Here is a 69,561-nt window from a genome sequence, read left to right as displayed (position 1 = left end):
TATGGGACTGATTGTTTTTTTTATGCCTCTGAAACACATTTTTGAGTCCCTCTGTCCTGTACAGTGGATTTGTGTGTTAAAAGAAAGTACCCTTGGTGCTCCTGCACAGTATCTTTTTGAAAGCCTTCCTGAAGTCTTTGTTGAAGATGGTGTATATGACTGGGTTAAGTGAGGAGTTGCAGTAACCGATCCAGAAGAAAAACTTAAAGAGTGGATCGGGGATGGTGCAGGTTTCTGGGCACACCGCCTGAAGAGAGTAGGAGAAGAAGAACGGAAACCAGCACACCACAAAGACGCCAATGACCACTGCCAGGACAAAGGTGAAACGTTTCTCTCTGTTGACCATCGCTTTACGTCTTGCTGCTCCAGGGTTGCTCTCTGTTTTCGACTTCCTTCCTGGCACTAGCCGAGCCCCCTTTGAAGTGGCGATCATGTCCCGGTAGCGCTTGACTGAGGCTGGTGAGTGGATGCCCCCTCCTGCAGGTGACCCGGGCATGCTGGTGCTGCCACGGCCTCCTCCTTGGCTGTGCTCCATATCACTCTCTGTGCTTGAACTGTCGCCATTGTTATTGTCAGCTTTTTTCCCTCCCTGCCGCTTGCCCTTCTTCCCCTCCTCTTTAGTCTTGGCAGGGGCAGACTGAGGCACAGAGGCATGGCTTGAAAGGCCATGGTGAGAGGTATCAAGCGAGGCAGGAGTCACGGCGGTAGAAGGGGATGGAGGTTGCAGGAGGTTATTGGGTGTGGGGTGCTGGGAGGTTTGAGACTCTCCTGGGGATGGAGAAGGGGTGATGGCGAGGGTGGGGGGTCTGGCATTAGAGGTTCTGTTAGAAGAAGGGGGTGTGCTTTCTTCGTCATCCTTGCCATTGGCTTGTACATGTCGTGGAGGCTGACTTGGGGTGGCACAGCCAACCCCGTCCTTTCGGGGTTCTCCTGGTGGGCAGCGTGTTCTCTGTTTGGCTATTTGGTAGATTCTTATGTAAACGAGGATCATGATGAGGCAAGGGGCGAAGAAGGAGCCTATGGTGGAGTAGAGAATGTACCAGCGCTCATCATTCAGTTGGCACTGAGGTCCTCTCTCAGTCCCCTGGTCCCCTGCCTCACTTTTGTTCAGTGAGAGCAAGGGAGGGAAGGAAATGATGGATGAGATGAGCCACACCACCACAATAGCGGCTTTGATGCGTCTGGGAGTCCGCTGACGCCCATAAGTAACCCTGGAGATGGACAGGTAGCGGTCCAGAGAGATGGCGCACAGATGCACAATGGAGGAGGTGCAGAACAGAACATCAAGCGCCAGGTAGATCTCACACCACAGAGACTTGAAGTACCAGTAACCAAGCAGTTCATTAGCCAGAGAAAAGGGGATGATGAGTGTGGCCACTAAAATGTCCGCAGCAGCCAGTGACACTAGGAACAGATTCTGCGGGCCCCGCAGTGACCTGCTTGTCAGGACAGCGATGATGACCATGATGTTTCCCACGATGGTGAAGACGACCATCAAGGTTATTGCGGTGGCGAAGGCTGCCGTGGCTTCAGGAGAGTAAGGAGCGAGCTTCAGGACGCTCTGGTTGCAGGGGACCGAGGCTCCCAAGCTGCTCACACTGCTGTTCCAGCCGCTCAGCTCCATGGAGCAGCCGCTGTCCAGAAGCGAGGCCATGCTGGGATTAATTTTCCAGGAGTCTTGATAAAAAATATATAAATAAATAAATAAAAAGTTTGGTCACTGAATGATATCAATCTGAAGAATGTATTTCGCTATTAGTTTTTGATGATGGTGTCATGAGATTAGTTTGTACAACAAAACAGCGTTTACATGTAATAAACTATGATTTGCATCATATTTACCTCAGTTCTCGTTTTGTCTCTGTGATGTTTCCAAATGTTAGCTCCCTGGCATGGTCCTCCACGGCAGCTCTTCCAAGTCCATTTTAGCATACAAAGCAGTCCCGGGCAATGCGTCACGGACTCACTTGGACGCGGATCAGTGCTTTTCAATTAAAACACGCTGTCACTTCATAGAGATGATAAAATAAAATGAGATTTCGTGACGTTTCCCTGCTGCGCATCAACCTCCGCTGAATTAAAACACTGCCCGAAAAACTTTAACTTCTTTAATTCAGAGAGATTGATCCAATTTTAATTTAGAATAATCTAATTTATGGCCATTTATAACAAGACGACAATGAATTCATGAGATCGTTTTACAGTGAAGACAGTCGACAACCACCGTGCGTCCTCATTTGGAGACGCGCGCAAAGTCGAGCCGATCGTCTCATCTGCGCGGTTTCAATAAAAATAGCCCTGATATATTAAAATTATCAATCAATCATTATTGATTCAGCCTGTGATGAAGCCAGTCAACAACAGTCAAAAAGAGAAAACTCAAATGAACCTTGAGTTTCCAAGTCTTGCGCACGAAGAAAGATTTGTAGTCAAAACGCGCTGTTTCTTGAGGAGTGAAATGACCCTCGTTGAGCTTCTGAGGAGTTTTTTTTTCCTCGATTTTGATTTTCGATCTTCTCCCAAGTTCACCTGGATGTCATGATTCAGCCCCTCCGCTGGCACACATCACAGGCTCCCTCACAGAGGCGCAGCAGCAGCTTCACTTGTGAACAGGACCTTACGACTAAATCTAATAAGTGGGGTGCCTCCCATCTCCCTCTTGCGCTTCTTTTTAGTGCCAGTGATGTCATTGTGGAGCTGTAGGCGTCATGAGGTCCTTACTTTTCAGCTCAGCCTCTGTGGATCCTCTCCTTTCCTCTTTCCCCATCACTCACATTAAATCTGCTCCCGAGAAGCTCAACCGACGCAGTTATTTCAGAAATGGCTTGTTGGGTGGCTCTGCTCCGGTCAATTAACTCGACGGGACGCTGAGGTGTCCAGCTGAGAGAGCAGAGATAATAGCATCTGCTTCAGAACACATGCCCTTTTTTTCGAGGTACTTATGCCATTTAAAAAACTGCTCAGTCATCATCATCACCACCATCATCATCATCATTTCCTTCAGTATTTGAAACATGGCTGATCAGTGGGTTTTAATTAAATTACTGTGTGATCTATTATGTTCTTTCATCACTTCTCACCCAAACAGTTCCAGCATCTCTTTACACCAATGAACTGACCACAAGCACATTCTCTAATTGTTGATTAGACTACATGTCAGGTAAGACCAGAAGTTGACAAAGTGCGTCCACATGATGTAGCAGGGAGTAAGATTTGTGCACATGCTGCAGAGCTGCGCTGTGAGTGTTTCGTCATGGTCATCCATGACCTGATTGATGGACCATGTTGAAGGAGGGCTCATGCTCATTTGTGAGAAAGTAGTCAAATACATTTTTCAATTTATTCCAACAATGTGAAATCCATCACTTTGAGAAACAGTCCCCCACAGAGTGCAGAATGATTTGAGTGTTAAACTGTAGGCGGGCCACCTATTCTGATGGGAGGATTAAATGAAATAATTCAGATTTTTATGAGCTTGTGTCATTTACATATAAAACCCAATTCTGCACAGAGACTGGGAACTGAAACTGTTTACAACCTTACATAAATGCTGCAGTATAAGTGAATTATTTCCTTATGAAATCAAAAAGTCTGAGCTCAGCTCAGCTAGATCCACCTCAACGCTGGCTGCACTGTGTCACCTTCCACCTCTGCTCAGTGCTGCAGGTGCACAACAGGGGTACGGGGTACTCGTTGTTGCTTTTCCCTGTGTTTATGCATTTACATCATCACTTGACTCCCATTTAGACCCCTCTTGCATTATGCGTGCTGCAACACTTCCACCCCCAAGAAGCGCAGACATCCACAGCTTCCCTCGTAATTAGTTTCCAACCAGAGATCAAGTGCTCGATTGTTCAATTATCGAGTGAAACCTACGTCATGCGGAGTTTTACTGAGTTTATCCCATGGTTTTTGAAAGCGAGTAGGTGGCTTCTGTGATATAAACTCACACAAACAAACAACACACGACGGCCTACACATACACACACACAATATTATGAATGATGTGTGGGTAGGAGGTCCTGTTTGCTTGTTTTTGTAGTGCATCCCCCACACACTGCTGCTGTAATGAGAGAGAAGCCCAGCTATCTACGCATGGAATTACAATTCAGAGCCCTGCTCTCTGATTGTGTGACCTGAAACAGCAGCCAATAATGGCTGTGCATGTTTCGCCCCACTATACATTTTAAAACATAAAGGGAGAGAGAATAAAGCTTTTAGTGGGAGAGTGCACTCCAATCAAGTGTCTCTGTTTCTGTGGGTGACCTGTGCTTCGTTACGCGCCGAAAATGCATTCTGGGGGATAGGGGTGTGACACTGATGCTGAAGTTGTAGAGATTGAACAGCACACAGTGTTCAGTGCACAGTACACTGCTTCTGAAGTACTTGTTGTATAATAGCATGCCGTAGATGAATGTGTATACACATTTTACAGTACAGTGCGCACGCCCGGAGGAAATTCTGCTGTCATGGATCACGCACAGCCGATCAGTAATTCTTGCTTAGTATCCAAACTGGACGTGGTCTGGAAAGGTCACTAACGTATTGAGAAAAGTTTTGTTCTACTAAAAACATCTTTATAATTCTCTTGTAGTAAGATTTAACATAACTAAGAAAAGAAAATGTTTCCCAAACGAGTGAGAGGTAACTGCAGCCAAGTCAGCACGAAGGAGGGGCATGGTAGGAGTCTGTGCACTTCATGGTTCTGGTCCAAATCAATAACAGTACAGTACCTGACCTTTGGATGCTTTCAATTTAGACCTTTTTGGAGGTATTGGCTTGATTCTGGCTCCTGTTTTCTGTGTTTGTGTGCTCGTTTACTTCTACCTTTGTGAGGACAGCTTGCTTTTTACACCTTGAAACCGAGGACAGGTTTAAACAGTTTAGTTTAATTTTAGGGTGACATTTGGTTTTAGGGTGAAAATTTGGATTTGTTTTGCATTAAATATTGATTGAAGTTGCGAAGGAACTTACGGTGTGAGGCTGTAGTTTCCAGTCTTTTTGATGCGTGCCCTGTTATAACAAAATAATATCTATTTGATCTCTTACCACTCGCAGTAGAATATGTTTTCATCTAATTTCCAGTTTGTTAATATTCTTGTTTCCACTGGACTCAGGGTAACAATAGCATTGATTGGCCTCAGAAGTATAGCACCGTGTTTGTGTGTGTGTGTGCGACCTACAAACAATTACAGGGAGTGCTCCCAGATGGTCATACAGTAATTTTCCCGACTGGATTTGTAATGATGACAACTGCTTCTTGTGTGTGTGCCTGCAGGTCAGTGCATGTGCGTGTTACATCATCACATTGTAATTCTCCAGCTTACAGCATCACACATATTGCTCCTATGGTCTATTAGCGGTTTTCTGCAGTCTCAAGCTGGAAATACTCCAAATCCCCACATCTAACGAGCACAATCCCTGTGCAAAACCCCCATTTTTCACACTCCTCTTTTAGTGCATGTACACACGATTGCACATAAGTCAGCCTAATGTAATATGACTGATCCTGACATTAGTCTAATCTGGACACTGAGTGTGCTTCAAGGTTTGGGTCTGTTTTCATTAAAGAGTTTGAGCAAGGAGGAACGGGATATAGCAAACGAGATGAGAAATGGAAGGGAGGCGGAACAGGCTGCTACCAGAGATAAAGACGTGACTAAGTGAAACGATACCAAACATCTGTTAAATGTATTAATGGAAATTTGTTGATGAGGAAAACAGAAGCGTGTGTACGTGCACAGGCCTCTCGGCTATGTTACTTTATTAAACAGTCTGCTGGCGTCACCTGCTGGATATTGTTGAATCATCTTGGTTTGTGGTCATTTCTGAAGTTGTCACTAGAGAGCACTATCTCACCAGAACAAACTAACACCTGGTTCTGAGGACTGCTTTGGTGAAAAGACAGGAAGTCATCTGTCTGATGCTTGTTTTGGAACTACCTACAGGGGTGGAAGAAGTACTCCGATACCTCACTTACGTACAACAATAGACAAACAAGATGAGATAAGCCTCATTACAAGAAAACAGCCCTTTTTTCAAAAGCATTAGCAAAATATCCCATGACTGATAAATAAAGTCTGTCTTAACTGTGTGCTACATTATTATGAATGTGTAAACAGTTTACTGGTGTAAGGTGGAGCTGGTTTTTAACAACTTTATATCCACATGCTTCACATATGTGGTTCATATCCAAACCGCCTTTACTGTTTGTCAAACTCCTGTTGAAACAATCATGCTTTTACTCCTGCAGGCGTTTTATTTAATATCAGAATCTATACCATGCTGTCGGATCCTGTGTAGCTGTTAAAATCCAGCACTAAAATCACCAAATCATCTGCATCTGGTTGTTAATAAGAGGATTATCAATCATACATCCTGTAACACATCCATTCACTGGGGCTGCACTGACAGATGATTCATCTGAATGTTAAAAATAAAAGGATCTCCTTGTCGAACCCCTTTACTCACATGAAAGACAGCAGATGCAGATCCGCAGTTTAAATGTGCTGTCTGGTACGCAGAACCACACAGAACCCACCACCCCCTTTGGTACAATTTATTAAATAATTTGTCATGATTTATGTCATCATAAGGTTTAGAAACATCAATAAAATAAATAAAACTTGTGGCCTTTTACTGTTTATTTATCTAAAATCCTTCAATGCAAAAGTACACAAGTAGTGTAGTCTAGTACTTGCTGAGGGCCTATAATTCTCCTATAAACTCCACTTTATCTCTAACTACAGGCATATGAGTTATATTCCTAATACACTATAGTACCAAACACTGGATATATTAATGGATACATCATAAATACAGTGTGTGTGCGTAAATGTACCTCTTACTTTCCACTCTGACTACCTGTACAGTCTATTCACTACAATCAACTGGAGTTGGGTTGAGCTGGATGGAAATCTCCTTTAAAATAGTTTCACATGACTGAAACTGTAACCAGAACAAGTCTTTTTCTGACTGAACTTTCATTTAGCATAAAAATGCCAAGATTATTGTCACTGCCCTCTGTCTGGAAAATTGTATCTAATGGAAGGAAGATGTCGAGCGGAGTCAACATGCTCGCAAACATGTTGGGCAATGGATAATTGCAAATGAGAGGAAGTGGTTTATTTTAGCAATTGCCGACACAGGAGTGTGGGTGGCATAATTAGCATCATGGGATTGAGGCAGCTGGTCTTTAATCAACTATTAGTGGTCATTTTTTTGTCATTTCATCAGAATTATGTGAGTTTTGTTAAACACAGTGCTTCATACAAAACAATGACCCATCATTTAAATGATGAGTTGGTTGTTCTCAGTGCCTCTGACCTGAGGTTCATCTAAATGTTGACATGCTTACATGTTACTAAAGCCTGCAATAGTCCAGATAAAGTCTCATAAAATGAAGTATTTAAGAAAACACGAGGCGTGTGATCTGATCTTTATCTAAGTCAAGAGTATTAATAAATATAATGTGCCTAAAGTCATAACACAAAATAATTCAATTCCATGTCTTTATTGAGAACAACTATGAAAACCTCACAGTGAGGTTGTGTGAATTAGTTAATGGTTTACCCCTCTTGCCAGCAATATCCTCAACCAGGTGCTTCCTGTCGCTGTGGATCAGACCGGCACATCATTCAGAATGAATTTTAGAACTTTAAAAGTAGCTCTAGTCCACATCTTTTAAATAATACCTAACTCGTATTAGCTTTTCACAAAAGGTTCACAGGTCTTTCTTGGTACTGTATACAGTATGTAACATGAAAGTACAGGACTGGTATTAGATCAAATCAATCAATCTTGTGGAATTTCCAAACTTCCTTAATACAGTTCCTTTGATTACTTTCTACATTTTTGACAAGTTCCCTCTCTGTCTAAAGTCAAAACTTTGTTCTTGCAACATAAGCAAGTGAATATGAAATTTATGTTGGTGCATGTTGAGGTCAAAACTTCAGATTGCAAAACCCATTCTGTGCAGATAATCCTTACAAATACTCAGCAATGTGCAGTTTTAATACCTTCTGATTCAACAAGTGTGGCAAGGTCAGTGTGTGAAATTATGCATTCATAAGTCTGCAACACTCAGGAGTAAGTGGTCTGAAACTACCAGTGTTACAGATCATAATAAGTGAAGTGTGCTAAGTAGCACATACACATGATTATACAGAGGAAAGAGACTCCAGTATTCTCCAGCATGTTTTTATTTCATTGGAAAACAGCAGGAACCAGCCAAACCTTGTTGGGGTAAAGTGCAGAAACTGTAATAATAACACTGTCAGAATGAATGTTGAAATAAATTAAAAAAAAATATTTACATAATACAACTGTCAGTTTGTGTACAGTGGCTACAGTGACTGTTACAGACACCAACTCTAATTAGTGCATTTTTATAAATTAAAACAATAAAAAACTTGAAATTCGACCAGTATTGCTGTAGGTAGTTCACACAGTGTTGTCTCCTAAGAAGACACGTCATGTCACAGTGGACGTAATGGCGAAGGAATGACTTTTAGTATGAAAATAAAATACAGCCCGTGACAATGATTATACACGTACGTAAAACACGACGACAGACAAGCACAGACAAAGCCAGACGAGCTCGCACAGTTCCCTCGAGAAGAATACGACAGGGGAATTACCACACAGCTGCCCCAACGTCTGCTGGCTCAGAATCAGAATTGTTACATGTATTGCAGCGGCGGGTTTATAACCAACTGCAGTTTATTGCATTAGAATCCCATTTGTCAGCTTCTACTCAAAAAAAAGGTGGAAATCAGATCCAGCAGCCACGTGATGCCAGCAACACAAGTAGCTTTTTCACTGGACGTTCACTCCTTTCAAAGCAGTGTATTTATAATGTAAGGTGCGTGAGTCCTGATAATGCCTTCAGTCCAGCACTACTCCTACAGGAAGGAGGAGGTTTTAATACTAATAGTACAGTCACATAAATGTGCCTGAATCTTCAGCCCTGGCAGAGAATGTCAACCTCGTACTGCAGCAGCTGCCCCATGAAGGCCAGGTTGGGAGAGATGACGTTACGCCTCTGCTTCACAAAGTTGAAAGCCTCATCCAGCCGGAAACGCTGCGTGTGCATGAGGTAGGCCAGACAGATGGTGGCAGACCGTGAGATACCTGCCTGGCAGTGCACCAGCACCCGACCACCACTCTGCTTCACCGAGTCTGTGGGCGGGATGGAAAAAAAGACGAGTCAGAAGGAGGAAGAGACATCAGCTCCATTTCACACGAGTTTCTTTGGTATCAGCGACAATGTTTTTCATTTTTCATTAACATTGGTTAGTTCACAAGAACCAAAACCAAAAGCTAAGCTTTTCAAGGTAAAGTGGTCATAGTCAAAATCATTAAAATGTTAATACATGTCTCTTTTGCAGCTTGTCCATTAACATCCATTTGTTTTGTAACTAGAGGATTCCACTATTGGTCCATTAATCTAGGCTATGAAGTGGATTATGGTACAAGCTGCTTAGAGAAATGTTTTGGATATTTAATGTTTCATTAAAATTGTAAAAAAACAAAAAGCTCAGTTGACTGAGACTAATTCAGTGTGTGGTTAGTGGGTCTACACTGCTGGAGTTTGGACTGATTACAGTGAGCAAACAAAGGCTGAACTTTCGTTTTTAAGGTCACAGCGGACACAGGTTGGAGGGCTGTGGCTGTTTTAGATGAGAAACTCACTGATAAAGGTGATGGCTGTGGGGAAGCACGCTCTGATGTCAGCACCCAGACTGTCCTCCACTGTAATCCGCAGGTATTCAAAGTCCCCCTCGTAGAAGTTTGGACAAGTGGAGGAAACGTTGAGCACGGCTGTGATGCCTGCTGCTGCAAGGGTCTCTTTGCGAGAGGAATGAATGGCACTGCCCAAAAACAAGAAGGGCAGCAGCTCCACAGGACCGTCCTGCCATTGACAAAAGAGTGTCCATGTTAGAATCACAGGTTTTTAAGTTATTATTACCTTGTGGATTTTATTAAAGGGTGTTTAATCTTACCCGATCATATGTTGGTGTTGTCCGATCCATGACTGCTGGCTCTGGTTCCACTGAAAAGAGACGATTGCTGGCAGAGGTGTAGCAGAGCTCTGGATAGGTCTCTGAAAATCCTTCAAATCCACCTAAATGGAGGTCACATAGTACAAGCTAAGCTCCAAGCATTCACCAAAGTCCTCCTTAAAATGCCTCATGTGTAAAACAACAGTGTAGTAAACATGAAAAAGAAGCCTCAAGCTCAAAGGTTTGTTTATGCTTTGGGTTTGATGATGAAGATGTTACAAACACTACTTTTAAATACTTTTAAATATTGTTAAAGGAAAAATATTAGTGGCTGATTTATTCAAACATTTTAATAATAATAATAATTCATAACAACTGTTGCTGATTTAAATATATATATATAGTCTTGTTACCTTGCAGAAAGCAGATCTGCGTCTGGACTTCGTTCAGCAGGGCGGTGAGCAGCATCTGGGCCACACTCTCTGCCTTCAGCTCGGCCACGGAGCTGCTCCTCTCGTCCACCACCACCACAGGGGAGAACTCCCCGCGCCGCAGCCGGCCCAGGAGCGCCTTGTCCGGGATGAGCCACTCCAGGGCCACCACCGAGCTCTTGGACCTGCGGCGCAGCATCGAGTTCCAGTTGACGTTTCGGGAGTCGCAAATGTGCGCCAGACTAAAGTCGAGGAACGGTCTGCAGTCCAGCACCATGTACTGGTCCCCGGGGGACCTGAGGATGTGAACCAGCTCGTTGCCAGCTATTTCCAGAGGCTCGCTGCTTGAAGTCATGACTGAAAAGTGGCTTTTAAAATATTTTAAAAGTAATAAATATTTAAAAAAATCGACAAGAATAAAACAAATAAGTCCGATTTGAGTGTTTTAATGTGATGATTTAAAGCTGATCAAGCACTTCTGGGGATGTTTTTCTAATCTAGAGAGCTGCTGATTGTCTGTGAGGTCTGTAATAATCTTTAGATTGACTTTCACTTGTTCATTGATAACAGCTGGGAGCGGGGCGGGGCCTCCGCGGACCCGCCTCAGTTTCCGCGGGGGGAAAACGGCGTCACAGGCGGAACGACCATATTTGGTCGGCCCCGGCACTCCTCATATGGACACTGACGTCAAACCTGTTTTTCCTACCGCGCACGTGGTCGTTTTGGGTTATCCCGTGTTTTTGTGTTGAATGACGTTATGGTGAATTGAGTTATGGTGAATTGAGTTATTTGAGGAGATTAAAGCTCAGCTTCTGGGTCGCTTCTGTTTTCTGTTGCAGATGCAGATCACAGACTGAGAGGAGCTCATGGTCTCAGTGTTTTTGTCTTGTTTTCTGCATGATGCTGTAGATTTGAGGAACATTTAAATATTGTCTTAATAAAATACTGGAAAAGACTTGAATTATTTTACCAACCAAGACACAAAGTTTCTCGAAAGTTTGGCGCTCAGAAATGAAGGACAAGTCAAAAAGTTGTAAATGGAAGTACAGAAAAAATAACCCAAACTGTTATTTTATTTTAAGGTCCATGTACGACCTCAACAGTCACAACAAGATAAAGAGAAAATAGGTCTAGTGGCTTTTGAGGTCAACAGAAAAGTGTCATCATCTCCACAACTATAAACACTGTACAGTACTAACAGTCTACACTTCAGTGTTGCCTTATAAAACTTTGTGCAATGTGTAATCATTATTATTGCCCAGAACTCGTGGTCAAATTAATGGTCTTTTGAGATTAATACTTTAATGTTACGAAATAAAAACCAAAACTGACAACAGACTAAACTCATTCTACTAAACAGTCATTTAGGGTGAATAAGCTCCATTGTTCTGTCATTAAAATACATTGATGAACCATTTTGTGATGAATAAAAGCCTATTGATTTTTAGTCACATGTATGAACAAATGTGATATTTATTTTTAATTCAGATGTGTTTATTAAACTTGTTGTTTCCATTTCTTTGGGGAAATAACTTTTTTAATACACTAAAATAAAGTACTGGTGGTTTTGTTCTCTTCACAAAATTAGATTAGCGAGTTTAGAAAACAACTCAGTTACAATTTAAATAGACTTTTTATTTATATTTATAATGCCTTTTGTCGGTGTGGAAAATGAACATGGTAATAAAGAGTAGGGACATTTACAATCCTGCTTTATGTATTTAGCTTGTATTTAGCTTTGAAACCACATTTATTAGACTTTTTTTGGTGCTTTCATTACTTTTTACAGTAGTTTTCAACACAAATCATCATGATTCTTCATGAGTAATATTTAAGTCAAACCCCCGTAATTCTTACTGAGTGAGATATTACACCCACTGTCCCATTACATGCAGAAAAAATACTTTGTTAAATGTGGCATATTTATACTGTATCATAAGGTGTAGCCTGACGTCTTTGTCTTCATTTCCTCATAACCCACACTGAAATCACTCTGCCTTCCCACAAACTTCTCCCACTCAAACCTCTGACTACACTTTCTTCATGTTCCCACTTCCCCTCTCCCTTTCCCTCACTGCTGGCTGCTGGTCGCTTAGCAGAACTCCCACTCTGTCATGCCTTCTCCCTGCTGAGGCTGCAATTTCTATCAGCCTCAATACACACACACACTGGTTCATCATGTCTGTCAGTGAAGCCGCTGAGCACACAGTCGCTGTAGCTTCGACTTGCACTTCAGGCTTAAACACACACACATAACCCCACGGTTGAAGTGAGGTCTGTCAAGTTGGAAGAGGTGACGGAAGTGTCTTCATATGAGGACAAAGAATGTTTTTTTTTTCTTTCTTCAACTTTCGCCCCCATCTCAGCAGCCCAACAGGAAACAACACCACACTTACATCCTGTCACCATCCATGCAGGCCTCAACCTCACACACACGCCCCCTCACTTTGCATCAGCGCAACCTTTGTTTTATTTGTCATAGCTCAGACTGACTATCCCCGATTCTAAAAGTTCAGAAATCACCCAGAAAACCCTGAGCAATAATCAGTGATATCAGAGTTCCTGGATATGGTGACTCACACATAATCAATCCCTCACTTTCATTTTCATTTGGTTTTTTATCTTGATTCTTCCTCAGTTAGGACACATCAGGTGTGAAGCAACAACACTGCTTTTCGGTGGAAATTTGACTTACACATCGACATGGGGGTCAGAGATACTGACTCCGTCATGAGGGACTTGAAACGCAACAGCAAGCAGCAAAGCGACACGGCACAGACTTGTACAATTGATGACGTGGAGGCGGCAGAGCTCATGACAGAACTTAAATGGAGATGACTATTTTTGAATCAGAAGCAGCTTTTGATGAAATCTCACACAGACGGAAACAAATAATTTAACAGTCTGGTGACGATGCTGTAAATGAATGATATCAACATTACTAACACCAGAAATATGCCCTTACTCAGCTCTCGGACTGAATGTATGAGTAAATAAACATGAAAAGAAACCCAGCTGAAAACGTTTGCTGCTTGCTTTTAACCACCTACACCTCCCCCTTCCTCCCACAGGGGGATTATCCAGGATTAATTGGATGGCTGGGGCTATTAATCTCTGAAAAACACAGTAATCTGGGAGCCTTTGCCTCGTCCCTGATTCCTGTCATAAGTGTCCATGTGACAATGACATCTCCCCATTCAGGAGGAGCGCTGCCCTGCTTGGGATCAGATCGTTGAAGTGTTCTGGCGATCTGGTGCTTTATGTTACGAAAAGTTCAGTGGTTTTTGGTGGAGTTTTAGAGTGTATGTGTTTAAGTGGGCGTGAGTGTTGTACATTTAGATTCTGTTACACCACAAACTCTCTGTTTTACGAGTGGGATCTCTGTGCTTGAATCCCCATGAGTCAATCCTTTAGTTTTTCTCACTATTAAAGATACAATAAAGACACCCGAGTCTCGTTTCAAGTTTCATGGAGCCTCATTTACATTTAGCCATTGTTTTCACTTCCATATTATTTCTAATTATGACTTGACATTCTATGAAGAGGGAAATTTGTTTGACCACTAAGCAAAATGTACAATGTGGCGTAAGTAAAATCTCCCTGACAATAAAGTAAAGTGTATTTACTGTATACAGTATCACCTTCACATCATGTTTTGTGTGTCTTGTTTCTGCATATTTCTCCTCTGCTCTTCTGCAGCTCTCCGCTGACTCATCATGACTCTATGAAAAAAGATCACAGACAATAATCCTAATTTTACAGACACAGGTAAACATAAACACTGATATTACACATTGTGTGACCTTCATACAGTCAGCACCTGTTAAAGTAACTAACCTCAATTCCTGGGACAAAAAAAGACAATACTTTCACAGAGTAACAACAACTCAATGGAAAAACTGATTCCATTATAAAGATCAACTCTACAGTTTATCTACTGTATGTTCATGTGACATACACATATAGACTGAACAAAAAAGGTTTGTTCCTCAAACTACATTGTGACCACTTCCTTCATATTGCATCAGCTAGTATGTCATGTTCTCTGGTTGTCACCTCTCTCACCTACACCCTTCCTGCTAAGCCCTCACCCTCATGTTCTGCCTCTGCCTCTCACCCCAGGACAACAGTGAGGCCTACGCTCGCTGCCAGACTGAGAGCAGTAACCATGGCCACGACCACCACCAGCAGACCCTCAGTAGGTTGAAAAGGTGAATATTTGTCTCCACGAGGTAGGGTGGGCAGAGTGACGAGGGGCCGCTGAGTTTCAACAGGCAAAGGATTGACTGTAAAGAAGGAGAATAGAGAGGCGTTAACGGAGATATCTGTTTAGGGGAAAATATTGAGGCAGGACTCCACCTCTCAGTTTGCCATGTTCCATCTACTCACGACTTTGTCTGTCACCAACATCCAAACAGACACACTGTAGGTTTATAGACTCACTTTTCAAAAGGTTTTCTCACAGGAACCTTCGTGTTGGAATATGTATTCTGTTAATGTAGCAGCTATTGGTGCTTTACACATTAGATACTGGCAGGGTGAATGAAAACCAAATTTCAAAGGTAGGTTTTATTTGTCCCCAAATGAGATTATTCTGTTAGGCAGGTTTCAACACAAGTAAACATAATTTGCTATTTACTAAAACCTAAACAACGTTTTGAATAATACACCAAATATAATTCAAGAAGCTATAAAAGAAATAAAGAAAGAAAAAAAAAAAAACGCCCACTGTCTTAAAGAAACTGACACACCCTGCCTCTACCCCACAGACATAAACCACAAACACAGACACATTTACAGTACTGCTACTAAATTACAAGCCTTGCTAAGCTTAAATGTTTGACTTTATTTTAAACATGGGCTAAATTAATTTCTTTGATAACTAACCTCTGTGTTTGTAATTTAGCTTGGGGCCTCCTGAAAATCTCGCAGTATCCTTCTCCAATACTTATGAGCTCTTCACTACAACATCCAGACTGCCATACAGGGGCTAATAACTTTAAATGGTTTTATTCAGTAGCAGTTATCAAACTGTATGGCAACTGTTCAAAAGTGCTAAATCAGTTCAGTTATGATCTTATCTGTTGCTCTTCATTAGATAACGTTTCACTGAGCCGTTACAGCCGTTACAGTACCAGTGAGGAAGAAAGTGACTTGGTAGAAGACGGTTCCATTTCCCTGTAGAGAGCAGCGATATGTCCCTTGTTCGTCCACATGCAGCTGATTTAAGATCACAGATGAGTCATCTGTCACCACCAGGGGTTTGAAGTCACTTTCATTCAGCTGCACATACAAATTATGAAGTCATAGTTGCAGCAAATGTGCAAATTCACCATGATACAGTACAGCTCAATAGAGAACAAGATGTAACACCTGGGAATCAGGAAGTATGCAAAGTGGTTTAGAATTGGTACGCTACTACTAAATTCCTGTTTCGGTTGTCATTCAGAGACCTTTTTAGTTCCTGGTACTCCGGCAGCCCAGGAGTAGTGGTACTCTGGTTTTCCCAACAGAAGACGATGCCATGGAAGAAAACAGTTCAGCACTGCCTGGCCTCCCTCCTCAGCCTGCACCGGGTACTCTGGAGAGACAGGGAGGAAGGGATGATGAGAGATAAAGAGAGAGCCTTCATTCATTTAAATCAGGATAATGTGAATAATCTTTTCATTAGCCCTGCACATGGACATGCAGCTGCTGTGCCCTGCCTAAGAACACATTTACACACAGTGTGCACTGTGACTCCCACCACATTGGTACAAATCCAGCTCATCCACTCACATATTCACTGAAACAAACAAACTACCTCCACAGTCCTGCTGGCCAGAGGGAGAGGGACAGATGTATACCATGTAGCGACAAGAAACGCAGTCCATTACTCTTTGATTCAGAAGCCCTGTGTTGAACAACAGTTGCTTAAACGTATAGTGTGTAAAGAACAGTATGTACACATTGTACTTCTACAAGGATTTACACTGATACAGAACAGACTTACCACACGTGTTGGGGCACAATCCTGAAGGAGACAAACAAATCATCTGAAAATAACAAATCTCATGTGCAGCTATGACTTACAAACAGACACAATATCTCATACTGTGCTGAACACACACTGTTGTTCATGCCAATTACCATCACGGATGAAGATGTCCAAGTGTTTTTCTAAGATCTTTCTACCTTTCTCCATCATCTGAATGGTGTCAAATGTCAGAGATCCTTGAAAAAAGAACAGGTGTTGTCTTAAAATTTAGAGACATGTACCTACAGCTCATTTAGCAAGATGCAGGTGAACAATTAAAAAAGTGTTTTCCTATCATTTGTACAAATTTGTACAGTTTTTCTAACTACTTATTTAGAACTAACATTTGCAATGAATTATATTTCTTGTTTCTCACCAGAGTGGTCAGTGTTGAGAAAGCGATTAAATTCACTCTGGTACTCAGTTCTGGCTCTGTACAGAGTGGTGGGATCTGCAATAGGAAACAGACATATTAAAATATTTGACACTTGAGGCATCTACCTCAAACCAGAATAAAATGTGCACCATATTAGTACATGCTTCAATTGCCAGATCACAAAAACAGCCTTTGTGGTTTGACACTTATTTTAGAAAAAATGTAATGAAGATAAGAAATAAGACATAAGTTGCTTTCAATAATTTTCAGATTTTGATCTCACCAATGACTCCCATTCTTTCCAGACTGGTCTCTCTGTAGGTCACGTACGCGTGATCGCAAATCATTTGGATTTCAATTTGTTCAGCCACTGAGGACGCAGACAGGACTAAGTCTTCATTCAGGAGCCTGATCCTGCTGTCACACTGCAAACAGGACTTGACTGCATGGACACAGCAGAGCAGGGACACCAGCATCAGCAGCATCTCTACCCTGTACCCTCAATGTCCTGCACATCAGTCACTTTAGCTCCTGTGATGTTTTAGTTGGTGCAGTTTCTGAAACAGAGTTGACACATTATGCTAAAAACACCACCAAGACCATCACATCTCCTAAAGCAACTAGTCTTTGACTGTTACTCATGCTACCAAGATTACTAATGTTACTCCCATCAGACTAATGTTGCCTAACCTGTTAGTGAAAATATACTGAAGGCTTCATGATTCTGTCAGTTTAACACAAATTTACTAAAGAATATATACCATGTTTAGAGCTGAAACAAACTATTATTTTATTATTGATGATTGATGCCTTTTATTTTTTAGATTTGGGAAGTGCTAAAGAAATACAAATACTAAACTTTTCAAAACCAAAAGTGATGTATCTTGGTAGCTCTACTATCTTGGTAGTTCTGTCCTATACACTATTGAATCATCATCGTGGACAGCAGCAGAATAAGAGAGCTTCAGGTTCATGGAAACCAGTATCTCCCAGGACCTGAAGTGACACACTTACACTGACCCAGCAGAGGTTTTACCTCCTTTGCCAACTGAGAAAGTTCAACCTGATACAGGAGCTGTTGAAACAGTTTTACTCTGCTGTCACTGAATCAGTCAGTGTGTTTGTCTGATCCACAGCTACAGGAAGCACCAGGTTGAGGTTATTGCTGCCAAGTGGTGTGGGGGGGGGGGGGTCAAACAGTACATGGTTTTTCCACCATCACCATGGGGTTTTTATAGTTGTTCTAAATAAAGACATTAAAGATCAGAATTTTTTGTGTTATTATTTGAGACAGATTATATTTGTCAATACTCTTGACTTAGATGAAGATCAGATAATATTTTAATACAAATGAATGCAGAAAACTAGTTTAGCTTTATTTCCACTGTACTTGGCACTAAAGCTCATTCTGATTCTGATTTATAAGTTTAGAGTTTTTTTTTTAATTAAGAATCTGTACCAATATGTGTAAAAATAAAAGTAAAGATACAACGTAATTGTTTTTAATAAATTGTGAGTATTTAACTGCTTTAACCTAGCTAGCGTTAGCTGATGCTACTAGCATATTGTTACTAGTACTGATCACTGCCACGCTTGGTCGGTTCGAGTTAGCACAGCTAACTTTATGTTGCTAACTTAAAAAAATGACAATAAAGCTAAGAGCTAGTTCGATTAATTTACCCTTTTCGACTAGCCTGTATTGTTTAAACTATGAATCAATTAATATTCAATGGAACAACAAATATCTAAATGGCCAAAACACATAACAACAGCGAGTACTTTGCCAGTAATGCTCTTTCATTTATTGTGCATTTACAGCGCTTTGCTGTCACCCAGTGGTAGAAAGCATGTTAATATTACAACATGCATCAGGAATAGTGTTTCCCCTGTGTCTGCTAATTTAACAAATTAAAAACTTTAACAGCATGTTCTAGTTTTACTACATAAATTACAAACTGCAACATAACTGTGTGCTTACCTTCAGAATAGTATTTGGTTTAATTGTTTCCATAGAAACAAGATACAAAAAAACAAATGTAATGTAAAACACTAGTTATACATTAATAATATTAGTTAACATAATTTTAGTTTTATATTTTTAGTGCTTTTCTTAAACTATTTCTGAAAATAAAAGATTTTGGTAGTATTTTTAAAACAAACACACTACATTTCCCAGTACACGTAGCGTGTGTAGCGTGTGAGTGACAGATGCATGGACCAATCAGTTACGGCTTGTTGGGCGGGACCGTGAAACTTTCAACCGCTCCGCCTCTGCGCAGTGAGTCACTGCGCACACAGCTGTACACATTGACCCCATGGACCCAGACAAGAAGGTAAGACAACTCTCTTTTATGCCCACAATGTTTTAAATGATAGTTTGTATGTATTTTTTTAAGCATATTTGCGTGCTATGACATAGCCAACCTATGTTTTAACTGCTAACGTGACCGATTTGAAACCCAGTTCGTTACAACTGGTACAGCTGGTTACGCTCGTTGTCCCAGTCCAGCGTCAACTATCGAGTGTTTGGTTTGTGGGTTATCGATCACACACTGGCTCGCTGGAAATGTTTGGACAGTTATAGCTCCACAATCTTGTGGAAAATCATGTAAAACATACACCTCGATGCGATGGCAAAAGTGTTGTTAATGGCATTTAGCTACAACTAACGTAGTAGAACAATTAGCATTAAGTGAACTGTGCTGGGAACCTGCTGTATAACGAAACGGGAAACACTTTTATGCATTGTGCAAAAAATGACAACGATTTCTAGTCACTGTGACTGGATTTTAAATGAAATGAAGAGTGCTGCATTAGTTCTGATCTTGAAACGTGAACTTTCTATCCTCAGGATCACACGTCATGTTTCATACATGATGATTATGTATGCACTGCAGTAGTGATTTTAAAAATGATTCATTCATGTCAGTCATGACAGTTTAATTTAAAGGCAGTGGCTGCTCATATTAAAGATTTATACCATGACACATTACATTGTGTCATGGTATTGCTTGTGCCATTAAAGCAATTGATTTTTTTTATAATAAAACTAATTAGAATTGATCCAGCAAATGAGGACTGGGCTGGACTACAGTGTATAGTCCAGACTATGTCTCTGCTCATGCCAGGCACTGATAATATTCAGCAGTTTGTTCTGGAAATAGTCTTATTCTAACAGATGCTTGTGTGAAAAAGGGGAAGATATGTTATGCAGCAGTCTGTCTGTGAAGGGCTGGTATAAGTACATGAACCCAATTTATGCAAGGTATGCACTTGCAAGATTTCCTTCCCTCCCTGCTGAGTTACCACAAACCTTCATCTGAGGAAAATAAGAATGTGGAACTGCAACACAATGATACCCTTGGTTTAAAGAGGATTTAGTTGTATATGATTGGCCTGTGCTCTGAAAGCTGTAGGCTTGCTGCAGTATACTGCAGGACTCTTAAATATTATTTACCCATGTCCAAGGTGCTCTTATCTGAGAGGTAAATGTAGCTGAACCATGCTGACACGGTGTCTGCACTTCATTTGATTGTATCTTGCTTTTATTGTTTCATTGCTTCTTTTACTATCAGGGCCTACAGTGTGGCATGGCTACCTGCCATTTGTCAGATTCAAGCTCTCTCTGTTGGACTCTCTGTAAGTGCCCACAGTACAGTAACATGTAGCTTTATTTGAGACTAGCACACAGAATAAACTAGTGCGCTGGTGGTGGTACACATACTGTGTAGGCAAATGTGATATATGTTGATGTAAATATTTAGTTGGAACATGTTTTAAAAATAACACTCTCACAGACTCAATACAACAGTAATACAGTGCTATTCTAAAAGTAGGAAACACAAGGTTAGTGTTAAATGTCTTTAATCATCACAGCGTGTGGTACAGTCTGTCAGTGGCGATAATGAGAATGTGTTACACTAACTGTGTGATGTTACACCAACACTGGATGTGGACAGCCTTTACTTATTACTCGAAGTTTAGCTAACTGAACTTTTTAAACTGTGACAATCGGATCTTTGCAGTGGTGTGTTTCACGTTATTCAGCTTTCTGCTGCTGGATTGTGCCGCACTGCAATTAGATGTTGATCCCTGTCTGCTTCTTGTCTGTCCTGCAGGTTTGGCTTCAGTCTGAAATGGAGAATATGCCAAAGATCAGCTGGTAGACATCAGTGTGAAGATAGAAATTTTCACTGACAGCAGGTTAACTACAGCTTGCTTCTCTACATACCTCACTGCCTCAAGCCTTCAGTATGTATCACATTGTCCCGGTGGCTCCTGGGGAGCAGCAGACAGTCGGGGGAGCCAGTGACTCTCCACTGAAGAAGAAACGAGCTCATGAAGGGCGTCCCTTGGTATTGGCAGGAATGTTAGGCTGTGTGTTGGTGTTGGCTGCTGTCGTTGCCTGGTGCTACTACTCAGCATCTGTCCGTAAAGCCCAACTGCTGAAGAATGAGCTGTTAGACCTCAACAAGGATGGTTTTATCATTCGTAACCAGGCAGGAGCTGTCATCTTCACTATGACCTTCAGGTGGGTTCTCTGCAGGACATATTTTATATTTGTTTTTTGCTTAGTATGCTGGTTAACATATAGATTTATTTTTTTGTCTATAAAATGTTAGAAAGGTCTGACATATAATATATTAAAAGTTTGTCTGACAAATTATTCAAAACCCAAGATATTAAATTTGATTAAGATGCTGGTACTAGAGATTTGTCGGTATTTTTTCATTGAAAGTGACTTAAATGATCAAATCAATGACGGAACTAGATAAAAATTGATTTCTTCTATTAATAAGTTAAGGAGCCCTAATATGTGCGTGATAATGATAGTCCTGATGTAATCTGCAATCTGATAAATTTCTGCAACAAACCCTGCCCTTGTAAGACCATTATATGTTGGCTAACCATAACCCTTGTAACATAAATGCTATATTCAGTCTCAAATATTATAGTGCATTTATGGATATTATAAACCATCTCCTCTCTGTTCCCACAGGTCTGGGACTCTGGATCTGGACTCCTGCTCAAAGGAAGGAAGTATTCTGAGCTGCACTCATTCAGATTCCGGAAAGATTAACTTCTTTATCCAGACGGTCCGACCGAAAGACACTGTGATGTGTTATCGCGTTCGCTGGGAGGAGATGCAAAGTAAGCGCTTGGTGGAGCACGCCATGGCCTATAATGACTCCCACTGGTACGGAGGAGCAGAGACAGCAACTCAGTACTGGCCTATCAGGATCCAGGGCGAGGAGGAACCGCAGCCTTTTATCACCAGTGATGTTTACGCCAATCGGAACGCCTTTGGGGGAATCCTCGAGCGCTATTGGCTGTCATCAAATGCTACTGCGATCAAGATTAATGACTCAGTACCATTTCATCTGGGCTGGTCAGAGAAGCACAGGACACTGAGGTTCCAGGCCCGATACCAGGACTCTCCCTACAGACCACCAGAGGGACAACAGGCCTTACCTGAACTCAGCTACAGAGTGTGTGTGAGCTCGGATGTTACTTCCATTCACAAATACATGGTGAGTATAGACATGCATTTGTTTTAATGATAGTCGAAGCTTTTTATTATTTATATAAGCACGGTGTGGTTTTATGTTATTTTATATGTTAAGTGCTGGAGTGTGATTCAGCAGGAAATGGAACGATCTTTAGAGCATTTGTTCATGAAAAAACTAAAATTGTTGATTGAATCTGTTCGTACTAAGTTTCTGTTCTCTGTGTACACGTGTTTGTTCAGGTGCGTCGCTATTTCCCTAAACCTATCAAGGTCCCATCTCCTGAAGTGTTCAAACATCCAGTGTGGTCCACATGGGCTCTCCACAAAACAGCTGTAACTCAGGAGAAGTTGCTGCGCTACGCCTCTGACATCACAGAGCATGGTTTCAATCACTCCCATCTCGACCTGGACGACCGCTACACTGCTGACTATGGAGAGTTTGACTTTGACCCGCAGAAGTTCCCCAATGCCAGCGGTATGTTTGATAAACTCAGAGAGGATGGGTTTCACGTGTCGCTCTGGACACACCCTTTTATCAACTATGACTCCATTAATTTCGGCGTTGCTGTGGAGAAAGGGCTGTTTGTTCGGGAGCCGAGCGGTGAGCTGCCTGCTCTGCTTCGCTGGTGGAACGGTATTGGAGGAGTGCTGGACCTCACCAACCCAGAAGCTCGGGAGTGGTACTCGTCACATCTGCGCATGCTCAAAACCCGCTATAATGTGATCTCCTTTAAGTTTGATGCAGGAGAGACCAGCTACCTCCCACACCAGTTTAGCACTCTGGTCCCACTGTCCGATCCCTCTACCTTCACCCGCCGTTACACAGAGATGGCCATACCGTTCAGTGAGCGTGCAGAGCTGAGGGTGGGTTACCAGAGTCAGAACATCTCCTGCTTCTTCAGGATCATTGACAGAGACTCAGTGTGGGGTTATGAGCTTGGCCTCAAGTCTATTATCCCGACTGTTCTGACCATTGGCATTCTGGGCTATCAGTTTGTCTTACCTGATACTATAGGAGGGAATGCATACCCCAACCGCACCACAGGTATGGTACTCCCGTTGCATATCTCTACAGAGACATGTAGCGTTGATAGTTGTCTGTGTTCATTGTTGATATGCAGTCTAACATCAGTGTTGTATTTTGGGTGCTGTAGGTGGCAAAAATGGTCTGCCAGACAGAGAGCTGTACATCCGATGGTTGGAGCTGTCTGCGTTCATGCCTGCGATGCAGTTCTCCATACCACCATGGGCCTATGACAATGAGGTGAGCAAGTAAAACAGTGTATATGTCTTACAGTTAGAATAAAATAAATGTTTTTTTATGGGAATTATTTCTGTTCTTTCTGTGCTTATGTAATGTAATAAAAAGAGGGGATAAATGGTGTGTGTGTGTGTGTGTGTGTGTGTGTGTGTGTGTGTGTGTGTTTACTGAAGATGTTAAATAAGCAACAAAAACATTGTACTTTTTTTTCTTGGTAATATTTTCAAAAATAGATAGCAAAGAACTGAAATTCAATCAACAGATATTAAAGTGACATCAAGTCCTAATGCAAGATAACAAATGAGGTGGGTTGTTAGGAAAACACAGCTGCTATTTCATCTCTGCTTGCAGAAAAAAATTGCTGGAGTGTCATCCTGCCCTTTTTATATGATAATTGCACCTTTGCAGCTCATGTTTCTTGTCTAGGTGGTAGTTTCTGCTCCCCAAATACAGTGTTACTTATAAAAAGCTTTAATTTTAGATTTAATTCAGGGTATTAGGATAATAATTACCTAATTTAGAAAGTTCACTTTCATATTATCATAAAATAAATGGCAACCAAACTATATGCTAAATTTAGATGAAAATTATTCATGTTTTTTTATTTTTGCCCCTTCTGACATAAGAACAGTGCAGAAGGTGTGTGCGGGAGAAAGACACGTGCACAAACTGAGACCTTCAGCACAGTACACATGCAAAACATCTGTGTGTCTGTGTGGGTTTGTAGCTACAGGATGACACAAATGAATTAAGTAACCACCTAGGTTAATATCCCTTAGAGACATATGATGCTAACGCTGTATGTTTGTGAATTCATCTTCAGGTGGTGCAGATAGCGCAGAAGTTCACAGGGCTCCATGAGACCCTGGTGGCCCCAAGGGTCCTTGAACTGGCAGGTGAGGTTCTTGATACAGGAGACCCAATCATAAGGCCCCTCTGGTGGATCGCCAATGACGACGAGGCAGCCTATAAGATCGACTCCCAGTTCCTGATCGGGGATGACCTGATGGTGGCTCCGGTGCTAGAGCCAGGGAAGCAGGAGAGGGACATCTACCTGCCTGCAGGACGGTGGAGAAGCTACAAGGGGGAACATTACGATAAAGGCCCCATTTACCTCACTGACTACCCTGTGGACCTGGACGAGATAGCTTACTTCACATGGGTTCACTGAAGACGTCAAAGCATTAAAGATTATCTACATGCACACATACTAAATGCACATGCACATTCTTGTGAGCACACATGCCAAGAAGTAGCGGGAGATGTTTGCTTTTTAAAGGGAAATGACCACTAGGGATCTGCTGCCATGTGATTTTTTTTTATAAAGGTTAACCTCTTTCACTTCTCTATCCTGCTCTTTATATGCAGGACTTCTGTTACAGATTATAACCGTCCACCCAAAGACTTAGAAACCTGCTTAGAAACTTTCATCTTTGAGCTGATCCTCATCCTCATGTGCCTTCCACAGCCAGTAGTTAAGCTGATCTCAGATTGTATCATCCACCAAATGGATTTCTGGAGTATACATTTTATTCAAGGCCTGAAGCTTTATTCTTTTCTCTGTTTTAAGGTGATTTCAATATTTTATTTTATTTTGTGGAATTTTATTTCAGGGAAGGTGAAACGACCACACGATAGAGTGACTGATAAGTGTCTTTATTGCAGTTTGATGAGGCTGTCCTCTGAACCAGCCATAATTGCTGCTTAGAGGGCATGTCGCCACGGCAACTGCTGTGTTGTGGAAGATCTTTTCATCCTTGTGTTTAAGCTGACATGCATTAAATGTCATGTTGTGTATATGCAATAAATTAATGTTATAGTTTTTTTTTTATTAGTCGGTACATATAACGGACTGCAGATATTTTTATGTTCACATTTACTGACCTGTAGTGCCATCCTGACATTTCAGTGCCAACATCTACACCAGATACTACTTTTTTTACCTGCACACAATTCAGATTTGCCTTGTAAAAGAGGTAGTGTTGTCCAAGATGCCAGATTTCAATGTGTTGTCCAGGTCTGCCTTTCGACTTTATTTGCCTTATCAGCTTAACTAAAGCATGCCAACCTTGGTGAATGCATAATGATAAAACGCTTAACCTCTGCTTACAGAAATAGGCTTGATGCATTGCACCTTTGTATCTTTAAGCATTAACACTGCAAAAGGTTTTATTCAAAAATGAGATATTTGCTATCTGAATATACTGTATGTTTGTAAAAAGCTCTTACACAGTGATTGCTGGCATGACAGTAAAGCACACACTTGAAATATCCAAAATGCCTTGCTTAAAACTAATTTACTATATACCACAGTCAGTTCTCTTGTTTAATATATATACATGTATAGAAATTATCTGGGATTGGACCGTCTTTCAAATGATCCTCATGGTTTTTGTGTAATAAACTGATCTTGCTGTAAATTGTGCATTCTTGATACAACCACTAGATGACACCAAAGTCAGCAATGTTCAAATGTTACACACAGTGACTTTGGCTGGAAAAACTAAAGGTGAAGATGGTTAATTTTTCTGTTTCCTGTATTTCTGTAAATTAATACATTTGAATGACTGTAAACTTCCAGTCTAAATAATGTGTTGCTGTGTTTTCTTTATATATATTGAATGTTATTGTGTGAAAAATCTGTTTGACTTCCAGTGAATATTTAGTGGTTTAGACAAAACAGCAACTAGTGAGTTTTTAAGTGAAAATATAGAATATTTTAAAGAGTTTGCAGGCCCTAGTGAGCAATTAGTAGTCATTTGTAGTTATTCCAGCTTCATGTCTGATTTAAAGAAGCCAGAGATGTTTCTGCATTTTTTAATTTGTAACTGAGGTGGCTGTTGAATAGCAGCACTTTAAACCATCCCATTATTACGATCTCCTGGTGTGCTACAGCTCCCTTAGCTGGGCTTTAAATCTACTGATTCACAAAGATTCAATGAATACATCTTGTTTAAGCTCTTACGAACCAGACCAAATGTAGCTGAAATAAATGCTGGTCGAGGAATATCTTATACAAACCTTATCTGTATTTATTTATTATATGAAGTTAAAATATATGAGCTTGTACACATGAAGCCAATAACGATCATTGTCTCAACCGCGCATATAAAGATCTGTGTATGTTAGGTAAGATTCTCAGTCATTCAGGTCATGTTCCTTCCTAAAAAAGCTGTTCAGTGGCAATTGGACCTGCTACAGGTCTGTGTATATTAGTACAGTTGGTTCTCATAGTCTGTGTGTTGGAAATGAGAGCTGTGAAGACCAGAGCCACTTTGACACAGGGCCTAATCCTTAAGATCAGAGGACTTGATCAGAACATCTTCAAAACACTAAAGCATATTACTGCCTGATCAGCGGTTGTGCCCGTACCAACAGCGGCATGTGCTGGAACAAGGCAGATCTTTCTTCCACTTTTGCTCACTGAATATGCATCTGCTTCCTATTTAAACTATTTCTCTCTGTGATTAATATATTGTTCTTTGCATCTTGAATCTAAAAATAAGCCTCTGTGTCACCTTAAAATAATGTTTGGGCAAAACTTTATTGCTAGGTATTCACAAGGTTTTATTTGAATGTACTGGTCATGTACAAGGGAAGATATACAGCCCTATAAGCTTATTCTGCATGTGTTTAAGAGGTGTGAATGGTAAATGTTGATGTATCTTGCTGTTGGTATGCCTTTATATGGGCTTACTATAGTGTGCTTGGGCCTGTTTATCAGTGGCTTGAGAGACTTTCCGTTACCAGACATAAGAGTGTAAGAATAAACTTCATCATCTAAATGACTAAAAACTATCTGCTTTAGTGGTTCCAAAGGAACAGGAGAAATGTCAAATTCATGCCTGATACAGGATTCTTTGAGCTGGTGAAAACATCAAGCTGCTGTCATAGCTGCTGACAGCCTGAAGATCCTGGGCTTCCAGTATTGTGTTTCAGCCATTGCTCACAGATATTTCCTCCATTTCTCCAATTTGTAGTTGTAAATAGCAAAGTGTAATACTCAACTGAAGGAAGTAACCATACAAATACCTATTGGTCGGACTTTCACACTTATGTGAAGATATGTTTTTACTTCCTCATCTGGACATCACATTAGTGACTATCTGGTGGTCCTGGGTTTGACATGTTAAAGAAATTGGGGCTCAGTAAATGAGAAATTCACTCAGCAGGAAGGTATCCTTGCTGAAACAAATGTAGCTTCATAAATCCTGCTTTTGTGAAATTGACAATGATTCATTTTGTTGAAACTTCATATCAAATATGAACACCAGTTTGCTGTCTAAACACTAAGTACTGACAAATAGATTTGTCATAATTAAGAGTTTTCATTTCTGACAAAGAAATGTATATATATTTTCCAGCAGTGTTTAAAAAATCTTGTCACCTGTTCTCTTCGAGTCTTGTTGTTTGTAGTTTTGTTCTATTTCCTGTAGCCCCTGTGAGTTCCCCACTCTACAAATGAAAGCTACATGATGCACCTGCACACTAATTAGAGGTGAATTTACCATTTATTAGTGTAACTGTCCAATAATCACAAAACCTTTATGCAATGAACAAAACTTTTATTTTTTACAAAGGCTTTAAATGTAATCAAATACCCTGTAAATTACCTTCTGCTGTACAATACCAACTGAAATTATAAAAAAATAATTAAAACTTACTGATGCCCTACACAATACATGGCACAATATGGAAACCATAAGACAGTTGGACATCAAAGGGCTTCAATTTAAAAGCAGAATATTGGGAAACATACAACACACATATAACGTAGGGAACATAAACACAGGTAAACAAGTTGTTTCTATTTGGGTGATGAAGCAGTTATTATATAAGTAAAAAACATAATAATGAAGTAAATAAACTGCAATGGCTTCCTTTGGCTTTTATTACACTTATTCAGTTACAATTTCCTCAAATGCTCTATTTTTCTTGCTATTTTCAAAGATAGACATGTATTATAGTTTATGTCACTGATCCTGAAAAAGCAGGTGTAGACGCACACAAACTGGTAAAATTTAGGTGAAGGCAATAACCAATTCTCGGTAGGCAAGCGGTTACCTAGATGGATTCCACCTTGTGGAGCTGGACAGACAAACAAGATTACAGCCTCTGTGACTTCCAGCAGACTCAAGTTACTCAGATAATTGCAGACTGATTAGCCTGACTGGAGAGTTTAAGGCACTGGTGTTGTTTGGTGCCACAGATTGATTAATGGTATTTATTAACCAGGCCATTGTTGGCAGCTTTAGAATGAAAATAAATAATGGCTTGAGCCATGTGTATTTTTATTTTATTTATCCTTGTTTTAGTAGTATTTATTCCATAAACCTCTTATTTTATAACTTAACTGTTATTTTGACCTCTGAATCTCCTCTGTGCTGTTGAATGATTTGGACATGTACACACAACTGGTTAGCCTTCTTATAGTTGGTCTATTGCTTGGTGGGTAACACTGTGGGTGTTGCATTTGGACTGAAAACACTAAACACTTTACTTACCTTACTCATCAGTTCCCTGGAAGTCATCAGGCTACTTCTTTGGTATCCTTTGTGAGTCACAGCCTTGTTTCACAGCCAGTACCACAATAATTTGTTTATAATCGGATGTAAACTAGCTCTCATTCCTAAGATGGGTGGGACTGTGTAAGATGCCACTAATCTGAGCACCAGTGTTGATTTTCACTTTTTCAAAAATGCCTTTAAAGGCGAGTAAACCTTTTGCATTTCATGCATTGTACTTAACTAGACAGACAGTGGCCACTTTATTCCTTTTTTTTTTTGTTTAGTGCTATTTTCCCCATTTAGTTTCTGGACTTTGTGGTACACAGCATCATGTCTGTGATTTTTGCTATCATGTCTTTCATTGTGCATGTGCTAATTCATGAGTAAGTGAGATGAGCTCATGGCCTTATCCAACATCCAGTCTGCACCCTGTTTGAGCAGCTTTTTATTCACATGTGGAGATTTTGAGGCAAACATGACGTGATCTCTGTTAAGATACCCTTTATCTACCAGTTTCAGTTTGGTTAGGAAGCTTTTAAATGTCTCATTCTGTCCCTGCAGTTTTGTTTTTATTAAATCCTTATCCTGGCATTTATTGGATTCGAATTAGGTGTAAGTTGTATTGTGTATTTATCAGTGAATATCTGTAGATCTGTAGATAGACAATAACCACACTTTTCCTTTTAACATTTCTCAAACAAGGGGCCTGAGAACAGCACATCCTCACGTTAACTTAAATCTGCAAATTTTATTTGTATAGCACTAAATCACAACAGATGTCAATGGCAAGGCACTTTACAGTATTTAAGCTAGCTATTTAAGCTAAGACCTTTCAAAATATAACTGAATACAGAATTACATAGCATATCCAATAATCCCTCTTAAGCTGCTCTAGGACACAGTGGAGAGGAAAAATGTGTAATTTGTAATTGTACAGAAGCTGTTGGGATAATTCATTCAGACAGAGCACAGTGTCCCAGATTGACCTTCCTTACAGGTTTATTGTATTGTTTGCCTGTGAAGGGCTGGAAACCTCTTGCGTAGTCACAGCTGGGTATGGCTATAGTGCCCTATAACCCTGATGAGGACAGAGTGCTAAGATAAGGGGTTGACGAATGAAAAGATTATTTGTCTAAACAAAACTGTAAGGAAGGTCATTTGTGTAAGCAAACATTCAAGGAGTCCAGCACTGGTTCACAATGTAGCCTTGACTGGCAAATAATAAACTTTGAATAAAATAAAATCAGTTACGTCAACAAAGAAACATCTTTACTTTTAGTCCAAACTTAACCTAAATGTCGATGATCATTGTTTGACATCCGTTTGACATCCGTATGTCCACATTTTACATATGTGAAAGAATTACAAGTGTCAAAACAGAAGGTAAACAGCATTTTTGAGGAACTCAAAAGAGGAAACTGGCCAAATCGACCTGCAACATAATGTACTGAGAAATGAGTATTACTAGATTAGTGCAAATTCAATAAAAAAGCAGTGCAACATTTAAATTACATAATATTCTCAGTTGTGCATGTTCCAGAGCTTCAGAGAAAGAGTGTGATGATGGCTGAGGATACCAACAGGAGGATGACACTGGGTCCAGTGGTTATAGCGCTGTTACACAAGTCTCCTTCACAGCAGCCTGCACCAGGTATACATGCATAACTAGTTTGGCAGCCCTTAGTGAAGAGACCTGCAAGACACAATGGAAACAGTGCTGTTTGAACAAGAGCAACCAAGCGTTCAATACAACAATAAATCAATTTAGAACCTGTTGGAGGGATAATTGAACAGAAATACTTCTATTGTCTGTAAAAACAACTTACCGCCTAAACTGAGGGAGAAACAACGGTTCAAGGGGGAAGAACATGTTGTGGTCTCTTTGCAGGCTTCAGCTTTGGCGGCCAGACATTGGTAACATGTTATTCCACATGCTGTAGAGAAATACAAAATACTGTGAGACAGAGTTTAACACTGAACAGAGGTCAGTAAAATAATGAAAGACCAAATGAACAGCCAGTGAGCAAGATGTTTTTGATTTTTTAAATCCTCGTCAGTGTTGAAATAACTCTAACATGTAATAATAGTTCTTATAGATTCTCACCCTGAGTGATTTGACTAGTTTTGAAGCAAAACCAAACACTCCCAGTAATAATTAACTTGATGCATCAGAAATAACACTGTGTTAAAAATGTAGCAGCAACTTTTATGGTGCTGGACTAAAGCAGCCTGTCTGAGAGACAGACTTTGTAAATTATCCAGGAAAAGGATTTAAAAACAGGAGAGCCTCCGGTATTCACTACAACCACTGAAACTGTATTCAGGTACTCCTACTCCTCAACATTTGCACTTAGTTTAAATACTGTGGATGCAGAGTGGGCCCCATGATGGAGCTGGGTGGAGGTGAGGGCACCTGATCACTGGCTCCAGGTTATAACCTGCTCTCTCAGGCATCACCTGCAGAAATAATAGGTTTTCCACGCCGGTCTCTTTGGTGAAAATCCGCATTGTAGAGATTCGGGACTTAATAAAGTCAAATCCGAAGTCAGGAGGTAATCAGAAGTGGTTCTTACCTGTGGACACAGTCATCAAGACGATCGTCAGAACTCCGAAAAGCTGCATCGCGATTCAGGCTGTGGATCAACTGCGTGAGAAGACAAATGGCCAGAGGACATGAGCTCTGGCCAAACTTTCCGGTTCTTTAAATGTTCTCAGAAAGTTCCCACCCACCTGAGTTAATGAAGCATTCAGGTGAGGTCTATTTGGGGTGTTCCGTATTCTTGCAGTCGCCCTCTGGTGGCCAGAAACACTGGAGGTGCAAAATACTACAACTCTTTACTTTAAACATATTTTACTGCATCTAATTAGGGCTTTTACTACAGTAAATGATTTAAATGGGTTCTTTTACTTCCACTAGTGTCTTAATCTTGCTTCAAGTATTTGCAGTTTTACTAAGTAGTGACTGTACAATCACCTCTGCTGAATGAGGGAATGAAAACATGTTGGTGCTAAGTTTAATATCCCCAATGTTATTACTGTAAACACAACTATGTAATCTGTGAGCATAGTCATTTTTAAACAGCAACACAGAATTTAAGGACTATATTAAACAGTTGAGTGGCTGATTAGAATAGAGTCATTCACAAACGTTGCATGTTGGTAAATTTTGGTAAATTTAATTTAATAAAAACATGAACTTTATTATTATTACTGTGTTGCTGTTGTTGTTTTGTTGTTGATTTTTGGAGATTAAATCAAACTGTTAAGTTCCTTTATAAACTCTTGTATTGTCCAGTAAAAGCCTCTTCAGAATAAGCCTCTGAGTTAAAAGCAAAGATTAGTTTTAGGTGAAATGGAGAAGTGAAACACTGTGTCAGGATGCTGCTTCAGACTCAGCAGAAAGTCGGAAGACAGAGAGACAGTCGAAGGAAAGTTCATGCCTGCTGTCAGACACTCACTTCCTGTCATGTCCATATGAGGTGTGATTGATGATGTCTCTCTGTGCCTCACTCTCCCCATCACCTAGTCAGCTCCACCTGTACTCACACACCTCTTCATTAGCAAGTCTACAGCCCTCAAGACCATCCCGATACATCAAGATCTCCCTCATTCCTGAGCTTGTTACAATAAGTCTTGTTTTAACCAGTTGTGGCTTGTCGTGTCCCTCCTTGACTCTGGGTCTGGCACGAACGCCACAAAAGGACAATACAGCATTTTAAACTCAAGAAAGAATGAATGTTTTCAGCTGTAAGTCCACACAAGGGACCCCACTATATTTCCTTCAGCAGAACACACAATCATTTCTGCACTTCATATTTGGGGCGCATTCATGTAATTAACACTTTGTCAACCGTTTGTTGGTGCTGTTCCCTTTTTTTGTGAACTAACAGGCAACAGGCTGCAACTTGAACTTTGCAGGACAGATTTAGTCATGGGACAATGTGCTGAACTGATAAAATATTAACCTGATGATGAAAGTCACCAAAGTTAATCCTGAGGGGAACATGAATGAATCACAATCCTTTCAACTGGTTTCTTTGAAAACCACAAATATTAACTTCACTTTATAGGAAATTAAGAGATGAGATAAGGTTATGTTCGCTTAATGTTTGATTAAGGTTACAACGGTTGAAGATGACTGGACAAGATTTGGTGTCTATGCAGGATTTGGGGTCTGTGGCTGTGCATGTGTAACATCTTAGCCCACATGCTGTGCAGAGACAGAGGAAATAACTATTCACGACCTGTCAACTAAACAGAAACTTCAAGTGAAGCTATACCTCACAAAGAATTTCCATTAAGCTGCAAGTGTGGCTCAAACTTCAAAGAGTGGGTGTTTGGATATAGTATCTTGTTTTTTTTTTTATTAAATATAAATTTGTTTATTTACTACTGAACAAGAAATAGTCTGACATGTAAATCCACAATTTGTACAATTTTAAACAATGCTTTATTTACTGTATCCAGTCTTTATGCTATGATGAGCTTGATTTATTTCACTTCTATTCACTTCTTACAACGTTTAAACATCTCCACAGTTCTTTAACTTACAATTATCAGTCTAAGCACATTGTTCTAACTCAGTTAAGCTGTTCTTACCTGTAGACAGAGTCATGAACACGATCAGGGCTCCATAAAACTGCATCATGAGTGTGGAGAGAAACTGTGTAAATCAACCCTGTGAGAGAGAGGTTGTGCGTGATCCAGAGCCTCAGAGAAAGAGTGTCATGATGGCTGAGGATACCAGCAGGAGGATGGTGCTGGGTCCAGTTGGTATAGCACTGTTACACAAGTCTCCTTGACAGCAGTCCATACTAAATATGCATAACTAGTTTGGTAGCCCTTAGTGAAGAGACTTGCAAGACACAAGGAAAACACTGCTGTTTGAACAACAAAAGCTACCAAGAGTTACAATACAACAATAAATCCGCTTAGAACCTGTTGGATGGATAATTGAACAAAACATCCTAGAAATACTTCTGGCGTGTATGCGGACAAATTCCTGCTTAAATTAATAGAGAAACAATGGTCCAAGAAGTTGAAGAAAAGTTCATGTCTGCTGTCACACACTCACTTCCTGTCATGTCCATATGTATGTGATTGATGATGTCTCTCTGTGCCTCATTCTCTCTGATTGTGGAAACCTTTCAGCCCTCTTTACTCGTAGACTCAGCCACATGCTCACCTCCGCTCCATGCCACCTCAAACTTGGACTCCACTTCCTGTCAACTCTGCTCACCATCTCGGGATCGCCCCCTTCACCAACCCCCTCCCCTGCATCACCTGCCCTCAAATGTTGCTTCAGAAGTCTCGGACTGGATCTCTTCAAACCACCCACTCCCGTTCTGCCTACAACTTCCTCATCCTTCAGTTCGTGTTGATTATCAGCTACCCTCTACCTGTTGCTGATCATGTCCTCACAGATTCTGCTACACTCCTGACCATCCCGATACGTCCACCCCAGATCTCCCTCATTCCTGAGCTTGTTACAAAAAGTCTTATTTTAACCAGTCGTAACTTGTCATGTCCCTTCCTTGTGCCTGGTTCTGGCACAAACGCCACAAAAAAAGACAATAACCAGCATTAAACTGATAAAAGAACAAATGTTTTCAGCTGTATGTCTACATTATGCAAGATGAGTTCTAAAATGCTTTTCAGATTTACACACTCTGGAGACTGTTTTTCCAAAGACAATTTTATTTTTCAGCAGAGCACACAATCAGTTCTGCATTTGATATGTATCTTTTTATTGGTGCTATTCCCTTTTTGTTGTAATCTAACAGGCAACAGGCTGCAACTGGAAGAGGAATAGAATAGAAAACATGGTGATAGCAGAAGCAGACCTTTCTCTGTGATTAAATATACTGTTTGCATTAGCAAATGTGTAGGAAATTTGTGTAACCAAAAATAAGAAACATAGAAATTGGTATAGAGATAACTAAATACTCTCAGTTGTAGCTTTGCCAGAGATGCAGAGTTACTGCTGAAGATACCAGCAGGAGGATGACATTGGGTCCAGTGGGTATGGCACTGTTACATAAGTCCCCTTCACAGCAAGCCATAGCACCTACACATAATGCACTGGTCTGGCAGCCCTTGGTAACCAGTTCATAACCTGTAAAATATGAATGGAAAACTTACTGAACCCTGTATATTAAACATATTATGATGTGTATTATAATCACTAATTAGCTTAGTGCGCACTAGGAATTAGTTATAGGAACCTCTGATGTTAAAGAACAACGTACCTTCTACTCTGAGAGAGAAACAACGGTTGAAGATGACTGGACAAGATTTGGTGTCTGTGCAGGATTTGGGGTCCGTGGCTGTGCATGTGTAGCATCTTAGTCCACATGCTGTGCAGTGAAAGAGGACATAGCTATTCACGACCTGCCAGCTTAACAGGAACTCTTAGTGAAGCTATACCTCACAAAGAGTTTCCATTAAGCTTTTACAGGAAGACGCAGTAAATGTCATACTCAAGAACAAATATGTGTAAAAACATCTAAGCACATCATGAGTCATGGAACAAACTTCTGGGTGTTTGGATATAGTGTCTTATCTTTTTTAATTAAACATAAATTTGTTTATTTCCTACTAAACAAGAAATAGTCTGACATGTAAAACCACAATTTGTACAATTTTAGACGATATTTTACTTACTGTATCCAGTCTCTACGCTATGATAAGCTCATCTCATCGTTTTCACTTCCAATCACTTCTTACAACATTTAAACATCTCCACGGTTCTTTAACTTACAATTATCAGTCTAAGCACATTGTTCTAACTCAGTTAAGCTGTTCTTACCTGTAGACAGAGTCATGAACACGATCAGAGCTCCATAAAACTGCATCATGAGTGTGGAGAGAAACGGTGTTAATCAAGCCTGGGAGAGAGAATGAACTGCAGAGAAACTTTGAGCCTAGTTCTCACTCTACTTTCACAACATTTGCATTTCCTCACAAAGCCTCCAACAAGTGACCTGAATAAAGTGGCAGCATTATCTACTTTTACTGTGTCCTTGTAGTTCTCAAAATAGATTCCGTAAATCAGCAAAAAACACATTCACTCGTGAGTGTTACTTTATCAGCTGAACAAAGCTGTTAAAAGAAAAATTAAAAATAAAGTGGACACGTATTACTTAAATAGAGAAGTTTACCAAAAGGAAAACTTTAACTTTGACCTTACTTGATGGTTTTAGTTTACAATAGGACATGATCGGACGTGAATAGTCCAGTTCACAGTTCATTGAATTCTAAGTGGTTTTTAAGATGTATCTAATTTCCCCTCAGGTGAAGTTGTTGTCTGAAACAACAACAACAAAAATGTCAAGTTAAACATAATAGTAATTATAAAAACAGACCTTATTGCTGAAGCAATATTAGTTAGTTCTGAACTGTACTCAGCAATATATTTTGTTCAAATACAATACACACAAAATACAATTTACTTTTTACTTCAGAAAGTATTCACACCTTCACTTATTGCATATTTACTGAATTTTAATGTTGAATTTAAACAAAATTAATTGTTATTTTGTTCTATCAATGTGTGAACAATATGACGAAGAGAAATGTATGAAAAATCTAAACGGAAATGTCTTAAAAGTGTTCAAATTAAGTCATTAAGTACTTTGTTGAAGATCCTTTTAATGGCTATTACAGTGTATGTCCATTGCATGGAAGCCAGATAATTAAAGTGTCCTCAGAACATTTAAGTATGTAGTTGGACATTTTGCTTATGAAAAAATTTATAATTTATACAAGAGAACTGGGAAAATCATACATCTCTAATAACCTAGTGTACTAGTCCAGACAGGGTCACAGATGTCATCACTAAGTTAACACTCTTGAAACCTCAGGTAGAAATCACTCAATTCATCATCTTCAGAAATGCTTTCACAGTGTCCCACAGCTTTTTAGTCCTCCATTGTTTGACCTACTGAATGAACTCATTAAGTTCCCTTTTGCAGTTATTCATTTTTTGCTGTCATGTATTCTAGACGTTCCTTTTTTTTCCAGTTTCCTATTTTCTTTTCCTCTTTTTTTGAATTTTTCTTTGTTTTTTTATTTTTTTACCTCTATCTCACTTCTATAGCTCAGATATATTTATATTTTTAGAAAACAAATTGCTCACACAGAATTTGTAGCCAAAGTGCAGCCAATGAACGAGTCTTGCAGTAAATTCTCCAGATGGAAACCAGTGATTTGAAATAATATTTAGATATTACTGTGACAGTGCATTCATTTCATAAATGTTTTCTGTTTATAATTTCCACCTCAATAAATCAGATGAAGAAAATTAAAAACGCTGGCTGCGTCATTTGTGCGCCCGTGTGACGTCAGCACATGCGCCGTATGTTTTGAAAAGCCGGGACCAGCTGAAGCTAATACCTCGTACTGCGCGGTTTACTTTCGCCTGTGCACTTGTTCCTGTACATTTCTAGACAATGCATCCAATGTAAGGGAGAATTAAAACATGCCAAAGTCTCTGAAGAAGTCCTGCATCACTCAGACGTCTATCAGCAGGTACTTCGGAGGACTGAGCAGCGGCAACGCTTCCAGCAGCCGGTGTGAGGTTAACCCAGGTCCCGGTGAGCCCCGGTGCTCAAAAGGCAAGGTGAGGTGTGCTACATGCTGTCAGGTACAATGCATTTAGTGCTAAAGCTAATTACTGAACCTCAGCTGGGTTTGTTCCTGCAGCAGAAACTTTCGTGTGATGATTTGGGGCAGCCAACAAAACGAGCTAAGCTTTCTCCACAACAACTGGACTATGAGTCTGCGTCCTGTCAAAGTCCTAAAGGTTTGTGCTCCTCACACACAAACTTATTTCTTCTCAACACAGACACAGGCCTACTTAATGCATTTTGTTAAATTCAGTCATTAAAAAGTAGAGTTTTGATTTATTTGATAAAGAGAGAGCAGGAGAAACCTCCCTGAGTATTTCCACAGCCAAGCATATTTATGAAAGAGTAATATATTTACATTTGAACTGAATTTCCGATCTCTTCAGGGACAAAGCCAGCACCAAGCAAAGGACCTGGGGGCCTCTGCTCCTCCACATTGGAAAAACTTAAAGGCTTCACCTGCATAGCTGAGCCCAGTGTCAAGCACAGTGATGGTCAGAGGCAAGAAAAGGAGACGGCAACAGACGATGCTAGTAGTAAAATCTGTGAGCAAGGAAGCAGCATGTGGCCTCCTCTGGATGTTACAGATCAACACAGTATTAAAAGGAGACTTCAACGCACAGAGGAGGAGCTTGAGGATGAAAAAGAAGAGGATGTCAAAGGAAAGCAGAATTCAGGACCAGTTGCTCCAAAACAGGTACCCAATATGCTGTAAATAACTTCACCACATTAAAGTTACCAGATTTAAGACCTGATAATTTAAAGCAGCTTTCCTTGAGCAAGGCCATCAGAGGAGCTTACTCTGGCCGTTCTACAAGAGGGCAAACAGTCAGCTTACCTTTATAAAGTACCTGTTATAAAGTAGTTTCTCTTTTAGAAGCGCCAATTATATGTAATTTTGAGTATATTATAATCTGTTCAACACTAATCAATTATTTAATTATTTTTGCTTTTGTAGGGGTTACACTTCGCTCAGTTTGCAAAGTCAGGGGGACGGAGTGCAGAGCTGAGTCCTCCTTCAGACTCTGGTGTCCCCTCTAGACGCTCAAAGAGCATATACACTCCTCTGGAGCAGCAGGTGATCCAACTGAAACAGCAGCATAGAGATGTCCTGTTGGCTGTGGAGTGTGGTTACAAGTACAGGTTCTTTGGAGAGGATGCTGAGGTGAGAACTGAAGAGCATCTGTGTTATTAATGCAGAGAAGAAACAGCATTGATCCAAAATATATCAAATATGTTACAGAGTAAAAGTCATGTGGGTATTTAAGCTGATGCTTTTTACTTCCTGTTAAAGTTGTGTGTCACTGCTGATCAAATATAATTTGTTTATGTGAACAGATTGCTGCGAAAGAGCTAAATATCATCTGTCACCTGGATCACAACTTCATGACCTGCAGTATCCCCACACACCGTTTGTTTGTTCATGTCAGACGCTTGGTGTCTCACGGCCACAAGGTATAAAAATACTTCATATATGGAAAGTGTGTATGGTTAATGTCTAAACTGAACATGTTTGTTATCTCTGCGTTATTCTCTTCAAGGTTGGTGTTGTGAAACAGACAGAGACGTCGGCGATCAAGGCCTCAGGGGCCAATAGAAACAATCTGTTCACTCGTCAGCTCAGCGCTCTGTACACTAAGTCCACTCTAGTGGGAGAGGGTATCCTTTTAGTCAGAATGTGTGTGTATGCACATGCAGTTAATAGGGCACTTTCTATCTCTGTATTTCTAAAGCAGTGTCCTTGACTTTCTTTAAAGATGTAAACCCAGTCTGCCGACTGGGGGACGTGGAGGAGGGGGGCAGTGGTGATGTGGTCTTGGACCCTCCTGACAGCTTCCTGTTGTGTATCAGTGAGAACTGGGACAAATTAAAGAAGCAGCTCACTGTGGGGCTGGTGGTGAGTCTGATGAGATCAACCTCATAAAGTCTGTTCATTCAGACATCTTAGGAATAGTAACATTGACAACAAAACCAAGATCCCACCACAGCTTATTTTTGAAAATATATTCAAACAAAATAATTATGTTGTTTCTTTAGTTGATGTTTCATGTAACTTAATAATTACAGTTTTATTTCCTTTGTCATGCTCAGTTTTCCCACAGTGTAGTTGATGAGGTGCCACAGTCTAGTCTGTGGAGAAGGAAAGGGTCTTTGTAGCAGTATGCGTACTGTGAATTATTACAATTTGTTTTTCTTCTATTTAGGAGTTTATCAGTTTAATTTCTAGAAAATATGCATAGCCTGTCATTAAATATAATAATTATGCAAAATGACAGAGGCCATAATAGAAAAGAATCACTAAGATAAAGGGATGCTAGATGGGCTGTAAAGAATATAATTTACTTTTAAATAATACTTTTTAAATTTGCCTTAGTTTTATGCCATTTAATTGTTTTATTTCTTTTAAATAATCATTCTCATCTTTTCATGCTACTAAAACTACTGTTAACTACTGTTAACTTATGCATTTCATACTGATTTAAAGAGGTTGCCAAACAAAAACTTTCCAACACATGCACATGTTTCTCTGAATATTTGAATTTATGTTCATATGCATCCATTTGTGTATGTAGGCAGTGCAGCCCAGCACAGGAGATGTGTTACTGGACTGTTTCCCTGATGGTCAGTCGCGCTCTGAGCTGGAAGGTCGTGTCCTGAAGATCAACCCGGTGGAGATCCTGGTGCCCTCTGACCTCTCAGAACAAACCCACAGACTCCTACAGAGCATCACGAATGCCAGGTAATCTCCTGTGTAAACACTAGGGGGCAGTCTGTGTCCATTTAGGATTTTGTCACTGAGTTTTTGAACTTGACAGCCTATCTGCGTGTGCACATAAGTGTGTGTGTATGTGAGTTCATTTTGAGGGATTGTGTTTAGATTTCCCAAGACAGAAGGAACATTGTTTTGTCTGGAGCTCTCTAGGCTCAGTCTGTATGATGAAATTAATGCAGGGTCATACAGAAGCTATGTGATGTGTCTTGGCTTTAATTACAGGGTTTAACAGGGTCCATCCAGCATTTATATATTTAAATTCACAGACCGACTATCCTCTAAAATGTTTTTATAGTATTTGTTTTACAAAGAATATGTGTAAATGTTCCTAAAATTAGGAACGAAGGAATTAAGAACCTTTTACTCATGGTCAAAGTCTTTTTAGACTGCAGCTGCTGGGCAGTCAGATGGCACAAACTACTCTATAAACCCATATTTATGGATGTTACTGATTATTACTTTTAATGTACAAAATGAACAATAAATAAATCATTTATTAGGTTCTTGGTGGGAAGAAATGATGGATGCAGGCTTCTGTGTAAACAAGCAGAACAGAAAGAGTTCATTTCCTTTTCTACTGGGTGACTAACGGCACAGCCAGAGATGGTGACGCTGAACTGCTCTATTCCAGAAACCTGTTGCCTCCCTTCGTGCTGCCATTGAGATCATCTTTGCTGACAATCTGCACCCAGCATGTTCGCACCAGTAGGGACGGGTTCCTCTGGAGGCTGCCGGTGATTGCATTATGCTGTGAAAATGAAACGAATGAGTGGGAGGGAGTGGAGTGGATTAGATTAGATAGAAGGGGATGGTTGGATAAATGGCAGGGATGTCTGCTACTTTCTGCATCTTTTGTCTTTGACTGCTTGATGGTGCACATTTCTCATTATTAACCTTTTTTCATCCAGTGACTGTTTTCTTTCCCTTTTCATTCCCCCGACTGTTGGGATTTAAATCTGGAAAATATGGTTAATTTGTATTCATTTCTCTCTCTTTTTGTGTCTCCCCTTCCAGCCGTCCGTGTTGAGTGATTATGGTGGTGCTGGGCCTGTAAAGGCCAGTCCAATTATTGTGTTTGAACAGCACTGCTCTCTAACATTGTGCTCATCGGAGACAAGATTCTCCTCAATTTGCAGCTTTGTCTGTTCAGCTCAGACAGAACATTTATCACCTTTATATTCACACATGAAACTCAGCTGTGCCAGGTCATTTTCAAATCTACTATTGGCAAACCCCCAAGATATTTTCTAGGTGATTTGTTTTTTTTGGTGACTCAGCAGACTGACACGAATGACACAGTGAAAAATGCTTGTAACATAGACATGTTGATGGACATTGGTGTTGTTACTTAACATTGGGGTCACATAACTGTTCAAGCTATTGAAAAATGCAAAGGTAAAACCAACCCAGGTGAACATATAAAACGATTGCTGACGTTCGCTCTGCAGCCTCCATGTCTCTGGGGTGGGCTGACAAGATGAGCCCCCTGGCAATGAGATGAATGTGTGTCCATGCAGCAGCAGGTAATTAGTCCCTGGGAGGTTGATGGTAGCTAGGTGCAGTATTAGTTGCTTTACTCATCTACAGCCTGGAGTCATAAGTCAGAAACACCCTAAACAGCAGTGATCAGAAAAACTGAAAAGCTCACTGTCAACACGAATGTTCAGGCGTTCTCACTCTTTTAAAGATTTTAGGTAAATGATTGACATTCTTGAGTTATTAGTAGCTGCTTGGCACGTGGTGCAGTAGCAGTCTAATAATCAAGATAGATTAACACACACACACACACACACACACACACGCATATAAAACACACACATTATGTTTTCTAACGTGTATAGATTTAAATGGCCTCTCTCAGAGCTTTGTTTTCACCCTACAGCAACAGATACTAATCAAGCAATTTTATCTGCTGAGCACATTAACCTCTGATCTCTGGGTGGCAGCTTCTTAACCTTTAGCCATCCCTGCTTTTGATTGATTGGACCCGTGACAGTGCTCTGAGTGTTTGGAAAAACAAACAAACAAACAAACAAACAGACAAAAGAGATGGCAGCATAAAGAATCTAATTGCCAGAGAAGTGGTGCATCACCCCTCCACAGATGTAGTGATGTGAACCCAATTTGAAATTGAATTTGTTGCTCACCTCAAAATTATCCCCTCTCTGTATTAAAGCAGACCCTCTGAAGTCTTTTACGTGAAAAAGTCTTACAGGAACAGGTCAGAAAAGTTTCTAAACATTAACCTAACATTGCTGTTGTTCGCATGTTAGTATTTAGTTAGCATGAGTGTAGCTCCATTGAGCCAATAGGGTGTTTGCACACTTTTAATCTTGTTTACATGTAATTTTTCTCCTATATCACCAACAAAAAACAAAGCTGAACTATAACTATATTCAGGCTACGTAACCCACCAGCTAACAATTTTTAATGTTGTTTGCATAAACCTTAAGCACAAAGCATTCAGAGATGTCCTCCTTTACAATTGGTCTAGTCAAGGCTTTACACGAATGCTACACTGCAGCCGTCTGTCCCTGGATCAATATGTGTTATTGCCGCTGTTCTTCTAACCTGCGTAATATGGTTAAATCGACTGGTTAAAAGATTAATGGTTCTAGTTGCAGTCGGGGGACAATGTGCAGTCTATTGATCACTTTTATACAGTTTTTGCTTCTAGTTCGTCCAGTAGCTAAAGATAAAGAAAGTGATTCTTCTATGTGTGTCTGTGTCTGTGTGTGTGAGCATTAGGAAACGGAAGAAAGAAAATGCTCCATCACTGTGTCCAGAGCCACGTGTTTGCCTTGGTTGCCCTGGCAACAACAGAAGGGACAATTCAACATAGTCCTTGAAAGCAGCAATGCAGAAAGAGTGAATGGAGCGATAGGGAGATACAGGTGTGTGTGTGTGTGTGTGTGTGTGTGTGTGGAGTCTAGTTGAAGAAAAGAACAGCTGGAACACACAGTGCTGCTGTATCAAATTTTTTTCTCACAGGAAGAAAAGTGCTGCCATCATGTGATGTCTTTCCCTCACTTTGTCTGTCTGTACAGTCACACCACAGACCTTTATGTTATCATGTTGTTTTCCTTCAGCACTCAGGCCGATGATCGAGTGAGAGTTGAGAAGAGGGACAGCGCTCAGTTTGAGTTCGCCTCTGCGATGAGCACGGTCACTGAGTTCTATTGCAACACACAGGAGAAAGGTGTGTTAGCTTTGTTTGCTGTATGCCTCTTTTCTTTATTAACCTTCTCCTTAGTTGCTCAAATACTCTCATTTAGACTAAAACAAGCTGTGACTCGTATAGTAATGACTAGTGTGGTGTGTTTGCGTGTGCCTCCTCCAGACTCACGCTCTTTGTCAAGTGTGGCGTCTTTTGAAAGTCCAGTGATCTGCTGTCTGGGGCCACTCATTCGTTATCTTCAAGAATTCAGCCTGGAGAGGGTTCTTATGAGTGAAAGGTACACATAGACCCATAGTCCAATTTATAACCATTCAAACATGACTTGAAGCTGTATTGTAATCATATTCTTTAATCTCTGAAGCTCATTTCGGCGTCTGTCCTGTGAGTTGGACGGTATGATCCTCAGTGCTGCCACCCTCAGGAACCTGGAAATCCTAAACAATCAGGTAAAAGCACATCTCAGCTGGCAGCCATGGCCACTGATCAATGTTCGATATTAACACTGAGGTAGAAAAGTAGAGCATACCAGTAATAATTTATCATTTAATTTTAATGTATTTGTTATATTGTATTATTATATTTTATATTCTTATAAAAAAGAATGTGGAGCACGAGATTTATATTTTAATGAATGTAAGACTGCAGGACTCCTGGTAACCTCAGCACAGTTTACCTGCTAGACAAACACCTTCCAAACATTTATATCTCACGTAATTATAGCTTCACAGTGGACTGTAAAAATTTAATTGTTGAGTTAATGTTGAGAAAATGTTCAGCAACTAGTCAGGCTTGCGTGGGCGACGGCTCAAAAAGTTCAGCACAACTCAGCTGCTGTGTTTCAGGCAGCATGGAGTTCAAGTCCAGGTCAAGTATTCTCATCCGGCTGATTGCTTCTTCAATTTATAATATCAGAATGTCTTTTTCTACCCATCGGACAGTGCTGGATTATGTCATTTTGCGCATTTTAACTCTGACCCTCAGCTCTAACTCATTGCACCACGTGGTCATACAAGCCGCGTGTGTGTTACTGTGTGTGTGTATAAGCCGGTTTTTGTTTGTGTGCTGTCTTTCAGACAGATGGCGGTGTGAGGGGCAGTCTGTTGTGGGTGTTGGATCACACTCGCACTCCATTTGGGAGGAGACTGATAAGAAAGTGGGTGAGCCAGCCCCTTACAGACCCACAGTGAGTATAGAACACCCACTGACGTGGAATGAAGAACGACTATCACTACTGAACCTATTTATCTAATTTCTTTTTTTTTTTCTATCATACAGTTTTAGTGCACTACAAAATAAATCTGAACGCAAGGAATTTGCCTGCTCTGTGAGCCGACATAGATGTGTTAATCTGTCTAGCACAGGCTGCACGATTCAGGCACAGCTTGACATTGTGTGAATCTTGCCTTAAAGGCCTAACTTATGGTGAATGTGCTACACTTTATTGTCTCGGAGCAACAGAAAGCAGAACTTTACAATGGATGCAATATTATTATTTAATATGAACAATTAAATACCATGCCAGGACCGGAAATAATAAAAACAAGTGGCAGAATACAGTATTTAATATATTTGTAATTAAGTTGCCTTAATTATTTAAATGACTGCACTATTAAAAGATGAAGTAGTGAAGTAGTGTATGTTGTGTGACCTGCATAAATGAGCTTCAGAAGTTACAGTTTGTGTTAATAGTTGTTATGAAATCCTCCAACATAACACAACTAAGCCAGTGTTGTTAAAAAGCACGTAAGATACCACGCGTAATGTGAACATTTATTGTTCACCCAGCAGAGAAGCTGCTCCCCTTTTCTCAGAAACACTGCAGGGTGAAAAAGGCATAAATAGTGTTTTGGTGGCAATTGCTTTAAATAAAAATGCTGCAACTGACTCACAGCACTTCTGCTACAAACAACCCTCTCTTAACATTGCAGTACCATTCCAGTTCTCATCTCTGTGACGTAGTTTTTATCTTTATATTGATTGGGAGAGTTTTCTCTTTCTCTCGTGTGTGTGTGTGTGGCCCTCCCTCCCCCACTGTGCAGGGATTAGAGCTGCAGACACAGATAGCTCCTCTACAGAATTCCAACATCAATAAAACCCAGATTACACCCAGGCACATTAATTCCAAAACACACAGCTCAGCAGCACACGACACGGACACTAATGCACATGTGCACACAGAAATTTACTGTACATGCATGGTGTATTATTTTTTTTATATAGTTTTTTGTTGGTTTTTCTTAATGGTTATGCCCCCAGAAATGTTTTGTATTGTGTATCTTGAATTGATTTGTTAAGAGGTACTCTCAGCATCTCCCCTGTCTCCAAAAGTCAGAAGTTAAAACTGAAGAGATTAAGGCTGCTACAGATACACTGCAATCACTAATGTCAGAGATGTTTAATTGCAACTTATTCAGGCTACCGGTAACCCAGTACTAGCAGCACGTCTGAATTCAAAACATCTTTCTACTAGAAAGTACTTGTAAATCAAGACTCCTTTTATCTCTTCAAATGACACCTGGAATTTACATTTTGATCTTTTCAGCTCTTTGCCTTCCTTTGCACCTTCCTAAATTCTCCATCTTTCTGTATTTCTGTCTTTGCTTCCTTCTTTATCTTCCGTGAACCCACAGGTCTATCTCTCAGAGGCAGGACGCAGTGCAGGAAATCCTGGAGTCGGACTCTCTCACTTTAATTTCAATCAGATCCTTGATGTCGCATTTGCCCGACCTGGAACGAGGCATCTGCAGCATATACCACAAAAAGGTACAAAGTGATGAAAAAAATTCAGAATATGGTACAAGATACTAACGTAGGTCAGCATTTATGTCTGTGACAGGCTACTTTTACTCTCTTTAGGTAAGATCTTTAGGTATTTAAAATAAAAACAATGGCTGAAAGTACATACATTTGATGCCGAAATCAAAATAGCAGGCCTCCTTTTTCTTACTGTTTTGCATAAAAATGAAAACCAAAGTCATTTTCTGACTGTCGGTTTCTCACATCCCCTTGCTCTCTTTTTATGTCATGCTTCTTGATTAACAACGTGCGGTAGTCGCCTCAGTGGCACTTACCTGATTGTATGACACAATCTCATTTCCCATCAGACCCGTTTTTGAAATGTCAGAAGGCTTCAGTGTGATCCCACTTGTGTGTGTGTGTGTGTGTGTGTGTCTGTGTGTTGTTCAGAGATGTTCAGTTTTCTGACTCCTTCATATATTGCTAAAAGAAAATGATCAAATGTCACTAAATACACACACACACCACACAAGACCATTAATTGTCATCTAGAAAAATGAGCCTGTGTGTAATGGCCTGTGTCTCTATGGCTCCATTGACATAATGGAAAGGAGGGCACACTTATGGTCGCCAGTCAGTGTTTGTTTGGGTTCATAGAAGAGCAGCATGGGGGTGCTGACATGTGGGGGGGACCATTAAACGGCACCATGTGATTAATACCATTAACCCCCGTCAGTCTGACTTTCATTAACCTTCCATGACAACACTGGTGGCAATATTTAGTGGTATATCCATGCATTGATTGATCATTAACTTGGTTTATTCTTAAGTGATTTAAAATGTCTTTTTAAAGCTGCAGTGTTGATTTTGAGGAAGCGTAAAACAGTAGCTATGTGTTAGGTGTATGTTTAGATATGTCTTTTTAAGTTGTTAATTGTGAACAACTGCCACAAAATAAAATGGATTACAGGTAGCCTTTACTCATAACTGAGTTAGAATCTCCTCATTTATGAGTGATGGCAAATGTAAATACATTTGTTATGGTGATATTTGGCATCGTTAAGATAATGGATCAGTCACAACATTCAGCATTTAAAATGTTTATCATGTTCATATTACAGTAAATCAGCTGTGATGTGTATATATGTATTTTTAAATATGATATATTGTGAAGACCTGTAGACTGTGCTGCTGTTAATGGGGTAAAGTCTCAGAGCTGTGGCTGTAATCGATGGTTGGTTTGATGTTTTTTAGCTGTAGTCTTTCTTATTTCTGATTTATAAATGGCTGTTTTGTTCTAATCAGCTACAGTTCCCCTACAATTAAGATGCACTTTGTAAAAACCACTCAGTGCTCCGCCTTCATACTCTAACTAATATATTATCATTGTTTATCGTTGCGCTTGTTTGTCTGTGTTCCAGTCTTCAACGCAGGAGTTTTATCTCATTAGTTGCAGTCTATCTCGCCTGGGACTGGAACTGCAGGCCTTGCTCCCAGCCATCCAGTCCCAAATTAACTCTGCATTACTCCGAGGCCTCTTGTTGGACACTCCTGACCTGTTGGCGCCAGCCCATAGTTTCCTTAAGGTGCTCAATGAAAAGGCAGCTAAGTGAGTATCCAGCAGCATGAAAAGGAAGTATTTAGAGGTTAGGTAGAGGTATTATTAAGCAGTAGCCATTAGTGTTATAGCTTTTATGGTCATGTTCCTGATATATTACTCAGAATATTACTTTTATGTCTTTTGATTTTTTTGTGATCAGTATTGTTCATTACATTTTACAGTTGACATGTGGTCAATCAGCTCAATATTAGTAATTTAAACAGCTTTGTTGTACACACTCACTTTAGTCTGGTGGATATGGAGTGCATGGTACATTATGGATCTATCTGTTGCTTTTTTAATCAATAGATGAATTGTTACGTCTATAAACTTCAGCAAATAATCCAGAACCCAAAGATTTTGAGTTTGAAGTGATATAAAAACAATCCCCATGTGGCACCAGCCAGTGTTTTTCCTGATAATCACGAACAGATGTCTTCCTAATTAATTTGCCTGGTACACTGTGTTGTGAAATAGCAATGTATTATTATTATTTTCAGAAATTTCTGTTTTATTTGTAAAACCTTGCATGTATGTTTTTTTAGAGACAGAATTTGAATACATGGTTGGTTTGTCCAACATTAGTGCATAAAGTCATTATATTCATATGTATGTTAATGTGGGGATCAGAAAAAACACCACAAAACTGCAATGCAGTGCAAGAGTGAAGAATCACCTAGTAAGTGTAGGATCACCACGATCCAGTTCCAGTTCATCTAATAGTCAGGACAACCAACAGGTTCCTATCTCAGATAATGGCTCATGTTTTGTCTGTGCTGCTGTAGATGAATAGCTGTGTGGTGTGATATGTTCATCAACCGATGGTACATTTGGATTGTGTGCTTGTGTAGGTCTGGGAATAAGACAGAGCTGTTCTCGGACCTGTCTGGCTTCCCGGTGCTGCAGGAAAGGACGGAACAGATCCAGACCGTCCTCAATGAGATTCAAGACCACCGCAAAGAAATCCGAATGAAGCTGAAGGCTCCTGCACTTGACTACACAACTGTCTCCGGACAGGAGGTACTGTCTGTGTGTGCCTGAAAGACAGGTGGGAGGGCATTGTCTGCTGGATTTGGGTGAACGACTAAGTCACAGCAATGATCTGATGGCTGTGTGTGTGTGTGTGTTTTAATCAAAAGTGACAAATTTTTTTTGTCCATCTGCCCCAATTTTATTTATCAACGTCTCCCCCTCCTCTTCCTCCTCTGCTTTCAGTTTCTGATTGAGGTTAAGAACTCGCTGTCCTCCACTGTTCCGCCTGACTGGGTCAAAATCAGCTGGTGAGCTCACAGTTGTAGCTGCACACATACACGACACAGTCAACAACACACAAATGATAGGACCGTGGTTTTTTATTTAAAATATCACCTGAACATGGATAATTGTTAATGATATATCAATACATGGCTAAAATCAAGATCAAGACCATTTCTCTGAGTGGTTGGTAGATATATGTAGAATTTGGGACCAATTGAACGGCTCTCTAGCTAATCCTATAAAGGTTTAGGTCTGCTGCTGCTACTCAGTATTTCATCATATTAATGATGGTTTGAAACACTATTTGTAATGTGAATTGGACAGCTTCCTTATAATAAACACGTTGATCCATGTTTTGCTCTGCCTACTCCATCTCACCTCTTCCTCCACCCCGTGCTCCTCTGCAGTACGAAGGCAGTCAGCAGGTATCACTCCCCTTTCCTGGTGGAGCGCTACAAGAAACTGCTGCAGCTCAGAGAGCAGCTGCTGCTGGATTGCCAGAGGGAATGGACCAATTTTCTGGAGTATGACAGACACATGCATCCACACACAGATGATCATAAAGTCAAATGAAAAGCTGCTATAAGATGTCAGTCTCTGGTTCAGTGAGATGCCTCCACAGCTCTCACGCCACCACAATTCAGTTTTAATTAAATACACAGACAGCGTCGTCTGCTTAAAATACATATGCACTTACCTTAGTTTACACTTGAAAATCTCTTTCCTCTGTCTGTCTCCCTCTCTCTCCTTAGACAGTTTGGGGAGCACTATCACACCATGAAAAGGGCTATTAGTCACCTAGCAACCATGGACTGTCTCTTTTCATTGGCCGAAGTGGCTAAACAAGGGGACTATTGCAGGTGATGTCCTATCATGATGGCCGTAAATATTGGTGCATGCGTGAGAGTTCATAGTTTGTGTGTGTGTGTGTGTGGGTGTGTGTGTGTGTGTGTGTGTGTGTGTGTGTGTGTGGGTGTGTGTGGGTGTGTGTGTGTGGGTGTCCTGCGTCGTGTCCTATAGTCTCTGACATGCTGTATGTGGGAGTATGCACCAGGCTCAGTGGCGTGCTCAGCCAGAACGCCAACATCTCTGCCACTCACTCAAACACACACAACTTCATACGCACCTTTATATTGTAGTGGTTTCCACACATTGTAGTGTTTAGTGTAGTGTGTTTAGCTTTACTTCTATCCATGTAGTACTTCTTTGCTGTATTTGGACGTTTCTCTCTTTTAGTATTTAAGCGACCACAAATCAGTGTCGCTGCCAAATTTAATAGTAACATTAAATTTAATTGAAAATAATGAATATTTAATCTGCTTCATTTGCTTATATCATGGATTTATTTTAGGGAATCAGGGAATATATTTTTCTTCTGATTCTATTTATTTATCCTTGCATCCTTAAAGGCTCAGCATTATGTATCATTATGATCAAAGCAGACAATTATCAGTGTGAAGTGTAAAACAGTACACAATGTAATGGTGGGAATACGTTTTCAGTATTAGTTTGTTTATGTACATGTTTTATTGTGTGTGAGTGCGTAACTGACTGAGTGTGCTCTCTGTCCAGGCCTGAAGTGTGTCAAAGTCAGCCTCAGATCATCATCAGGGAGGGTAGACATCCTGCCATAGACTTACTGATGGGAGAGCACAACCAGTATGTGGCTAACCACACTGAATTACAGGTACACACAGCCACACACACTCCCACAAGCTCATTCAGAGAGCTTTGAAACAAAAACACACAGACGTCTGCCTGCTCGCTAACTCATTGAGACAGTTTAGAAACAAAATTGCAACTTGCTCGATGTTGGAGTGGGTGTAGGTTAGTCTTGCAACAGAAGAACAAGCCAATAGAGAAGCCAAGCCTTCAGTCCACCCACCTCCTCAGCTGTGCAGGACAGGATGCAAATATCTTATGCTGTCTCTCTCTGCTTTCGCCTTCTGTCAATGTGTCTGTTATTCTCTCTACTTCTCTCTCTGCAACAGGGTGATGGCAGGAGAACTATGATAATCACTGGTCCTAACATGGGGGGCAAGAGCTCCTACATCCGGCAGGTGGCCCTTATCTGTATTATGGCTCAGATGGGCTCCTACGTACCAGCTTCTGAGGCCCAACTCGGTGTCCTGGATGGCATTTACACCAGGTATGAACACAAACATGTAAAGTCTCAGTTTGACAGCTGTGACTGAACAGTGGAGAAGCCAAACTTTATAATAAGCTCCACTTTATGTCACAGTAATTCTGAAATTGATTTAAAGTTGATGTGTCTCTCCTTGTTTTCAAATTATGATTGCACCTTAAACATGATGAGACTGTTTGTGGTTTTAATATTGTCACATTACAGATTATCTGCCAGTGCTGCATCGTTAATAAAGGGTATAAAATATCAAGTGACAGTTACATCAGTAATATAAAGACCGATACAATAACCATAAAATGACTGTATGCTGTAGTGCCATCATGTTATACATCCAAAGTGCTGAAAAAAACTGTTTACTAATTAGGCTGTGTTCCTGTTGGCTGGGTTGAACTGGGTTGAAGCATCACTGAACTCTAAAAACCTATTGAGAGCTGCAAGAGTTAATTGAGAAAATATGTTTTTTTGTAAATTGGATGAACTGTTGCTGTTCATCTACAAATCTGCTTGTTTATTGGCTTCATCAAGCGGTGTGGATTTTACAGAGACAGGAACTCACTTGACAGGGTCTTGGTGTTTTCTGGAAGGCATATTACTGAGGAGACATCCAGAAAAATTACACATTCACACAGCGCTTCTCTCTTTTTATTGATGGACAAACACTTTTGATTGATCTGAGTGAGACGTGAATCATCTGTTTCCTTTACAGTTAAATAAATTAAAAATAAAACACCCTACTCCTCCTCATTCACTATGTGTCACCTTCATCGTCAATGGCATGGTTGACTTTTATTTTTAGGATTGACACTCTCACTAATCCTGTCTAATCCCATTGTGTTCCTCACCACGCTGTGTGTGGAGTTGTGTGTGTGTGTGTGTGTGTGTGTGTGAGGGGAAGAAGAAGATGAACAAGTTGTTTGACAAGGCCGGATCTATTGTTCTGTCAAGGCTTGTACGATATGGCTCCCTGTGTCGTAGGAACCCAGAGACAATAAGGCTTTGTTGAAGATCCTTTCTCTCCGCTGATGATTATTCTCATTATAATGAGAGTAGCAATAAGCTCTGCATGTAGTTTCCAGTCCTGACTACATATTAATGTGGAGCACAGGCCAATATATGGTCTCAGTTATTTTGCCTCTGCTGCACTGTGTGATTAGACATAATGGCTTGCAGATGTGTTCAGTTGTCTTTTTTTGTGGGTTTAAGCATGTTCTTATGTGTTAACCCAGTGGGAGCCAGAGACTTGTCAGCACACCAAAGCTGTGTGCGTATGCATTCTTACTTCTGTCCTTGAGAGAAACAGCCGGTGTGGTTAGTCTTTACATTAGTGTAATGGGGTGATTTTGGCAGGCCGTGGTGTCTGCAATGGTGTTTGTAGGGTTAGTGTTTAGATTGACAGGTTGGGTGGGCATGAGTGGAAGATATTTGTTTTTATGAATGATCTTATTTTGTTGGACCACATTTAGCTTTGCTTACAGCACACATTCGCTCTGGCATCGTTTCAATAAACTTCTGCAATGTCACAACATTTAGTAACATTCATTTTCCCAAGATCTTGAATTGATGATGGCAGTGCCATCAGGGGATAATGAATCCATTGATGGAATAATCTGGTCCTTCAGTATATTCAGGTAGTCAGCTGACCTCATAACGTTGCTGAACCTAGACCTGACCAACTGCAGCAACCCCAGATCATAGCACTGACCCTGGGTGCATCATACCCTGATGCACCCATCACTCTGGAACAGGCTAAATTATGGACTCAGACCACATGACCTTCTTCCATTTCTCCAATCGTAATGCTCCCTAGCAAATTGGAGCCTTTTTTCCCCAATTAGCCTCAATGACAAGTGGTTTTCTTAAGGCTACAGAGCGGTTTAGTCCGAATCCCTTGAGCACCCTTCACACTGTGTGTGTGGAAATGCTCTTAACATGGCCGTGAGTTCTACTGTTTTCTTTTTTACGATTTGATATCACCAAACCTTAAAGTGATCGCTGATCACAATCATTCCAGATTTTTTTCCCACCAGATTTTTTCCTTGATGATGATAATCTTCCACTATTCCAGTTTTTAATAATGCATTGGACAGTTCTTTACCCCGTTTTAGTAGTTTCATCAATTTCCTTAGATGTTTACTTTGCTTGATTTACGCCAATAATTTGACCCTTCTGAAACAGATTAACATCTTTTCCACGACCACAGGATGTGTCTTCCGACATGGTTGTTTAAGAAATGAGAAGCTACTCACTGCATCAGTTATGGTTAAATAACTTGTTGCCGGCTGAAACATAATCATCCATGCAGTAATTATCCGATGGGAGGCTCTTACCTATTTGCTTAGTTAAATCCAGATGGTGACTTTTTTTCTTTTTTGGACAGGGCAGTGTAATATATTGTTTGATTTCATTAAATTTTAAAACTCTACTCTGTGACATTTTCCTTTGCTAAATCTGCAGAAGCTTATTTTTGTTTCCCTTCATGTATTTCTTTACTTTCTATTATCAAAAGATGTTTGTTCTTTTTAGTCTTCTCTCCCAGCAGGGGAAAAACGCCTTTTAGGAAGATGTGAAAATTTAAGTTTAAACTGAAACTGTGCTTTTTGGGGGCGTTTTGTGCTTTTATTTTAATGAGTTGATAATATAGAGATTTGAAGAAATGCAGGGGGAGAGGTTGAATTGAGGACGGCAAGTTTCATACTTAGTGCCTTAAATCATCAGATGTTTACCTGATTTACTTTTCTAGGAAGAAATAAGTAAAATAATCAAACTATTTATGCTATAGTTAATGTGTGTGTGAAGGGAAGAGTGTCACATTCAGGTCAGAGTAGTAGTGCAGGGTCCAGTTAAAGTGTACTTTACTCTGTGAAGTCTGCATAAATACAGTAAAGCATTATATAATCATGCCTTTGTATTGTGTATCCCCCTGTTGATTAGTTAGGTCTGTCATTGGGGTTGAGGTTAATATTCTCTCTTGCTCCAAGAAAAAATGCAACTTAGAGCTAATTAATGCCCCCAGAGAAAACACACACCCACAGTATCCACTGTCCTCTCCTCACCTCCTCTCTTACCTCTGTCGTCATATCGGTTTCTAATTGGTCTGGTGGCTTCTGTGTATCACTGCTTGTAAGATCCCGAGGAGAAGCTGTCTTGATAATAAACGCTCAATCAATTCCCACTGCTGCGTCAAGGGTAATAGACGCAGCGGTGGGAACTGCTTCATCTTGTGTGTGTGTGTGTGTGTGTGTGTGGGTTTGAGTGTGTGAGAGATGTGTGTTTATGAAGTTTATGAGACGAGATGGAGACAGACAGAATAAGAGCTTGAGAGTTTTACTGCAGTGGAATAAACAGAGTTTGTGTGTTGGCAGTAATGAGCTGGTTCGTAGGTGTCTAATGGGATATTCTGTCTGGACTGATCCAGATGATTGATTATCAGTGAGGCTAAAATGAATAATCTGCAGATTGCTGTAAAGCTGCATGCTTAGTCTTTGTTTTCTTTCCCTGCCCACTCCACTGTACCACAGCATTTCCACAAACATGCCATGCAATAGTTCGGGTATAACTCTGTGTGTCTTCTTGTACAGATGTTAGCTCATTAAGCTAGCAGCCTAGCAGCGGAAGTATATGTGTATGTGAACATAAGGTTTGTGTGTGTGTGATTTCAGTATTGAGTCCTGAAGGTTATAGAGCACACTTTTTTTTTTCCATCCCTTCACGGTTGTTATGGAAACAGAAGGAAGCAGAATGTAAAACCGTGTTTAGAAAAGGACTTTTAATCAACCACGGACTCCCAGCAGTGATTGTACCTTGTTTTACTAATGTCTTTCGTAAACGTCCCTTCTATAAAAAATATTCTGAGAATAGTTTCCCCGCATTGATTTTGGGGCTTTTGGAGTAGGGACAGAAAGACTTCACAAATGGCGGTGTGTATTTTGGTGCCAGCAGGTCTCTGTGTAACATTATCATCTGGGTAGGTGTTAGAACGTGGTGAGCATGTGGAAAGATGCTTTATCCTAAATCGACTGATTTGTTCCTGTGAGTTTTTATAGTCCTGCAGTGTCAGTGTCTGTGCCATCATGTAGGCGGTATACAGCAATGTTCAGGCCTCTAGTGCTCTATAGTATCTGAAGGATTGAGTCAGACAGCAAGGAGTTAAATCTCCACGAATACTGCGCATGATCCAATATGGTTGATCAAATCTGAAGAGAACTCAAAATAATTGAGAATATAATTGAACAGGGCCATGTGATAATGTGCTTTTGTTCGTCCTCTGCTGTAGAGCTCTATGTAGGTGTGTGTTGTTCTTTATTTTTAATCCTTTTTATGGATCCCACTGGTTCTGTGAATCTATAGAACTATAAATGCAGAACAACCTGCTTTCACAAATGAAAAAGTTCACACCAAAAACAAACACGAAGTGTGTACCAAGTAAAGGGAAATTGAAAAAGTTATCTAAAGAGAACTGTAAGCTTTGTTATAATCAAGAGCAAGTTCCTTTGTTGACTATGTTTAGAAACATATCCTCACTTGTCTATATGAAAGTAGATAACATCCTGTAGATTAGTCATACAGATATAAACTTCTATAAACTTTATATGACTGTGACAGTCTTGTCATTCCTTACTTTTGGCTTAGTGATGAAATGTGAGTAAAGGCTTTCTTTTCGTCACTCAAACTAAGATCAATATAGTGATATAATAACAAAATAAAATCCGACGAAGAATCCACAAGTGTCTGATAAACACTTGGAATGTGGCTAAACATGTTTTCTGGAGAGGTGTGAGGTGATAATAAATTCTAGTCTATTTTCAGAGTTCGCTTGTTTGGCGGTAAGGAAAGACTCAGTGAAACCAGCAGGAAACCCAGCTGGTGAGGTGTTGTTATGTTTCCGCTGTACGTCCCCTCGCCAGTGGACAGACTGAGTGTGTGAAAAGGCACCCCTTCGTTTTCATCTGATTCTGTCTGTTCTTACCACCATGCAGTATGGATCCCTGAGTCTAAATTGGCTAATTAAATGCAGCTACATGTCTGCCACACCTCTGTCCTACGTGGCGTGTGGTGTAACTATGGTAACTCACGGGCTGACTGGAGGCTTGAGCTGCTGGTTCATTGATGGGTACCTTGCTCAAAGTCAATCAAGACAAACAGGACAGATTTAGAGGCGAGAAACACTGACTGGCAAACACATACGGCATCTGTGATTCAGGGTTTTTTTTTTTTTTTTTTCCAGATGAGTCACTGTTCTGTCAGTCTGCACAGATACATCAGAAGCACTCTCAAACTGGGTTTAAGGCTCGTGAAGAATTCAACCTGTTGTCACAGTCTCGATGTAATTGGTACATTCTGTATTTATTGAAACGTACTTGACAGGTAGCAACATCAGAAGTCTTCAAAGTAGTCTTCTGCTGTTTTTGATATTACCGTCACCTTAAATTTTGTCTCCTCGTCTGACATCAGCAAATAGTGTAATTGTACTAATGTACACTACTGTACATACTAATGTAATGTAAGGTATTTCTTTACACAATAGCCCTCATGCAAGAACACGTTTGTATTCATGTCTTTAACCACTCTTACCTTATCTGTAAGGTTTGCTCGTGTTTCAAGTTGGATTCCACTGTCTTAACTGGACAGGTAAATTTCTCCAGTGTCATCAGAGCAGCACTGTGCTGTAAGGGGTACTGTATTAAGTGTTAAGAGTGATAAGGGTTTAGTTAGATGCTCAATAATGTGTCCAGAAGTCAAAGTGACTAATATGAGAGGTGGTCAGTGGGGATTTGAAAGTGGCAGACATATTACATGGGATGATGGATGGTCTGCACAAAGAGCCTATAGTTGCTGTCGAAGTGAGAGAATTTTTCTAGCACCTATTGCAGGATGTAAATTGGTGCTTTGACTTATGCCATAAAATCCTGTCCAGCATTGTGGGAAAGAGCTGGAATGCAGACTGAAAACTACACGGTCTCATACATCACTGATTGGAAATACATGCATGATAAAATAAATCTTAACATTTGCCCCTGGTAATTTTGTTTTGCTTTTAATTTGTTCTCTTTGCTTTGGGCTGAATTAGGACAAATCCTTAATAATTAGAAAATAACACCTGAAGGAATTTTAGAAGTAAATTGATCTTGATCTCAATTAACCTGAAAGTCAATATTAAGTTTTTATTAATAATATATGAAGTCAATATTTTAAGATGAAGCCAAATTGTGAAATAAAACATCAAATATTTGTCTTTTATATTCTGACTTCCTCTTTTATGATCCACCACCCCATTCAGAATTTTCTGCTGGCGCCCCTGATTGAGTGTGGCTTATATAACACAACAAGGAGACCTTGTAGAAGCAGGTTCACAGGTTAGACAAATGTCAGATTTTTCATTTGTGTGTTTCTGGGTGGCATGGATGAGGAGGGTAGAGAGGTCATGGAAGAACATCAGATGTCAGTGGAGTATCTTAGTGGCTCTCTGAGGTCAAATCATTTAGAGACAACTTCATATTAATTGTTATAGTATAATATAGTATACATAATTTGCAGTAGTAATTAAATTATGTCAAACTTTTTACAACTTTGTTTTACACACAATGACTCAGCTGTCATCCATCGTCCATCATCCAAGGAAGGAAAAGACATATCAAACTTAATACAGAGTGACAATCAGTTGACTTTAAATTATAAAATCATGATTACATTGTAGGCATTTATTGTTGTGGCCGTTCTGACCTACTCCTTTTATCTTTATATTTTTGGTTATAAGGATGGGGGCTTCCGACAATATCTACAAAGGGCGCAGTACATTCATGGAGGAACTGACGGAGGCCTCTGAGATCATTTCCCGTGCAACTGAACGCTCACTGGTCATCCTTGATGAACTGGGGCGGGGCACGAGCACCCATGATGGAATTGCTATTGCCTATGCCACCCTGGAGTACTTCATCAGAGATGTAAGTGTATGGGTGAATGGACATGCTGTGCTGAATGTATGGAAATTAGACAAAGAAAAAGAGATGACGGACAAGAAGAAACACACATTTGACAACTCTTTGTTGATGCTGAAATACAAAATAACGTGAAATACATACCGTCACACACACGTGCATACTCATCTTGGTGCTAAATCCTTAAGCACTGTGGGGTCTTGAATCCTCCTCATATTACTATCAAGTCCAGGGCCTTCAGTAAAGAGGTGTGTGCATGTATATCCATTTCTGTGCATGCAAGTGTTTGTGTGTGCTTGTGTGCTCTGCAGAATGATCGTTTGTTTTGCAGCGAGAGACGAGCCACCAGAGAGGCTTCGGCAGCAGAGCAGCTCTTGAAAACCAAGCAGTGTTAGAAGCTTGATCTAACAGCAGGGTGCGATGGGAAAGGAAAGAAATGGAGAGAACTTGATGAGACTGTTAAAAGGGATCATGTTGTACTGCGTGAAGCCTCTCCACCATTTCTTAAACACACGTTCATTCTAGTTAGCTCTCTTTAAAATGGTGTGTACAGAAAGCAGAAAGGTTGAATTTTATGTTCACCAAAGAGAGGGGACAGAGCCGGAGATACAGTATGTCGGGCTTTTCAGCTCGGAGTACTTGGAATCAGTATTCCAATGAGAGAGGCTCTGTGTTTGTGTGTGTGTGTGTGTGTGTGTGTGTGTTCTGCTGGGATTATGTGAACTGGCACAGTCAGGAGTCCTTTGGGTGTTGCACACTGTTGCGTGTACGTATTTTGACAGATGAGTGGTACCCTGCCAAAGACGAGGGCGGTGTTAGTGTGTTAGTAAAGAGGGTTATCAATACTGACACTGGCAGCTTAGATGTTCTTTCTTTGTAGAAAATGTAATTTGTGGTGAACTAATACATTAATACAATAAGCACATAAATAGCATTACACTGTTTTAGAATTGGACATGGACTGTCTGCTTGAAGTTGTGGTGTTAATTAGGACACTCAGATGTTTACACGCAATAATTTCCCTTTTAATACCATAGAACAACTATCACAAGGCTTCCAGTTCTTTCTTCTTAAATAATTAGCTTGTCAAATTAAAACTTCACCCTTTGCATGTGGCATTGTGGTTTTAGATATTATGCCAAATACATAAAATACCATGAACTCAGTATTTGTCAGTGCAAGATTGGAAAGAAATTAGGGTTTTCGCCAGCTAGAGGGCATAATATTGTCAACAGATTGAGGGACTGGGTAAATCTCAGCGCCTGAAAGCTGGGAATAACTGTTGATTACAGGTGGCATTGCATGAGAAACCATCATGCTACTATTACTTTAAAAAACTGTTTTGTATAGAAACACCACCAAATTGTGGGCTGAAGTTCACTTCAGATGGACTGAAAGAAAATGGACATGAGTCCACGTTTCACCTTGTTTTTGGGGAATGAACATTGGAGTCTTTGTGCCAAAGATGAAAAAGACCATCTAGACTGTTATCAGCGAAAATCATCATCAGTGCCCATGTTTGACTTGCAAATGTGTGAAAGTACCAGGTGTATATTTAAGAGAGACAGAGAGAGTAAAGAGACATGTACTGCCATCAAGGAAACGTCTTTTGCGATAAAAAACGATAAATTTGACAACACTGAACACAGACGGCAACTGCAGTGTTAGATCCAGCAAGAATAGGAAAAATGATTAGTGTCATCAGTTTTTAAATGATTCAGAAGTTTTGATGTAAGTGTAACACAGTGGTCAGCATTCTTTTCTCACTTTTTGGAGTGCGTAGAAGGGATTAAATTATCGATTTGCCTATACTTACAAAATACAGTTACCTTGGTCAGTGAATGAGGTTCATATTTTTATCAAAGATAAAATAAAAAAAAAATGCATTAGGCAGCAGTATTAGTAGTATTATTTTAGTAGTAGCGCTGCTTTGAATACTGTATGGGTCCAAGTGAATCCTAATGCAGCTAATGTGTTTGTTTGCTAAGCCATTAGCCATATCAACTCTAGTAGGTGATGTCAAATATTGTGTATTCAGCTTGTTGCAATTCCCTGAAGTAGCCAAAATAATCTATTCAGCTTTAAAATTTTTATTTGGTTTCTGTTTGCATATCTAGCGAGATGCACAATAATCCAATCTAGCTGTGATAAGTTGGAATTGACTGATGGTAAGATCTATTTTACAAAAGATAAAACCATAAACTATTTAGCACAAACAGCACAGACGTCTTTAACAGTTGGTGTGCATGTGGTATTAGAGCCCTCCAGACTGGGAGAAAAGATTTATTAAGTTGGTCTATGTTGACTTTAGAGAGAACGTATTTAATCTTGTACTTGAGGAACTTTGTTTTGCTGACTATTGTGAATAAGCACACCACCAGCCTACACAAACTAGTGATTCTGAATTAGGATGTTCTGGTAAAAGGCTGAGCCTCAATGGGTCCACAGTGACAGATACCGGTGATGTACTGGTAAAATATTTTGACATTTGTTTATTCTCTGATTTCAAAAGCCAAAAACCCCCAAACTGCCCTGCGTCACTCCCGTTCAAATTAAGATAAATAAAGACTCATCTTTAAAAAACGTCCCTTCAGTTTTCATGTTTTGCCAGTTCCACATTAATCTTTGCACAGAATCACGGGGGTTATGTAATTCTGCTGAGAAACAGAATGAAAACGTGTAACTAGCAGCTAATACAGCAGGGACCTGCTGTTGGCAGGAGGATGGAGCTCTTTAACTACCTGTTGTGTAACAGCATTGATTTGTTAGAAAGCCTTGCTATTAAAGGAAAGACAAACAAAAGAGCACAAAGGAAGTTTCACTCTACAGCGAAAGGCTTCCTCGGTACAGGCAGACGCGCAGAGTCTTCGCCTCTCACTCCTCTTCCTCCTACACTTCCTCCTCCTCCTCCTCCTCCTCCTCACAAAAATCCGACTCAGAAGTCAGACTACTCCAGCTTTGACTCGGTTGTTATAGTAACACACCTTTCCCTGTCCCCAGCAGTCACCTGAGAGGTAGTTAAGAATGTAGATGGGTTTCATAACACCACTCAATGAAAGAGACGGCCTTGATGAAGAAAGAGGGACAAAAAGAAACAGGAAAGCAGAGGAAAGAGAGCCACTAAAACTAGGAGCTGCTTCTGCTAAAAACTTTCTGGGTTTCATGGTGAAATCACAGCCAGTCAGGCTGCTACATATTTATCTCATTGAATTCCTCTCTAGTCTGATGTGTGAAGTACCTCATGCTGTCCTTTTCTTTAGCCATTACTCACTCTCAGACTCTGTTGGTGTGAATAAACGTGAGAGTCCAACAGCCAGTCCTGCCGTTGGCTTCACACTAAACTAAGCACTACACGTCGCTCTCGACTCGTACAATGACTCAGGCTTGCATGTTACTGCACAGGCATCGTAATACTGCTCTGGAACAGTAGAGTCAGCAGAGCCCTGCTTTACACGTTAACTCACTGGAGAAGTAGAAACTCACTAAATCTCACTTTTGGCTACAAGCTAATGGGCACATTTCCAGGAGAACGTACAGTTCCATGTGGGTGTAAATGGTCTGATGTGCTCTTGCAGATGCTTGGAGCTCATATGAAGACCTACATGTGCTGTGTTGCACCCTGAGCTCGCACTATGCGCTAATACACATGGATAAGATGCTCGTCTGTGTTTCTCACACACACGCTGTGGCCGCATTCTTTGTTGAAATTTCTGGCTGTTGTTTGACTGGGAGAATTTCATTAGAAGCTTTATTGCATTTCATTGTTCACAGTAGTGATTCCCAACACATGACTTGAAGGGTCACAAGATGATGCAAGTAATATCAAAGAAAAACAATTGTGCTTTTTTTTTTTTTTTAAGTAGTGTTTTTTTTAAGTAGATCTTGCTTCATGTTAACGTGGTCATCTTCGACATCAGAGGAAGAATACCTTTTCGACAGCTCACGTTAGATGGAAACTTGGTTAGAAGGTTATTTCCGTCAATCAATCTGACTTTGAATTCATATTTAAGGTGAGCCATTCAAGACTCTTTCAACAATATTTAAACAAAACCTTTCTGTTGAATTATAAATTGATTTCTTGACTTCTTCTTTTGCTAATACTATAATTTTATGTAGTACTAGTAATTTTAGTGATCAGTGTTTTTCTTTTGCCCGTTCTTCATGTAGTATCATGTAGTTTTCTGTTCTGCTTTAAAAAGAAGTTAAACACTAGCATGGACTGGGCCACAGCTTGCTTGAATTGTTTTCCCACATTCACTTGAAAATTCACACTTTCTTACTCTGTTATGTATCAGTTGTTTCTAAAAAAGTGCAAATTCTTTGAATCAGATCGTAGTTTATGTCCTCAGCATTAATAACAACCTGAAATTGTGAGAGAGAACAGCATCATGGTCCCAAGCACTGTGATTAAATACAATGTTTATATGCGTTTCAGCTAAACTTAATCCAGAAAGTGAAACACAAGATACTACTCCAGTAATGACCAAGAACACCTAAAAGATTAGCTGGCAAGAAGAGAAGTGCAGAATTAAATGATAAATCGAAGCAGTGTCTGTTAGAGGAAATCCTAATCCTTTGGATTTGGTCTGAATCTGATCATATTTACATTTACATACAGTAACATTTCATTTAATATGCATATGGCTCATTAAAGTAATGCCTTTTTTAAAGCCCTTTTGAACATGTAATAGAGCAGATTGAAGTGATTAGTACAATTCTTTCAGTTAAACTGTGTGATGGGTGTGAAGGAGCCTTAAATCACTGGTACGTGTCAACAGTTTGAACTGTTGAGTACTTAGGCACTCTGGATGTTACAAACAAGCTGTAAAATGAATGGACCTATTATGTATTTTAACTAAACACAAAACATGATATAAAGAAACTCACCTGTCATTGACTCTACCTTGAATAATTTAAGCCATTTGACCCACAGCCAAAGTCAGAGGACAGTGATACACATAGACGTACATGAGGTGGGAACACAGCAATGTTGATGGAATTGGAAATGTGTTGAATTAAAATAGAAAGGAGTAGCAGGACAAAGACACTAATACCAGCCAATACCGGGACAGTGTTATCTGTGGCATGTGGCATCCCAGCAGTCCATCAGAGTTTTATTTGAACCGTCATGTCAAGCGAGCTGAACACGGAGCCTGTCCCACCTGGACCTGTCTCTGTTAAAGTTGGACTGCTCCAATCGTTCCTCTCTCTGTTTATAAACATCCACCAGATTAGGGTTTACACTGTGGGTGGATATTTATATACGTTCCCCTTCTCATAATAATAGAGGTGAGAGAAGTTTACAGTTATTTCTTTCTATATGATGGGATGCAGCCATTAAACCTGCATCATATTTGAGGCAACGCTGCTTTCCAGCAGAAGTTCTCTCTAGTGTTTCTTTAGGGCTTGTACAGGCGCCGTTGGCAACCAGCTGTAGGACATAGCATAGCATTTAGCCAACGAAGGGCCAGATATCTTTTTCAAGAGTTGATCGAGAGCTAACAGACCTAATCGAGATGAGTGATTAGTTGTACAAACACATCTTTATTTCAACGCCAGTATCTTCATATCTGCTGGATGTATAAATAATCCATTGAATATAAAAACTTCTGTCACTAAGTAAACTAAATCAGTTTCCAGAACCTTAAGGTAAGTCTATAAACTCTGTATTCAGTCAAATCTGTGTATATATACGGATGTCCAGAGGGTTGAAAGACTGGGAACCAGGTCATTGTATTTTAACTTGATAATGACAATTGCCTGTGACTAATCGAATAATTGAATCATTGTTTTAGTACTAATTTCATCAGATCATCCAGCTCCACAGAACGAGGCTCCCTAACCCCAGGGTGGTCAGGCAGTGAGCTGCCATTAGCACCTGACCCGTCCATTATTCAGGCTGCAACTTCCTTCTGCCACAGTGTTTGTGACCTTGTGCGTCTCTTCGGAGGGACGTAAAACTAGTGACTTGACCTTTCATAGACCAAGCAGTTAGAGAGCTGATCCTGGAGACCCGCCTGTTTGCTGCAGTGATGCTCTACAACACGAACATGCACATAATTTGTTATTATTAGTGATCATGCATCCAGTGGTTACAAATACCAGGACCATTTTTGGATTTTAAATCCAGCATTAGTAAATGTGTTTCACCAGCTTGTCACACCGTCAAGACTGTTTTATAGTATGTGGGAGACATTTCTCACAGTATTTTGCTCTCCCTACTCCATTTACATGATTGGGTTGTTAAAGTAAACAGGAAAAGGAAATGCATTTGTTTTAGTGAAGAGCTCTTAGCAGCTGTCCTGAGAGCACAGCACTGAGAGGAAAATGTTGTGCGTGCATCTCACAGAGAGGCTGAGTGAGTGAGTCTTTGCGCCACCCACTTCTTGTGATTTCCATGTCTTAACTTTAATGCCAGGGTTCAATCATGCAGCCTTTGGGTGGCTCCCAGGCCTGGCAGAGATTAAAGAATAGCGGGATGAGGTGAAGTGCTTTCACTTGGCTGAATTTCTCAGAGCCTGAAAAGCTGAGTATGATGTTTATAGCTAAAGGCAGAAAAGCTGCAGTGATTTACTATAGAACTCACTAGTGAACGAGGAAAATAAGAATTAACTTATGGTGGGAAAAGTGATACAACATAAGTGTGTTTATATCAGTTGTAAGAATAACAAAGAATGTCCTCACAAATTGGTTCAGCACATTGCAAAGTGCAGAGGCAGTTAGTAACACCTGCCCAGAGTACACTATATGATGCTCTGCGCTTAGTTTTCTGCTCCAACTTTTGTTTAGCTGTGAGAACACAGACAGTGTTACATAATACAACATTTGTTCTGACACCTACCATGTTGTGAATGTACTACTTTGTTGCTCAGTTCTTTTTTCCTGTCCTGCTTTTTTCTGTTTGACTAACACATATATTGATTTCTGTTAATTTAAAGTCAGAAGACAACAAAAACATTCAATAGATTAGTGCTTTCTAGGCATATTAATCATATAGCTGTAGTGAGGGTCGATACACAGGCTATAAATTAGGGCTTGTATAATCTTTTTATGTTTAAAGTGCTGTTAAAGAGAGTGTTCTGCAGATACTCGTTATCCCAAGATGATGGATCCTAATGACTTTGGTGACTTTTCCACTCATCTATTGAAATATATCTCATCTGCCAGGGTCAGTGGCTACCTTTACACAAATCTAGCAGAATTTAGTTTTTCATGATCTTCTGCTCATCTGGCTGCAGCTAAGATCCATATACACATTATATGTACAATAGGACACATTTAGTGAGACATTCATGGTCCATATGGATTTTGGTCAATATCTTTCATGCCACTAGAATGTAGACTTTAGATTTCGAATAAAATATCAAAAGTGATGTTTTAACATCTCACTTAGAGTCTTTAGGTTAGACTGAATTGGTTTTTGACCAATTACGTGCAAAACAAGTGATCCTCCAACAAGTCTCAGTTGAACTATGTATTTAATGGTAATTAGAAAATATTTGCGTGCTCATCATGTAAACGTTACATTTTCTAAATGTGAGCATTTTAGCGATGTCATTGTGATCATGTCCAGTTTCTTTTATGTAACCAGTCTGGCCACGTTAACATGTTGAAGTCAACTTTTAGCTTCTCTACCTAAATACAGCCTCACAGAGCTGCTAGCATCACTGCAGACAGAATAGAGTTAAATGGATAATGGCACATAGAACAGCAGCATTTACTGTATTAGTTTCTGACTACAGTCTGTGCACATTGTGCAGGCACCAAGCAAAGCCGGTGAGTAGGTGGTAGACTTGATTTGTTGTCAGTAACATCAAACATGGCAGGTGGAGGGTCACCGCAAGTGACGTTACTGTTCAGCCTGCGCTTACTTCTCTTACATCTACCTTTCAGGGAGACGTCCTATGTGACTGTCTGAAACAACAAAAGCACAAAACTTCTCTTGCAGGCCGGTACAGAGCAGACACTGCAACAATGACACCCCTGTCTGCAGCGGGGCTGTTTTCTACCCCTCAGCTGGATGGTTTGTTACCAATGTGAATACAGTGTACAGATCCCATTCACACCTGGCTGATCCCGTTTTTGTAATTAGTCTACTACAATGTGTGTTTTATTATGTGGAGACATCAGTCTCTCTCTCTCTGTTCTTCTCTCAGGTTAAAGCCCTCACCCTGTTTGTGACCCATTACCCTCCTTTGTGTGAGTTGGAGCGGGTTTATCCTCAGCAAGTCACTAACTACCACATGTCTTTCCTACTCAATGAACCTGACGTCGCTGCTGACACTGATGGTATGTGCATTTGAAAGAAAATGAAAACGGTTTCATATTCGGTTTTGTGTGACTGCTGCTCTGCTGGTGAATTTAGGACAATCATAATCTGTTTACATCTACGTGTGTACTGTATGCTCATAGATGAAGAGGTTCAGCCAGAGTTCATCACTTTCCTCTACCAGTTAACTGAAGGAGCTGCAGGACGGAGCTACGGCCTGAATGTTGCCCGATTGGCCGACATCCCAGACTCTATACTACACAGTGCTGCACGCAAATCCCGAGAACTGGAGAGCATGGTCAACACCAGGAGGTACGTATATAACATATATATTTACTACGATAAAGTCTTAAACTGCCTAGTATAGTTCAGTTTACTGGTTGTGTGTAGTAGCAGCTCAGCATGTTAAATATTTATACAGTGTACTTTGTTGCTTTTTTAAAGCCTAAGAAAATAACTTGAATGTTGTCATCAGGTTAATCTCAGTTTGGTTTTAATATAATAACAGAAAACCTGCACTATAAACTGGAAGAGCAACATTTTATTTGGGAATTTGAAGGCCTATCACACAGCACAACACTGCACAGCAGAAAAATAAAGCTATTTTAACGAGGTACTGTACTGTACTCTAGGAATGCACCATTTGTTTTATAAATGAGTGTTTTGCTGACGAGATGAAGAAGATTGAAGAAGGATTTTTTTTTTTCTGGAGGATTTTTTTTTTTCTGGAGCTTCCTTTCTTAATCTGGACTCACAAAGTCTAGTATCCAATGTACTTGTAACTTTACCCATGTTATATATCAAAAGTCAGAATTCCTGCTGCTGCTGCTGCTGCTGCTGCTGCTTTTATCTATAAAAGTCAAATCTGTCATGAAAAAATGAACTTGAATCAGCTCCACTGACACTAAATTGAATGTTTATTTACGCTTTCAGACTCAAATGCACTTGATTTCATGCATGTGCCAACACATCTGATACACCAAGTGTAGTAATATTCCTGACAAATTCCAACTGGGTATAGATCAGTACAGCCGCTCTTCATTACTTAATGACATCAAGACGTTTCATAGAGAAGGGAGAGACGCCCACGAGCAGGTTATTCAGGATTTCGAAATATATTTAATGAGGCTTGAGAAGCTGGAGTTCAGTACACTTTAAAAAGGTTTTCAGGTCAACTTTATTTGAGATGTTTTCAGAGACTTCTTAGCTGAAGTGCTTTTATTAATTAATTTATTTTTACATAATTTTCTGTGTTTTAAAAGTTCTGACTTTAAATTAATGTTCACGATCTGCTAAGTAAAACACAATTATAATTCACATAAGTGTGATACAATGGTTGATTTAAGCCAAATTGAGATGCTTTCACAGGTCTATTATCGTGGCATAATTTCTCCCGGGGGGTCCCATCTTATTATTCTGTTGGCTAATTCATTTTTAGCATTAGAGAGTTAGAGATAATGCTCAAGCACACACTAATGGGGGAGTAGGTGCATGTTTTAATGCTGATGTAGAAAACGTCTTGTATTACGGTGATCCATCCACCTTCAGGCCGAAATCTTTCGCTTATGATAAAGTAAACAAAGGAAGCAGATATACAGCTAATTTTTAGTCTCTTGCTGTCACCATCAGCTTATTGCACTCTCTCCAAATAGTCTTCTGTCTCTGTAAATTTGTATACGGCTTCTCCTTGCGCTGTAACAGACAGCCTGCTGGGAGCTGAGTGCTGCTCTCAGTCTTCGTAAGTAATCCTCACCATATGAAATTTTCTCGGCACACGTACATACACAGAGCCATACCTCTCTGTCAGTGTAATCCTCCATATATGAATTGTTTGTCCTTTGTTGGAGTGAGCCCATGCTGAGTAAACAATAATCGTACACAAAGGAGTTGAGCTGCTGGTTGGAGGTTAAGAACGGGGGTTTATTGTACTCGCAAACAGCTGTGGGAGAATTCACTGTATTTAGTGCATTCGAGGGTTGTAAAAGCTATACAGTACTTTTTATACATTATTTTGCTTAAATACCATTTTAGCATTTTTGTTTCTGTGTCTTTAGGAAGAATAAGAAACTTCTGTCAGACCTTTGGAGTATCTCGGACAGATCATCCCTTATGGAGTGGCTGCAGTCAATCTCTTGACATCTCTCAATGCCATCAGCACACACACGCGAAGAAGAGAAGGACACAATGAGCACGCTGACTGAAGGAAAATGTGTTAAAGAAAGGACTCAACACGGATTGAGTAGAACTATTATTGCTGCTTTCTATGCTGGGGTGTGTTGGTGAAAAATAATAGAACCATCTCAGGCTGTGGTTATCACCACCCTATGTACTGTAATATACCTGTCATTACATAAATTGATACTGATCGTGACTTCAGCTGCCAGACTATTTGTGACATCAGTGTGTTTGGTGATTGAATAGAGACAAACTTGTCGCACTGTGTCTGCACAGAGGTTGTTGTGTGAGCAGCACATTAGCAGAACAGCAGCTGTGATGCTCTTTGTGTGTGTGTCTACACAGGAGGTGTGAGGCACAGTGTTGAGTGGTAGTTGTTCATTTTGGAAACACTCTGAGCTCAACACACAATCACTGTAGTTCCATGTATAAAATGGAGGGAAAACTAGATGTGGGGAAAATTAGACATGTAAGTAAAATGTGAGCTCTTACACTGCCTGTGTACAGGTTGACCGATTAAATAAAAGCTGTCCTTTCTGTCCGGACACTGCATCAAATTCTCTGCTGTTCAACCTTGAAATGGTTTTCCATAGGCTGAGCACCACACTAGTACACAGTAACACTGTCAAGGGGTTGATGAAAGATCTTTCCTTTTTTAATCCACATACCCTTCTTCCTTAACAATATGCCTTCCTTACCTACATTTTCCATAATGCAACTCTTTGAATGAGAGAAAAGAAGAGGACGTTACCTCAGTCCTT

General features: G+C 40.2%; 6 protein-coding genes across 16 annotated transcripts in view; 2 read left to right on the top strand and 4 right to left on the bottom strand.

Annotated features, from left to right (window-relative positions):
- The window catches only part of adra2b (adrenoceptor alpha 2B), a 4,137-nt gene extending 1,525 nt beyond the window's left edge, over nt 1-2,612 (bottom strand). Inside the window, exons 1-2 of the mRNA XM_026343869.1 lie at nt 1,843-2,612; nt 1-1,677 (exon numbers count right to left, since the gene is read on the bottom strand). The exon at nt 1-1,677 is cut by the window's left edge and continues 1,525 nt beyond it. Coding sequence (XP_026199654.1) covers nt 77-1,654 — 1,578 coding nt within the window. The 5' untranslated portion in view covers nt 1,655-1,677; nt 1,843-2,612 and the 3' untranslated portion in view covers nt 1-76. The remainder of the gene's footprint in view (nt 1,678-1,842) is intronic.
- A 5,571-nt stretch (nt 2,613-8,183) lies between these two features.
- Nucleotides 8,184-10,982, bottom strand: dusp2 (dual specificity phosphatase 2). Its single transcript, XM_026343870.2, has 4 exons — nt 10,418-10,982; nt 10,005-10,126; nt 9,694-9,913; nt 8,184-9,180 (listed from the first exon to the last, which is right to left on the bottom strand). Exons 1-4 carry the CDS (start codon nt 10,788-10,790, stop codon nt 8,963-8,965), a joined length of 933 nt encoding a protein of 310 aa, XP_026199655.1. The 5' UTR covers nt 10,791-10,982; the 3' UTR covers nt 8,184-8,962.
- A 2,416-nt stretch (nt 10,983-13,398) lies between these two features.
- Nucleotides 13,399-18,926, bottom strand: LOC113150248 (izumo sperm-egg fusion protein 1). Of its 7 annotated transcripts, none has more exons than XM_026342671.1 (10): nt 17,842-18,066; nt 17,111-17,384; nt 16,828-16,902; nt 16,565-16,648; nt 16,428-16,448; nt 16,239-16,328; nt 15,889-16,016; nt 15,571-15,718; nt 14,501-14,721; nt 13,399-14,157 (listed from the first exon to the last, which is right to left on the bottom strand). In XM_026342671.1, exons 2-9 carry the CDS (start codon nt 17,310-17,312, stop codon nt 14,549-14,551), a joined length of 921 nt encoding a protein of 306 aa, XP_026198456.1. In that variant the 5' UTR covers nt 17,313-17,384; nt 17,842-18,066; the 3' UTR covers nt 13,399-14,157; nt 14,501-14,548. The 7 variants fall into 7 exon arrangements, with proteins under 7 accessions (XP_026198456.1, XP_026198457.1, XP_026198458.1 ...); XM_026342672.1 differs by having other exon boundaries at nt 13,400-14,157; nt 14,553-14,721; nt 17,111-17,269; XM_026342673.1 differs by having other exon boundaries at nt 13,400-14,157; nt 14,553-14,721; nt 17,111-17,269; nt 17,864-18,066.
- A 188-nt stretch (nt 18,927-19,114) lies between these two features.
- On the top strand, nt 19,115-26,017 carry LOC113151058 (myogenesis-regulating glycosidase-like). Of its 2 annotated transcripts, XM_026343876.1 has the most exons (7): nt 19,121-19,160; nt 20,403-20,466; nt 20,946-21,358; nt 21,827-22,358; nt 22,577-23,381; nt 23,491-23,600; nt 24,421-26,017. In XM_026343876.1, the coding sequence occupies exons 3-7, from the start codon at nt 21,081-21,083 to the stop codon at nt 24,766-24,768; spliced, it is 2,073 nt and encodes a 690-aa protein (XP_026199661.1). In that variant the 5' UTR covers nt 19,121-19,160; nt 20,403-20,466; nt 20,946-21,080; the 3' UTR covers nt 24,769-26,017. The 2 variants fall into 2 exon arrangements, with proteins under 2 accessions (XP_026199660.1, XP_026199661.1); XM_026343875.1 differs by lacking the exon at nt 20,403-20,466 and having other exon boundaries at nt 19,115-19,160.
- An 8,766-nt stretch (nt 26,018-34,783) lies between these two features.
- Nucleotides 34,784-36,083, bottom strand: LOC113150868 (lymphocyte antigen 6G-like). Its single transcript, XM_026343602.1, has 3 exons — nt 35,913-36,083; nt 35,353-35,460; nt 34,784-35,219 (listed from the first exon to the last, which is right to left on the bottom strand). The coding sequence occupies exons 1-3, from the start codon at nt 35,959-35,961 to the stop codon at nt 35,053-35,055; spliced, it is 324 nt and encodes a 107-aa protein (XP_026199387.1). The 5' UTR covers nt 35,962-36,083; the 3' UTR covers nt 34,784-35,052.
- A 1,385-nt stretch (nt 36,084-37,468) lies between these two features.
- Nucleotides 37,469-69,345, top strand: msh3 (mutS homolog 3 (E. coli)). Of its 4 annotated transcripts, XR_003297693.1 has the most exons (25): nt 37,469-37,724; nt 37,808-37,907; nt 38,118-38,428; nt 38,690-38,896; nt 39,070-39,186; nt 39,273-39,390; nt 39,489-39,628; nt 40,305-40,471; nt 43,594-43,703; nt 43,845-43,959; nt 44,044-44,128; nt 44,756-44,865; nt 46,313-46,445; nt 47,840-48,027; nt 48,870-49,038; nt 49,234-49,298; nt 49,683-49,799; nt 50,028-50,135; nt 50,848-50,962; nt 51,267-51,424; nt 58,176-58,362; nt 66,513-66,645; nt 66,769-66,937; nt 68,680-68,841; nt 68,953-69,345. XR_003297693.1 is itself a non-coding variant. In XM_026343833.1 (24 exons), exons 1-24 carry the CDS (start codon nt 37,584-37,586, stop codon nt 68,759-68,761), a joined length of 3,342 nt encoding a protein of 1,113 aa, XP_026199618.1. In that variant the 5' UTR covers nt 37,469-37,583; the 3' UTR covers nt 68,762-69,345. The 4 variants fall into 4 exon arrangements, 2 of the variants coding, with proteins under 2 accessions (XP_026199618.1, XP_026199617.1); XR_003297694.1 differs by lacking the exons at nt 68,680-68,841; nt 68,953-69,345 and adding an exon at nt 66,250-66,392 and having other exon boundaries at nt 66,769-66,908; XM_026343833.1 differs by having other exon boundaries at nt 37,811-37,907; nt 68,680-69,345.
- Nucleotides 69,346-69,561: the final 216 nt, after the last annotated feature.

This window comes from Anabas testudineus, chromosome 9 (genome assembly GCF_900324465.2).
Source record: "Anabas testudineus chromosome 9, fAnaTes1.2, whole genome shotgun sequence".
Classification (NCBI taxonomy): Eukaryota; Metazoa; Chordata; class Actinopteri; order Anabantiformes; family Anabantidae; genus Anabas; species Anabas testudineus.
The sequence above is the reverse complement of the archived record's forward strand: the minus strand, read 5'-3'. Positions and strand labels throughout refer to the sequence as shown.

What these genes read in the sequence shown, in the direction of transcription:
- LOC113151058 (XM_026343875.1), top strand. Translation starts at nt 21,081, where the DNA reads ATGTATCACATTGTCCCGGTGGCTCCTGGGGAGCAGCAGACAGTCGGG. An exon ending in ATCTTCACTATGACCTTCAG is followed by an intron (nt 21,359 to 21,826) that starts GTGGGTTCTCTG and finishes CTGTTCCCACAG; the next exon opens with GTCTGGGACTCTGGATCTGG. An exon ending in CATGGGCCTATGACAATGAG is followed by an intron (nt 23,601 to 24,420) that starts GTGAGCAAGTAA and finishes ATTCATCTTCAG; the next exon opens with GTGGTGCAGATAGCGCAGAA.
- LOC113150868 (XM_026343602.1), bottom strand. Translation starts at nt 35,961, where the DNA reads ATGATGCAGTTTTATGGAGCTCTGATCGTGTTCATGACTCTGTCTACA. An exon ending in GTTCATGACTCTGTCTACAG is followed by an intron (nt 35,461 to 35,912) that starts GTAAGAACAGCT and finishes TTCACTGCACAG; the next exon opens with CATGTGGACTAAGATGCTAC. An exon ending in TTTCTCTCTCAGAGTAGAAG is followed by an intron (nt 35,220 to 35,352) that starts GTACGTTGTTCT and finishes CATATTTTACAG; the next exon opens with GTTATGAACTGGTTACCAAG.
- msh3 (XM_026343832.1), top strand. Translation starts at nt 37,584, where the DNA reads ATGCCAAAGTCTCTGAAGAAGTCCTGCATCACTCAGACGTCTATCAGC. An exon ending in TTGCAACACACAGGAGAAAG is followed by an intron (nt 43,704 to 43,844) that starts GTGTGTTAGCTT and finishes TGCCTCCTCCAG; the next exon opens with ACTCACGCTCTTTGTCAAGT. An exon ending in AGCATGGTCAACACCAGGAG is followed by an intron (nt 66,938 to 68,679) that starts GTACGTATATAA and finishes CTGTGTCTTTAG; the next exon opens with GAAGAATAAGAAACTTCTGT.
- LOC113150248 (XM_026342668.1), bottom strand. Translation starts at nt 17,312, where the DNA reads ATGCTGCTGATGCTGGTGTCCCTGCTCTGCTGTGTCCATGCAGTCAAG. An exon ending in TCTCAACACTGACCACTCTG is followed by an intron (nt 16,649 to 16,827) that starts GTGAGAAACAAG and finishes TCTTTTTTCAAG; the next exon opens with GATCTCTGACATTTGACACC. An exon ending in ATTGTGCCCCAACACGTGTG is followed by an intron (nt 16,329 to 16,427) that starts GTAAGTCTGTTC and finishes TGTTCAACACAG; the next exon opens with GGCTTCTGAATCAAAGAGTA.
- dusp2 (XM_026343870.2), bottom strand. Translation starts at nt 10,790, where the DNA reads ATGACTTCAAGCAGCGAGCCTCTGGAAATAGCTGGCAACGAGCTGGTT. An exon ending in CAACACCAACATATGATCGG is followed by an intron (nt 9,914 to 10,004) that starts GTAAGATTAAAC and finishes TGTCAATGGCAG; the next exon opens with GACGGTCCTGTGGAGCTGCT. An exon ending in CACAGCCATCACCTTTATCA is followed by an intron (nt 9,181 to 9,693) that starts GTGAGTTTCTCA and finishes TCCCGCCCACAG; the next exon opens with ACTCGGTGAAGCAGAGTGGT.